This window comes from Thalassophryne amazonica, chromosome 19 (genome assembly GCF_902500255.1).
Source record: "Thalassophryne amazonica chromosome 19, fThaAma1.1, whole genome shotgun sequence".
In the NCBI taxonomy this organism is placed as follows: domain Eukaryota; kingdom Metazoa; phylum Chordata; class Actinopteri; order Batrachoidiformes; family Batrachoididae; genus Thalassophryne; species Thalassophryne amazonica.
The window spans coordinates 30,583,166-30,639,369 of NC_047121.1; the positions used below are offsets into that span (position 1 = coordinate 30,583,166).

Genomic DNA, 56,204 nt, shown 5'->3' on the forward strand with positions numbered 1-56,204 from the left:
CCCTCTACACTGCTTCAACGACCAGCTGAAAGGCACCCTCAACAAAACTGACAGACCTTTGAAACTTTAGTGCAAGATCCGTCATCCTGGAGAAATACTATCAAATTTGGCACCGTACATCTGGAGGAACAACGCATCAAGTCAGCAGAAGAAAAGCAGGAAATAAAATCAAAACTTCAAGAAAATCAAGATGCAGAATAAAACCTCTCAGACTACAAGAAACTGCAAAGAGGTACTCTATAAGACAGTATTTATTATTTTTGAGTTATGGCTTGCACAGTGTGGCTGGGATGAGTTATTTACTCTTCTACATTGTTGAAGCCTTTCCCTGATTAACATGAAGAACTGTAATGGAAATATTACGACAGTAGGGGGCAGTAATGCAACAAGAACAACGACTGCCGAAAAGTCCTAAAGAAGAATGTTAGCAAGCATCAACGATGGATCGAAAACGCTGTAGTCACACTCATGTGGCTGTTATAAAGGTATTAAACAGCAATGTTTTAATATACACAATATAAAAAGCCATAACTTTTAGTTTTACTCCCTCACGCGTTGTAATCTGAGATAAATCTTTAACGATAGCGTTGGTAGTAGCATTGGTTGTTAGCGTGCTAACGTAATGGGTACAGCTCGAAGTGTTGATTAAAGTCTATAAACAGCAGCTTTAATGTTATTAGGCACGACAGTGCACTCAGATGTTCGTGTTTACTTTAACAAATATGTTTTCCTCGCAACAGCATGTTAGATTGACAGTAAGTAGAATTCTGAACTTTCATCGTAGCTTCCTTGTGGCTAGGCTAACAACAACAATAACAACAGTCTTTCGGTTGTTCCCGTCAGGGGTCGTTTCTTCTCGGATAAGTTGTAATGTCTCTAAATGGGATCGCAGAGATAGTGTGGCACTGTGGCTGTGCGGATCATTTGGTCTCTATAATTTTTATGGTTCTGCATGCTTTTTTATGTGTTTTGGATGTGCGTGTCTTTATTGCATTACTTCGAAATGGGATCACCGCAGGAAATCATACGTTTCAGTCACACCGTGTTTTCTGCATTTTCCTCGGTCACACCAGCCACCTGCATGCCCTTCCTCAGCACATCCAAAAACCTCCTGTTTGCTCCCTCTTCTGCCTTTTTCTCCATCCTCATCAGTCTTCTCCCTGTATACCTCAGTCCTGCCTGTGACTTTGCCTCCAAACCACCCTACCTGTGCGTGTCCCCCTAATATATGTTCATTTCTAATCCTGTACGTCCTCATCACTTCCAAAGAAAATCACAGGATCTTCAGCTCTGCTGCCAGGGGAGGTGATAGTCGAGTGGTTAAGCGTTGGGCTTGAGACCAGAGGATCCTCGGTTTAAATCCCAGCCTGACTGGAATATCACTAAGGGCAAGGTCCTTAATCCCCTAGTTGCTCCCGGTGTGTAGTGAGCACCTTGTATGACAGCAGTCTCACATCGGGGTGAATGTGAGGCATTGATGTGTAAAGTGCTTTGAGCATCTAATGCAGATGGAAAAGCGCTATATAAATGCAGTCAATTTACCGTTTATCTTGTAAACTTTTCTGCTTGCTGTTGCAAAACCCTTTTGTCACAAAACATTCCTGCCAACTTTTTCCACTCACTCCACCATGCCTACATTCGCCATTAGTTTGAACAGTTGACCCCAAGCATGTAAAATCTGCCTTCTCCACCTCTGTTCCTTGCAGCCACATGATTCCACCAGGCTCCCGCTCATTCACACGCATGCACTCAGTCTTGGTTCGAGTGACTTTTATTCCCCTTATCTTCAGAGCACATCCCCACCTCTCTCAGCTTGTCTCAAACTGCTTCCTACAGATCACAATATCATCTGCAAGTGTAGTCCACGGAGACTCCTGTCTGATCGTGTTGATCACCATTGCAAATTAGAAAGGGATCAGAGCTGATCTTTGATGTAATCCTACCTCCATCTTGAATGCATCTGTCAGTCTTACTGCACATCTCACCGCTGTCACACTGTCCTTGTACATATCCTGTACCACGCTCACATACGTCTGTGCCACTTCAGACTTCCTCTTCCTCCACAGCTTTCTTTTGGCACCCTGTCATAACCTTTCTCTAAATCCACAAACAGTGCAGCTCCTTCTGGCCTTCTCTGTACTTCAGTTACCTTTTGTGGCTTATCCTCCTTGTGGAAGGTTCCATTGAATGTGTTCTGGACACCTGTCAAGTCAGCACCCTTCCCCATGATTGTGATTGTATCTGCTGAACCAGAGAGATTCATGGAGTTTATACACTGTATAAAGTGAGTTATTCAAACTTGAAATATTCAAATATTCAACCCCAATTCAAATGAAGTTGGGATGTTGTGTAAAATGTAAATAAAAACAGAATACATTTTGGGGATGCTCCTTTTATACCCAGTCATGACATTCACCTGTTTCCAATTAACCTGTCCACCTGTGGAATGTTCCAAACCGGTGTTTTTTGAGCTTTAAACAACTTTCCCAGTCTTATGTTGCCCCTGTCCCATAGGTTGAAGAGGATTTGCAAATCATTATATTCTCTTTTTGTTTACATTTCACACAATGTCCCAACTTCTTTGGAATTGGGGTTGTACTTGGAGTTGCAGACTGTAATTTTTAAAATTTAAAAAGCTTGAAACATTTTAGTTTATACGTAATGAGTCTAGAATATGTGAAATTTTTCACTTTCTGAAATAACTGACATGGAGAAACCTAGGTTTTGTGGATTTCACCCCCCCCAACACACCCACACACACATTCCCTTAAAGTGGTGTGGCCTGTTGTTTTTTATTTGTTTTTGTTTTTTTAAGATTTAAGTCATAAAAATAATTTTATTTGGCACCACAATATTTTTATCCCTTAGTATTTAAATAACGGATTCAAAATATGATATTGCCAATATGATCAAAATTTGTGGAGTCTGGAAACAATTTCGAATTTCTCACTTTGAAGGGGAAAATTTCAAGTAATCAGACACCATTACCTACAAAGATGTTAAAGTCATGTGTTTTTTACTTTACCTGTAGTTCACTAAAAATAAAATCAAGAACACACGTGTTAGCTGACCGCTAACTAGTAATTACTTTTGACTGCAGAATTTAAATTTTCTGTGGCAAGAGAATGATGTTTGTGATAATGGTAGTAATACTGATAATAAAAATGATGGCTGTGACTGTCAGTCGAGATTATGATTAAAAAGTCACCACGTAAATTCTCCTGCAAGAGGGTGAGCTAAATTGTATGTCTTGCAAATTTCCAGAGTCCTTCTACGGTACACGAGTTCCGGTCCAAATCGGAGTCGGTCAGGAGGACATTCTCAACAGCCTTCAAAAGACCTAATTTTTAGAGAAAAAAAATCTGATTTGCCTTCCATCTGAACAAAGCTTATGACTGTGGTATCGATGGACCTGGATCAGAAATGTAACTTTATCAATACATCGATATTGGGATTGAATTTTATATATATATATATATATATATATATATATATATATATATATATATATACACTCAACAAAAATATAAACGCAACACTTTTGGTTTTGCTCCCATTTTGTATGAGATGAACTCAAAGATCTAAAACTTTTTCCACATACACAATATCACCATTTCCCTCAAATATTGTTCACAAACCAGTCTAAATCTGTGATAGTGAGCAGTTCTCCTTTGCTGAGATAATCCATCCCACCTCACAGGTGTGCCATATCAAGATGCTGATTAGGCACCATGATTAGTGCACAGGTGTGCCTTAGACTGTCCACAATAAAAGGCCACTCTGAAAGGTGCAGTTTTGTTTTATTGGGGGGGATACCAGTCAGAATCTGGTGTGACCACCATTTGCCTCATGCAGTGCAACACATCTCCTTCGCATAGAGTTGATCAGGTTGTCAATTGTGGCCTGTGGAATGTTGGTCCACTCCTCTTCAATGGCTGTGCAAAGTTGCTGGATATTGGCAGGAACTGGTACACGCTGTCGCATTAGCCGGTCCAGAGCATCCCAAACATACTCAATGGGTGACATGTCCAGTGAGTATGCCGGCCATGCAAGAACTGGGACATTTTCAGCTTCCAAGAATTGTGTACAGATCCTTGCAACATGGGGCCATGCATTATCCTGCTGCAACATGAGGTGATGTTCTTGGATGTATGGCACAACAATGGGCCTCAGGATCTCGTCACGGTATCTCTGTGCATTCAAAATGCCATCAATAAAATGCACCTGCGTTCTTCATCCATAACAGACGCCTGCCCATACCATAACCCCACCGCCACCATGGGCCACTCGATCCACAACATTGACATCAGAAAACCGCTCACCCACACGACGCCACACACGCTGTCTGCCATCTGCCCTGAACAGTGTGAACCGGGATTCATCCGTGAAGAGAACACCTCTCCAACGTGCCAAACGCCAGCGAATGTGAGCATTTGCCCACTCAAGTCGGTTACGACGACGAACTGGAGTCAGGTCGAGACCCCGATGAGGACGACGAGCATGCAGATGAGCTTCCCTGAGACGGTTTCTGACAGTTTGTGCAGAAATTCTTTGGTTATGCAAACCGATTGTTTCAGCAGCTGTCCGAGTGGCTGGTCTCAGATGATCTTGGAGGTGAACATGCTGGATGTGGAGGTCCTGGGCTGGTGTGGTTACACGTGGTCTGCGGTTGTGAGATTGGTTGGATGTACTGCCAAATTCTCTGAAACGACTTTGGAGACGGCTTATGGTAGAGAAATGAACATTCAATACACGAGCAACAGCTCTGGTTGACATTCCTGCTGTCAGCATGCCAATTGCGCGCTCCCTCAAATCTTGCGACATCTGTGGCATTGTGCTGTGTGATAAAACTGCACCTTTCAGAGTGTCTTTTTATTGTGGGCAGTCTAAGGCACACCTGTGCACTAATCATGGTGTCTATTCAGCATCTTGATATGGCACACCTGTGAGGTGGGATGGGAGCAAAACCAAAAGTGTTGCATTTATATTTTTGTTGTGTGTGTGTGTGTGTATATGGCCTCGGATTTGGAGGTGCTGATTTCCATCCCGGACGCTTCACACTTGCTGCAAACTGCCCCAGTGCACGCTGAAGGTCCTGATTTGATGAAGCCAACAGAACCACATCGTCCGCAAACAGCAGAGACGAGATTCTGTGGTTCCCAAACCAGATCCCCTCTACACCCTGGCTGTGCCTAGAAATTCTGTCCATAAAAATAATGACCAGAACCAGTGACAAAGGGCAGCCCTGGCGGAGGCCAACATGCACTGGAAACAGGTTTGACTTACTACCGGCAATGCGAACCAAGCTCCTGCTGCGGTTGTACAGGGACCGGATAGCCCTTAGCAAAGGACCCCGGACCCCGTACTCCCGGAGCACCCCCCACAGGGTGCCCCGAGGGACACGGTCGAACGCCTTCTCCAGATCCACAAAGCACATGTGGACTGGTTGGGCGAACTCCCATGAACCCTCGAGCACTTGATGGAGCGTGTAGAGCTGGTCCAGTGTGCCGCGACCAGGACAAAAACCACACTGCTCCTCCTGAATCCGAGGTTGAATTCTCCTCTCCAGTACTCTGGAATAGACCTTACCGGGGAGGCTGACAAGTGTGATCCCCCTGTAGTTGGAACACACCCTCCGGTCCCCCTTCTTAAACAGAGGGACCACCACCCCGGTATGCCAATCCAGAGGCACTGTCCCCGACCGCCACGCGATACTGCAGAGGCGTGTCAGCCAAGACAGTCCCACCACATCCAGAGACTTAAAGTCCTCAGGACGGATTTCATCCACCCCAGGAGCCTTGCCACCGAGGAGCTTTCTAACTACCTCAGTGAGTTCGGCCTGGGTAATGGATGAGTCCGCCTCTGAGTCCCCAGCTTCTGCTTCCTCTTCGGAAGACGTGACGATGGGATTGAGGAGATCCTTGAAGTATTCCTTCCACCGCCCGACAACATCCCCAGTCAGGGTCAACAGCTCCCCACCTGCACCGTAGACAGTGCTGGTGGAGAGCTGCTTCCGCCTCCTGAGGTGTCGGACGGTTTGCCAGAATTTCTTTAATGCTGACCGATAGTCCTCCTCCATGGCCTCCCCGAACTCCTCCCAGACCCGAGTTTTTGCCTCTGCGACCGCACAGGCTGCGGCACGCTTGGCCTGCCGGGACGTGTCAGCTGCCTCCAGGGTCCCACCTACCAACAAAGACAAGTATATATATATATATATATATATATACGCGTATATAAAACATAGGGGGTCCCCATGTTGCAGAGGGGGGCTTTACTGTTGTTTTTTTTGTTTATTTGTTTATTTTTTGCAACACAATGTGGCCCTCAAAATGCAGGAAATAGTGTTTCAAAGGGTTATAAATTTATAAGTTTTCTGGGGGTGGGAAGCCCCCAGGCCCTCCTACAATGCTTGTGCCTTTAAGGGTCCCTTCACACATTGTGCGAAGTTTGGTCAACGTCTGGTCGATTTTGGCAAAACAGCGTGAAACAGTTCGAAATTAGCACACCATGAAACGTCGTGCTGACGGGCAGGCATGCATGGACCTGGTGCAAGAGTTCGAGCATGCGCCAGTGTCTTTCGAGCAGGAACACGAACAGTGTCAGGTGCAGTACATGATGCCCCGTATGTGGAAGAAATAAAAAATAAAACCAGTTGGTATGTGTGGACCTCGTGGTGCTTATGTGTTTTTTTTTTAATTTATTTATTTTTTTTTATTGAATTATTATTCCCCCCACTGACCAGTGGGCTAGAAGGGAATATAGAATTGCACTCCATCCATACATCCATTATTGATATTTTCTTGTGCACATGATAACTTTAACAAAATGTATCATATTTTCATCAAATTTGAACTGGATGTCCCAGATTAATGTGTCTCCAGGAGTTCATCAACACCATCTATGGACCACCCGTTTTACTGAACAGAATACTGATTATTGTAATTGATTATTCCTCAGCGGCTGTAGGGGTTTCTTTCTTTCAGTGCCAACTGGCTCTGTTTCATATCCCTACCCAAACTAATGTACACAGTGTGAGAATATTGAAAGTATTAAATTGTAGTAGGTCTGTTGTATCTATAGGTGACCCCCCACTACTTTTGTATTCGTCCACATCCCAGTTTGTTAGTGTGGTTAGGTCAGCAGCACAGTTGGTTGTTTTTATTTCCAAATACAGTATCAGAACACAAAAGACATGCTTCAGCTAAAATGAAATGTCACGTCCGAATTACTAGATGGGATGCCTGGCACAAGAGTGTTATTTCTTGCCTATTATCATTGGTGTCTTCAATGATGTTGCTGTTTAAAATGAAAGTCATCATAGTGCTGATGCATAACCTGCACGCTCTGCACACCAAGATGTAAACTTACAAGGAAATACACATATCAGGGTTCTCACCACAAATTTTTCACATCTTAGGGCAGAACTTAGTGGGGCATAGCTGCGCGGCGAGTGTTGCAGACGCCGGTATTGTAGTAGGGTCTGGGGGCCCCCCCCCCAACAAAATGTTCCAATTTATAATCCTTTGAAACACTATTTCCTGCGTTTTGAGGGCCACTTTGTGTCGCTAGGTATGACAATAAATAACGTGCGACATGTCCTTTAAAAAAAAAGAAAAAGAAAAGCTCCCGTATGCTTGTTAAATCACAGCATACGGGCCCCTGTGCTCAACTGCGCTGGTGAGATCCCTGCATATGTCACTCTGTAATAGTGTGTTTGATCATAGATGACTTCATCATATGACGTCTGTGTGGCTTCAAATGATTCATACCACATCAATCGCAAATATGTTGTTGATCAATATGAACTTTTGAGCATCCAGTTACGCTTCTTGGTTCTTGAGCTATACAAACAAGGTATTTTCCTGGCCATGTTTTCCTTGACCTTTGACCAAGCTACACCAAAATCTAATCGCCTCTGGATATCTATTCATGTAATATTCTCAGCAAGTTTGAACAGCATCTGTCTAGCTGTTTTTGAGTTATCCATACACAGACACACACACGCCAGTGAAAAGAATAACCTGTTATCATCACTTCGCTAGCATGCAGCATAATAAAAAAAAAAACCTTAAGTTCACTGGCAGTTAACTTGTGGCTGCTGGAATTATGTTCCCACTGTGACAAGTCCAGATGTTGTCCTGTTGCTTTTGTACTGTGTATCTCTGTCAGAGTGTTACTTTATCAGCAGGCTTGAAATAGACGAGTGACCAGGTGAAAATATGTGGCTACATTCAGCTACAGCACTGAAACATGTTGCTATGTGTGATAATTTAGACAACATGACATTTGAGTGATCTGGACTGTGTTGTGGCTGAGCTGCTGCCAATATACGAAATAAATCTGCATGCAGCACGATACATAATGCTCTTGTGTGTGTAACCCAATATCAAATAACTCAGTCAGGAAGGTATCATAACGCCGTCACTTTGTGTTGAATACTTTTACTTAAATAAATTCTCTCTGTCGACAGGAATGAGCTGATCTCCACCTGCAGTCAAAATGTTGAGAGACAGAAAGTGCATTCTTTGTGATACCATCCATGCCTCTAAGCAGGTAATGGTTATGTATCATACATGCCAGGTTCATCTTGTAATTTACTATATCAACTGTGTTCTGTACTGCTTGGGGAAGTACTTAAACTACTTTGGTTGTGTGTCTGCAGGAGATGGATGAGCACATGAGAAGTATGCTGCACCACCGCGAGCTGGAGAAGCTGCAAGGCCGGTGAGTTGTCGCTGTATTTAATCTAGGATAAAAACAAAGATTAAATTTTAAACTACATAATAAATCATTTGCAAGGCACTTTTGAGTAGGTTTTTTTTTTGCAAACTAGTCTACATAATGAGCATCGAGACCCAACAATAAAACTAAAATTTTGCATCCATATTCAAATTGAACGTCAAGTGCAAATAAAACACATATACCAGCCACTATAGATAAAACCATAAGCAGTGGAAACAAATAGGTTTTAAAGCTACAGTGTGGGATTTAGTGTCATTTAGTGGTGAGGTTGCAGATTGCATTACGCTGTCACCAGTCAGTTTTGTTTCCCTTCACATTTTCACTTCTTTGATGACAGGGTTCATGTTCCTTTGCCGTCTCTTGTGATACACAATGTGTATGAGCTTCAATTTCTCAAAATTAAGGGCTCTCAAATAGGTTAGCCTTCACTCGCCACAGAAAGAGAGCGAGAGAGAGCTCTTTATCTCCAGTACCGAAAGCAGTACCGAACGTTGAAGCTTATTGGTACTGTAGTCTTTAATATTTAGCTCTGGGCCCATTTAACACCAAGTTTCAGTACCTAACCCTCCCACACCTAGATGTCAGCAGGTGAAGGTATTTGTTTTCCGCCCCTTCATCTTGCTCTGTGGTGGAATCCATGCTCTAAGTGCAGCCATATAACACCCTCCTTTGACACACACACACACTACACAAATCAATGTATTTACATAATGTATTATGTCAGTGTGACACCCAAGCCCTAAATCTTTAATTCTAAGCTTTTGAAAACATGTCAATTCTTTGATATAGGGAATTATGCAAAAATGACAGATGGTGACGAATGCTGTATTCCATTTCTGTAAATAATGCCCCTTAATCCAACACACTGTACCTTTTAAGATTTGCTATAAAAGATTCAACAGAAGTCGAGTTTCTAATTCAACAAGCATACTGTCCACAAGTTAAGAGCACAGTAGCTGAATGCTGTAAAGCCTGCTGACTGGGGTCACAAAGCAGTCCTGCATCCCTGCTTCTGGAGTCCCTGCTTCTGCTTGGGATTCCGGCAAGGACAGTCGCATTCCCTCCCCCTTCCTCTCCTCCTTTCTGTGTTCTATCTCTGCTCCGACCTTCAAAAGTCCCAGCTTCACCAGACTGTGAATTCTTCAATTAAGATTTGGATTAACCATGAATTGATCAGGTGTTCTCTCAATGCTATTGACACCATTTTTTTTTCGACAAAGAAAATCAGAGTGGGGGACCCTGCCGTGCCCTGATGGAACCTACCCAGCGGCTATGCTCTTGACGCCTGCGAGAATGGAGTATGACATTGCTTGGCTCCACTCTCTGTGGAAGATGTTGAGGATTATTTCTATTCGCTTTTATGGTGGAGTTTGGGCGCTGATTGGTTTGTGCGCTGCCCTGACCAACAGGAATATTAGCAAGACGGCTGCTTCCAGAATCTCGTCCCCTCATCTGTCCGTCATGATTAATGAGATGGGCAATGCTGTGCAATCTCAGACTGCTTGAACTCTTTAATTTAAATGCAAAATTGATACCATTTGGAGCATATCGCAGCATTGCAAAGGAATGTGCTGCTGAGGACCGGAACTGGAGAATATTCTTTATAAATTTGGACTCTAGACAGTCAGAGGTGCAGTAAATGGAATTCTGTATCTCTCCGCCTAACATCAACATGGCAGCCTTATCGGCTGATGCCAAATACCATGCTGTTCCCCCAGAAGGATCTACGGCCTTGGTGAAGGAATTCGGCTCCCCCTTCTCATCTATCTACCCCCCGCCCCCCAGCATGCTGTTGCCTAGCAACGTCAGACTTTACACACACACAGACAGAAACTGACAGAAACTTAACTCATCTGCACATCATGCATGTCTCTCTCCCTCCATCCCTATTACTTCCCCCCCCGTGTCTCTCCACTCCCCTCACCCTGGCTTCCTCTCTGCCACTCTGGAGGCGGCGTGTTTTTTTTTTTTTGTTTTTTGTTTTTTGTTTTTTTACTGCTGCAGCCTTCAACTCCCCAAGCTGAGCAGTGTGGGCACCTCCTGCTGCAGCCTTCACCCACTTGCCTCAATTCAGATGACGGACTGCTTCAAGTTCAGTGCACATGAACAATGTCAAATGTATATGTGTTGTCGTTAATTCTGATGTGTGCCATTATTACAGTAAACTAGTAATAACTGCGGATTAATTGTTGTATCTTGTCTGAGGTAATTGGAGTGTAAATGTAATTTTGTTGTTGTTGCACTCGTGTAATGACAATGACAATAAATCTCATCTAATCTAATCTAATCCTGTGACCACAATCAACATGATTGGGAATTAGGGTCACAATATTTGGAAGATTTGAGAGTTTGTTATTGCCACAATAACTGCATCCTCTTAACTAAACAGCTTTTAACAGATGTATGAATGTGCTATGACGGTTGTAACTTTGATTAAGGTTTTGGAGGTCATGAGACGTGGGTGCTATGGGCACGTGCTGGTGTTATGTCTGCAGTTGTCCCAACTGTGCCACATATATATTAGTCACATTCTCTCCGGAACAACTGGTGTGACCGACTGAAGTCAGCTGGCAATCTTGTTCTTCTTGTGTCGATTACTTTTAAAACATGGTCTGTGAAAAGCTTATAGCTTTTTTTAGTCAAAACGTATAGCGTTTTTTAATCAAAATTTATAAAGTAAATATAAACAGTATTACCTAGGCTGAAATACACTAGACCTACAAATAAACTGATTTAAACACAACAAGAAAAAAATGTTCTAAAGTCAGTGGACTCATGGCTAGCTAATTTTGTGTGGAAACTGGACACAAACAGTTGCATGAAACAGTTTTGCCATAGAAAACGTTTTGACTTATGAAATGATTGTAATAGTTTATTAAGATGACTCACCAAACAGCCTGTGCAGGAACTGGGGGGCTTGAAAATCATAACTTCAGCTGCACCTAAATCAGGGAGGTTTGTGCTTAATTTGCATTTTATGCTCCCAAAAGAAATCCTCATTAATGAATCAGGTTATGTTTGGTGTACCACAACAGCTGCTCATTAACACAAACTGGAAGGACACCACCAGAGCGCATATGCTTATCAAAGCGGAGCGATCCTGGATTAGCAACATTTGTATGATTTTTTTTTTTTTTTTTTGTTCCTCTATCTTTGTTAAGATCACTCCTGTAAATTTGACTGTTTTTCTTATTGTCTGTCACGGGATATGAATGGCTGATATGGTGTATGAAGATGTTTTTTAAGAAATTAATCAAAATGTCAAAAAAGGCGTTACCTTCTTCTTAGGTATATTCATGAATTGATCGACAATCCTTGTCTAGATATTTATCAACGGCTAACTTTAACATGTTAGTTTTCTGAGCATAAGCATGAACATTCTAACAGGTTTTGGAGAAATTGGCTGAAAATATTTGAGTCGTCTTACTAACTAATAATCTAATCACGGTGCTCACGTGGCCCCTTGGCAGGACAGGTAAATTAAATTGGTAAATAAATCTTATTGCAGAGTGTTGTTCCAACTGAGCAGCTGTCACAAAGCAGCAGTGTGCCATGACCAAGTTTGAAAAGAAATGTCGTGGAAGCCAACAGTCTCTGCCCCCGTCAGAATCACAGGATGACATAGTTGGAAGAGGTTTGGAAGTGGGGAGCTCTGAGCAGCTGCACAAGGCTCTGTTACACATGGTCTTTTGAACGTGATTGGGCAGAGAGCATGCCAGCCTGGAGGAAGGGCAGAGTGTTGCTCTTGGGGAATGAGTGTGATTTCAAATAGAGAGACTTGCTGCTGTAGCGTCTCAGAGCACATCAGACACCATCATGAACGTGCTGGGCTGAGGGCGCGTGCCTCGCGTCCCTTCCACGCGACCCATGCTGTGCTGCGTGCTGGTTGTGGTGACTGCCCAGATAGTATGCTGCCTGGGGACAGCCCGGCTGCTCCTCTTTGCATTCGGCCCTGCCACCTAGGCCTTCTGAAGGAAGAAATATACGATCAGGATGATCAAGATTTTTCATCTTTTATTTTTGTGAATAAGAAATGAGTAAATTATAAGTTAGTAACCTCCTATACTGTGAAGGATAGAGATTTGGACAAGCAATTTTTTTCATTTATTTATTTAGTTGGGATTGTTTTTAAGGATTGTTGAGTATTCTCCTCTCCTGAGTTTCTTTTGGGTTTGAGATATCATGATTAGTGTCAAAGTATTTGGTTGGAAGATCTGCAGGCTAGGAAAACCACAGGAGTTACATTATGACCATGCCTGAAGGAAGTATTGAGCACCCGCTCTCACCTTCCCTCCCCAGGGACTGTGGACATGAGTGCAGAGTGTGCAAGGTAACGGTGGTGAGCCTGACGGATTATGCCAGCCACATTTCCAGCCCCTTGCACAAGCAGAATGTGGAGGCTGCAGAACGAAATCATGCCGTCAGTGACCACAGCAAGGAATACTTCGACAAGTCGTGGTGGACTTATTGAGAAAAGAAAAGAGTCAATCCGGTAAGGAAGTTGTTTTATTCAAATGTTTTTGAGCTCTGTGGTTTTTTTTGTTGTTGTTTTGTGGTTTTTTTTTTTTTTTTTTACTAAATATCAAATTGCCTAGAAATTAAATGACTTCTAAAATTTAAAGTTTTTTTTTTTGTTGCTTATACACACACATCTATCTATCTATCTATCTATCTATCTATCTATCTATCTATCTATCTATCTATCTATCTATCTATCTATCTATCTATCTATCTATCTATCTATCTATCTATCTATCTAATCTATTATCTATCTATCTATCTATCCTATCTATCTATCTATCTATATCTATCTATCTATCTATCATCAAATAGTTTTGTGATTTCTACATACAAATGTGAATATAGACCACAGCTGTGTGACATTGTGTATGTCTTTACACCATGTATAGTCAGATTGAACTCATTGGTGCTCACAGCCCCTTTTAGATCAACCATGCTGGGTGCACAGTGAGCAGGGTGGAGTCAAGTGTCAGGACAGCAGTTAAAAAAAAAAACCCGTAAAAGAAACTGCCCCACAAAATTCAGGTCTTCTCAATTCAAATAATAATTACTAATGTCTCTCGCTAACGTGCATACAGTCAAACATTCACATCTACCTGTAGTTGACCTGTATTCTGTGACATGAAGGGGATTTTCATATCATTTATATAAACTCATGCCTCATATTAGTTTGTCCTTGAATAATTGCTGTTGGAATAAACATGAATAAGCACATTTGCCTTATCTAACATTGATCTCAGTGGCTGCAACTGGAGAAGTGGCAGAAGTGTGATATGTGTTGAGACCCGTGGTATTCAGCTACCAGTCTGTCACATAACGGATACTTCGTCACACCAAGAATCACAGTCACTGATATTTGGTAACTGTTTGGCAAAAGATATGGTAAATGGAGTGCATTTATATAGGGGTTTCCATCTTAGCAAGAAACTCAAAGCACTGTACATTGATGTTTCACATTCACCCATTCACACACACTTTCACTGATATTGTGGTGCTGCTGTGCAAGGCACTTAACTGTACACTGGGACCAACTGGGAGATTAACAACGGCACCCTAATAAGTCATGCTCAGCAGAGATTTGTTGTCATAGATGTCACATTTTCTTTAATACCCCACAATTGTAGTAGTTGTATACACACACACACACACACACCCTGTTGTCTAATTATTGAAGCTGGCGGCTACCTACAGTGGCTTGTAAAAGTATTCAGCCCCTTGGTATTTCAAGTATTTTAATTTGTTTATGGCATTTCAAATACAAAAAGTAAATCAGGCTTCTCAATATAAAAATTTCTAAAATTATCTTCCTTAGACTCAAAGTGAAAGCATATCTCTACAACTTGATATAAATTAATTAAAAATATAAAAGCCAAGATGATGGGTTGCATAAGTAATGAGCCCCTATGGTATAGATATACTTTATTGATCTCACAGTGGAGAAATTACGTTTACACTCCAGTTACCTCAGACAGCAATTGGTCCACAATTATTACTTGTTTACGTTTAAGTTTGAAGAAGTCCATTATCCGAATTGAGGCAAGTGGGTGAAGTCCACGCAGCAACCTTGAAATGTGCCACCATCAGCTTGGGGGGGGGGGGGACGTGGGCTTGCAGCTAAAACTGCACCGCCCCCACCGACGGGAGAAGGAGTGACGTTAGCGGTGCCGGAAAGGGTGGGTGTTGATTGGGGAAGGAGGAGGTGGGGGGAGGGAATAGAACATGCTTCAGTCCTGTGAAAAGCAGTTTATTGTCTTTGTGAGATGAGATAAGAAACAGCCAATGTTCCCCAGGCCGAAACAAATCCCTCTGGAGGAAAACAGTTGGGCAGTTTGACCTTCAGGCTTGATAAGCCTGTAATGTTATGGTTACAAAAGTGAAATCACTTTTTAACAGTTCCACTTGCACAACCAAATCCCAATTATGAATTAAGAATATTCACCAGCCTCTGAAATCTTCAGCTTCAACTGCAAGGCACACATCTGCTCCAAGATGTCATCCAATTTGCGTCTGAGTTCAAGAGTCATCGCAGTCTGAGAATACACTGCCTTGCCAACCTCGTTAATCATGACAGACAAGCGAGGGGCCGTGGTTCTTGATGCCGCCATCTTGCCAATTTTCCGGTAGATCAGGGCAACACATAAGCCAAAAAGAACCAGCCCTGCTACCATGAGACCAAAAATGAATAAATCCTCGACGTCCTCAATGGAGAAAGGCACCAAGCATGCAACACGCCAAGACCCCCAGGAGTCGAGGACATAGCTGGCAGGATACGTTCCATCTGGGCAGGTAGGATCCCCCGGTCCTGACCTTCTTGTAGAAAAAATGGTGTCAATAGCGTTCAGAGACCAGCTGATCAATTCCATGGTTAATCCAATACTAGTCCAATAGATCCAGAATCCAATATAATTTGAGGAATTCACAGTCTGGTGAAGTAGGGACTTGAAGGTTAAAGGCAGAGAACAGAGATAAGGGAGAGTCGAGGAGATGCAACCGCCCTCGTTAGAGTCCCAAGCTAGTCTGTAGCCATGTAGTATAATACCTGTAAATAATCAGTTTAATTGCCAGTTTTCTTCAGACAAGTCAGGGGATGGATACATGAACATTTCCAAGTCACTGAATATGTCTTGAACTTTATTTCCATCAGTTATGAAGAAATACAAACAGTATGGCACTCTATGGTAAATCTGTGTGGAGTAGACAGTTCTCAAAAACTGAGCGATTGTGCAAGAAGGAGAACAATGAGGAATGCCACCAAGACACCCAGACAACCCAGAAGAAGTTACAGGCTTCTGTTGCTGTGATTGAAGAAATTTTGCACAGTTATACCGCTTTATGATGAAGTGGTACAGAGGAGGGTTTTCTTTCACCAAAACGTTAAATCTAGGCTTGAATCTCAGATGTACCTTCTGGCAAATTGTAGCTGAACTTTCAGGTCTTCTTTTTAGTAAAATCATCCTCTATCCTTTCAGTTTGAGTCTAAGGAAGATCATTTTAGAAATGTTTATAGTGAGAAGGCTGATTTACGTTTTGTATTTTAAATACCATAAACAAATTAAAATGCATGAAATACCAAGGGGCTGAATACTTTTGCAAGCCACTGTGTAATTGTCTGTATAAAAACACTGCTTTTATGATTATCAAGGTGTTTCTTCTTAATACCTGATTTTTTTTTTCTTTTTCCTGTGAGCATGACTATGACACCTATGGTTATTAATAGGGATTTTTTTTAACTGTTTGGTATGGTAATCTAACAGCTTGCATCACTTGGAAGGAGGTGTTTTTGTTGTTATTTTTTGTTTGCATACTCTATTACTGAGAGTATTTAGTTTAGAAAATCATCAAATGATGAGTGTGTGTATAAAGGTTTGTGAAAAAAAATCTGAGGCATGATTAAAAAAAAAGATGGAGCTAGAACGCAAAGGTTCTAAATGCCCATGTGTATGTGTGTATTTTTTGTAGGAAAGATAACGAGGCTGCTGCCGCTGCTGCAAAACAAGCAAAGTAGAAGCAGAAAGAAAACTGCAGGAGTTGCACCAGCAGATACAGGAAGCAAAGGACCGTTTCCATCTGAAAAGTGTTGGGCATCAGCCACCAAGGAGTCTTATTAGATCCAACCAGCAGGGAGCTTTCTATGAAAGTGGCCAATATAGCACTACAGGACGGGGTGCAAAATCAGTTAGAAGACCCTGGGACCATGGGAAACAAGGAAAGAGCGCCACATGGCATGCCCAGGAGCCTCCCAACTTCCAGAAATGGGCATCTGGCAAGCTGGATGGTGCAAGCTTCTGTCGCCAGGGAGATTTTGACAACATGCGGATGGATCAGGAAGCATTTTCTTACAATCAACAAGGCCACCTGCCATGGCTTAGCAACAGAGACAGAAGTAATGGCCCCTACTGTCCAACAAACATTTCCCAGGACTTGAAAAGAAACAGGTCTGCAAGCCTTATGGAAATATCTCCAAGGAGACCACCACTACCAACAACAACTTTTTACACGGGCAACTTCAGTAATCTTCATAATAATTTTCATAATCAGGGTGGTCAGCAGGGTGATAAAAATTGGGATGGAGAAAATACACAAGCTAACCAAAACAACATGAAGACCTTTGGCAGTAATCCAAAGTTGGACAGAGTGCATCGCTGGTCCCCCTATCCAGTCAAAAAGGGCTTTGATTGTACACACAAGGAACTCATCCCACCACCGTCAGAGAAGTCTAGAGTAGCCGACAAATCTCAGATACAAGAAAAGACATCAGGCACTGTTTCATTTAACAGGCCATCTGTATCTGAACAGAAATCAAGAAACTTAACCCATAGTAAACCATGTGGGGAAGAGTTAAATAAGCACAGAACCAAACAAATAGTTAAACCTCGAGATAGCAGTGGCAGTAGGAGTAGTAGTGTTCACAGAGATGATTGCCATGACTCTTCACCTGGTCCTTCCAATCAGAAGACAAAAAAACCATTATTGGCCACTGACTGGAGGGTGTCATCAGTTGTTCGGGTCAATGCTGGGCCGCGAGTCAACACGACCCTCTGTCAAGAGCGCAAACAGTCAAAGCCAAATTTGAAAAATGGTAGGAATAGTTTTAATTCTTTACTCGCTGTGCCACTAATCTGTACCCAGGATAAGCAGTTTCCAGAACGTTGAAGAAGGCCAAACCAACTGGGTTAATAATGGAGGAATCTGTGAAAACCTCAAGTCACAGCAAGGACGAGAGCCAAAAGGATCAAACGGGGAGTCAAATTGGAGTTAATAAAGAAAATAGTCGCCAGCAGGATGGAGGTAAAACAACATTACCTGACTCTGCCCTCTGTTCGCCGTGTGGAGCGGAGAAAGAGAAGCTTGCATCAACATCATTAGACAGCAGCCAGTTTGCACAGGCAGCACAAGTAACCAGTTCCAGCACAGAGAGTTCAGAGTCTGCAACCTCCAGTAGGAAATTTAAGGCGAAAAAGAAAGTGGAGAAGGAATCACTGGCAGCAGATGAGGCCATGCAGGCTACTGAGGCAGGGCAGGGCTCAGATACTGATGCCTCAAGAAATGGTGACGTACAGACCACATTGGCCTCAAAGACATCAAGTGTACCTAAGGTTCATCTGACATCTGCCTTGAAACGTGACCTGACCAAGCACATCAGCGCCAAGAGCAAAACAGCGAATCATGAGCCCAACCTGAATATTGCCAGGCGTGTCCGTAACCTGGACGAGTCACGGAAAAGTGAGACAGAGAAGGATTCAGGGCTTAAACCAACTGTGCGGCAGCTCATCAGCTCATCGGCATCTCGGCACAACGTGAACTGGGATCAGGTGTACCAAGAGATCAAAAAGAAGCAAGAACAAGGAAAAGGCATGCCAAGGTAAAATGTGATCAGCTAGTGACTGATGTTTTTGAAACTTAGGACACACTGTTGTAGTTGGACAGTGATGTAGTTATTATCTTCCAAAACCTGTACGCTGCCACAATGGAATTGAAATTAAACAATGAAGATGCGCTTCTGGTGTAGATTGGTAGCTTCAATTCATAGAGTTTTAACAATGTATGATTATTTAGGAATTGCAACTATTTTTACGTACACTCAGTCCATTTTCAGAACCGATAAGTAGTTGGACCAACTAAATATAAGGATTATTGTTAATAGAAATCATAACTTTTGTCCCTTTTCCATTGACAAGTTAGGGATTGGATGCTGAATTTGGACTCATTTATATCAGTCATTGAGAAATACAAACAATATGGTACTGTAGTGACGCTGCAAGGTGGAGACTAGTGAAGGAAACCACTGAGGCACCCATGTCAACTCTGAAGGACTTATAGGTTTCTGTGAGTATAGTGCAAGTTTTGCCTGTTGCATCACCAGCCACAGAATCATGATGGATTGGAGCACAGAAGTTGTGATCTAGAAATATTTGGACACATGACAGATTAAGCACCAAGAGTAAGAGGCACTTTAAGTTCATTTTTGTCCATTAGTAATTTTATATATACTCAACAAAAATATAAACGCAACACTTTTGGTTTTGCTCCCATTTTGTATGAGATGAACTCAAAGATCTAAAACTTTTTCCACATACACAATATCACCATTTCCCTCAAATATTGTTCACAAACCAGTCTAAATCTGTGATAGTGAGCACTTCTCCTTTGCTGAGATAATCCATCCCACCTCACAGGTGTGCCATACCAAGATGCTGATTAGACACCATGATTAGTGCACAGGTGTGCCTTAGACTGCCCACAATAAAAGGCCACTCTGAAAGGTGCAGTTTTATCACACAGCACAATGCCACAGATGTCGCAAGATTTGAGAGAGTGTGCAATTGGCATGCTGACAGCAGGAATGTCAACCAGAGCTGTTGCTCGTGTATTGAATGTTCATGTCTCTACCATAAGCCATCTCCAAAGGAGTTTCAGAGAATTTGGAGGTACATCCAACCAGCCTCACAACCGCAGACCACGTGTAACCACACCAGCCCAGGACCTCCACATCCAGCATGTTCACCTCCAAGATCGTCTGAGACCAGCCACTCGGACAGCTGCTGGAACAATCGGTATGCATAACCAAAGAATTTCTGCACAAACTGTCAGAAACCATCTCAGGGAAGCTCATCTGCATGCTCGTCATCCTCATCAGGGTCTCGACCTGACTCCAGTTCGTCGTCATAACCGACTTGAGTGGGCAAATGCTCACATTTGCTGGCGTTTGGCACGTTGGAGAGGTGTTCTCTTCACAGATGATGCGAAGGAGATGTGTTGCACTGCATGACACAAATGGTGGTCACACCAGATACTGACTGGTATTCCCCCCCAATAAAACAAAACTGCACCTTTCAGACTGGCCTTTTATTGTGGGCAGTCTAAGGCACACCTGTGCACTAATCATGGTGTCTAATCAGCATCTTGGTATGGCACACCTGTGAGGTGGGATGGATTATCTCAACAAAGGAGAAGTGCTCACTATCACAGATTTAGACTGGTTTGTGAACAATATTTGAGGGAAATGGTGATATTGTGTATGTGGAAAAAGTTTTAGATCTTTGAGTTCATCTCATACAAAATGGGAGCAAAACCAAAAGTGTTGCATTTATATTTTTGTTGAGTGTATATATATATATATATATATATATATATATATATATATATATATGCGGCACTGGGGAGAATAAAGTTGCCAAACTAAAGACGGGGTGCAACACACACACAAAATTAGAAAACTAGACTTGTGTTGGAAGTCTGTATTATGAGGTTATTTGCTTTGACGTTTGTTTTCACCTCTGGCTTGTTTTGACTGTTATATTTCCCTTAAGGTTTGGGATAGAGATGGTACCATTTGACAAGGAGGAACAGAGCCAGGAGGAGGATGATCTCCACTTGCTTGAGGGTTTCCACTGGGAGTCTCTGGACATGTCCCCACCAGGCTCCTCCCACAAATGTTCTTTATCCGAGAGCAGCCTGACCCCAGCCTGTCCAGGATCCACTCGCTCCATGTTTCCATCTAACATGTCAAAGGAGACGGACCCCAAAGACGTCCCCAACCCACCTGAGATACTCAGCTCAGAGCAAAGTAGATCCTGCTTTTCTTCCAAACATGTAGCTGCCCGCGGGAGCAAAGACAGTCAGTGCCAACAGGATGAGGAGCAACTGTGTGGTCAACATGAGATCAAAGCAGAGAGGCAGCCAGACAAATTAACTTTAGGGATGGTGGGGGTCCTCCAGCGATCTGATTCTGTGGTTGAGGACAGCAGCTCGGGGACGGAGCTGTACGACGGGCAGGGAACTGGGAAGAAACGGAGAGCAGCAGGCGTGAGTAATGGAAACAGTCATAAAGGCACTTGTGTTTGAAGCACTGAATTTTTTTTCAGCGATGCATTATAATTATTATATTTTCTTTTTTCCTACAAGCAAAACACAGGAAAGGTTTTTTTGACACTTTCTTCTTTCACATTCATAGGATGTTTTGAGCACAGAGACTCCATGCTTGGAGCACAACAGCAAAAGAAGAAAGATCAAATCCAAAAAAGGTTTGTATCGAAAGTAAGAATGACACATTTCCACTTTTTTTTATCTGCCAATACCACTCCAGTATCATTTTCTCTGTTCTAAATAAACTAATCAATTAATAAAAGCATTTGCCAGGATGCACTTTGTGAACATAGCCATCTAATAAAACATCAGCTCAAACTGTGTAACAAATACTCTACTCCTCTAAATAAAAACCTTCACAGCCCACAACATGACTCTTCTTCACAGCAGAAGACAGATTGGAATTTTTTTTTTTTTTTTTTGGTTATTGTATTTTCAACATCCAGTCAAGTCATTTAGACTAATGTTAAACATTACCAATCCAAAATAACATCTTGGCAGACCCCATATCTTAACATGACATTTTTAAATGTATGCAGTTCAGTGTGTAGTTTGGTTTTGTGTTCTATGATGGTTTTAATCATTTGTGATAGGATGAGTTTAAATTACTGTATTTAGCGGTCTATAAATTGCACATGTGTAAAAAAAATTGATTGTTGTAGTGTACTTTTTATTATTAGCATTTTTATTTTATTATTAAGAGTTTATTTTGTTTAGTGCTTTGATTCCTGTGAAAGTCCTATATAAATTGTCATTATAACTGATTAATAATGATTGTGATTTATTTTTATTATTTTTTTCTTCTTCTTCTTCCCGGTATACATGTGTGAGTTGCACTGGAGTATAACTCGCAGTACCTCCCAAACTAAAAAAAAAAATAATAATAATAATAATAATAAAAAAATAAACCACGGCTTATACTCTAGAAAATGCAGTAGCTCTTACCCACTTTTTCAACTTTATTAGAGTAAACTGACTGCAGCAGTGACCATTTTTAACATTACAAGATAAAATTTATAAGATTACAATGGTGGTCCTGCCATCTTTGCTGTAGTTTACCTACTAATAGTCTTTATACATGCTTGCTTTTGTTCTGCGTAGAGCGTTGGCAGATTGACGAGCTACTTTCTGTGTCTCTGCGGGAGGAGGAATTGAGCCGTTCTCTACAGACTGTGGATACCAACCTGCTCCAGGCAAGAGCTGCGTTGGAGGCCGCCTACATGGAGGTGCAGCGCCTGATTGTACTGAAACAACAGGTAGGTATTCTCCCAGAGGCGTGTCATGTATGTTGGCTCATGTCACTGCTTGAACTGTGTCACTGTCATGCCCTCCTTTTTCGACATTGAACGTAATGGTACTGGACTCGTCTCTTTGGTCTGGCATGTTGTAGTGTCCTAAGTATACTGTGTTATTATAGAAACTACCCTTCACATCATTAGTTTCTTAACATTTAGTGATGATTCCAAGATGACTGTCACCATTCTTCAAACTAAGTGATTATATTCACAGGTAACAGGTAACAGGTTACTTTATTTATACCCGTAGGTCAGTGGCGGCTGCTGGTCTGTCAAAGAGATGAAGCTCATTGTCAACTTACATCATAAAATTTGTCAATTGATTTATATGTAAATTCAGATAATGTAAAATGGTCATAACAGTCCCAAGTTGCACAAGCATTTCACAATTTATATCTCTATTACATACAGTATTTTAGGATAGCACAATTACCAAGTGGTTAGTGCGCTTGGTTTCAGTGTGGAAGGTTCCTGGTTCAAACCCCACCCCTGCTACATTTCTCCATGTAATGTGGAGTTGCATCAGGAAGGGCATCCGCCATAAAACTTGTGCTAGAATCAACATGCAGGTCCACCTTGGATCTGCTGTGGTGACCCCGAGTGAAAACAAGGGAGCAGCCGTAGGGACTTACTTTTACAAGAATATTATTCATGTTTTTAAACAAAAATGTCATCCATAATTTCAAGAAGCACATAGAACCTTTATTGTTAAACATACATGACAGAGTCTGACTGTTTCTTGGCATTTTTCCATGCAAATGTTATTTTAAAGATTGGCCAGCAGATGTCGCCATATGTAATTGTATCAAAGCTTCAAAACACTGAACCTTTGCTTCATATTGAGTCTGTGGTTCAAAACGCTTTGTTTTCTTCATCACTAATTTTCATGATTAAAATGCATCAGCAACTGCTAATTATTACCACATATGCCTTATAGAGTTATAATTATGAATACTTTGATGTTGTGTTGCGAACCGGGACATTAATTAACATGCATTGACTTTTAAACACTTACTGAAGAACTAAGTAGAGTAACTCGCCGAGATCTTCTCACATAACATTGTTGTCTCATCCAGTGTGTTTCTCTGTGCGTCTTTAAAACAGACTGATTTATAGCACACGTGAAACACTTTGGAATAAATTTAAAAATGCATAAATATGCAAAAATGTGCAAACTAATTCTCATTCCTATAGCTGTCAATCAAAACGGGATTCAGCTTTTCGACTGATCATCCAATCATTGTGCAGAACTTCAGTGTCCAGGCCCGCCCACAACTTCATTCACCCCCAGAGGTGCTCGGCATCCAGGTGCTGAACCAAATTGTGGCTTTATCCAATGACCGTCACGTTTCGTGGCAATGAAAAAACCTTTCCAGGCAGCCCCATTGAAGTGAACGGATGCTTGGCTTCTACAGGAAAATGCATTGATCACAGACGTATGAGAAAAAAGATTTATGAGAAGTTAACAAAATGGAGTCAGTCGATTTGTGATAAGTAGCAACAAACTTGTCTTCAAGATGAACATGTTCTAACACTTTTGACGTCAAAAGCTGCTGATCTTAGCTGTCAATCAAAACTGGATTCAGCCTTTCGACTGATCATCCAATCATTGTGCAGAACTTCAGCATCCAGGCCCGCCCACAACTTCATTCACCCCCAGAGGTGCTCGGCGTCCAGGTGCTGAACCAAATCATGGCTTTATCCAATGACCGTCACTTTCGTGGCAATGAAAAAACCTTTCCAGGCAGCCCCACTGAAGTAAACGGACGCTTGGCTTCTACAGGAAAATGCATTGATCACAGACAATATGAGAAAAAAGATTTATGAGAAGTTAACAAAATGGAGTCATTCGATTTGTGATAAGTAGCAACAAACTTGTCTTCAAGATGAACATGTTCTAACACTTTTGAAGTCAATGAAATGATAACAAACTACATATTTAGCCATTTAATTTTTTGAAATTTTAGGGGTAGCTGAGCTTCCCTTGCAGTCTTAGAGAAACCGCCTCTGCCATAGGTAGATTTACTTGCAGACAGCGAGATAAACATCCAACATCCAATCCACATACAGGGAACACACTGTTACAACACATATTTGACATATAATTATGTTACAAATAAAATACCATTAAAAATAACTAAGTAAAAGTAAAGGTAAAAGTGCTCAAGGTTCCAACAAGTCCAGGACATTTGAAAAGAACAGAACAGTAAAAGGCAGTAAAAATCCTTGTGCAATAGCTGCTTCTGTTGTTCAGTTCAATGATAGCAGCAGGAACAAAGCTATAGTCAAGAGCTGTCACCTTCTGACAGCTCTTGTGTAATGTGTTATGTTTCAGATGACTGGAGAGATGAGTACACTGAGAAAAAAACGTATTGACTTACTTAAAGGGATGCAAGGTAAGAGCTCATTTCAGATTTTTTTTTGTAATATTTGTAATAAGGTATCAAAATATGACTTTACACATTACAAGCTATATGTACGAGGTCTGTTAGAAAAGTATTGGACCTTTTTATTTTTGCAAAAACCTGATGGATTTGAATCACGTGTGCTTGCATGAGCCAACCTTGAACCTTCGTGCGCATGCAAGAACTTTTTCACGCCTGTCGATTGCATAATTTCCTGGTAAGCAGCCTTTGTGTGGGACATGTGCAGTGCGCTCGGCGGATTTTCATTTCAAGGAAAAAGATGGAACGACTGGAGCAGCGCCACATCAAATTTTGCCAGAAACTGGGCGACAGCCAGGTGGAAACCATTCGGATTATTCAGACAGCTTTCAGTGACGATCCTGTGGGCATCACACAGATTAAGGAGCGGTACAACTGGTTTAAAGCCGTCCGCACAACGGTGGAGAGCGAGCCACGCTGCAGTCGGCCATCAACATGCTGAAATGACCAGATCATTTCCAAAGTGAATGCTGTCGTGATGCGGGACCGTCGTGTGACTAGCCGAGAAATTGCGGAAGAGGTGGACATCAGCACTTTTTTGGTACACTGTGACAGAAGTTTTGACCATGAAAAGAGTGGCGGTGAAATTCATGCTGCTGCTGACGGCGGCGCAAAAGCGCCTCCGTGTTGGAAGTCTCACAGGACATGCTGTGACATGCCCACCTCTTCCACAATTTCTCGGATAGTCACACGACTGAAAAGTCACCGAAAGCCATCTGAATCATCCGAATGGTTTCCACCTGGCTGTCGCCCAGTTTCTGGCAAAATTTGATGCGGCGCTGCTCCAGTCGTTGCGTCTTTTTCCTTGAAATGAAAATCCGTCGAGCGCACTGCACACGTCCCACACAAAGGCTGCTTACCAGAAAATGATGCAATCGATAGGTGTGAAAAAATTCACGCATGCGCACAAAGGTTCAAGGTTGGCTCATGCAAGCACACGTGATTCAAATCCATCAGGTTTTTGAAAAAAATAAAAAGGTCCCATACTTTTCTAACAGACCTCGTAAATGAACAGTCTCAGAACTACCAACTGTTATGCAGTTGACTTTTGCTACTCTGTGTGCTGCTTTACAATACTGCTGGAACCTTAATTTCCCTGAGGGAGTCTTCCCAAGGGATCACTAAAGTTCTGTATAATCTAATCTATGTTGTTGACACTCCCAATATGCTGTTATGTACTAGAGCCCAAAAACTCTGCAAAAGCTTTCAAACTGAAAAACTAAGTGCAGTGATTAGAGCTGCTGCGCACAGCTCCATTGTTTTGTGTGTAAGAGATGCTCTGCCTGTTCCTGAAGGACTTTTGACAAAACAGAAAAGGCTAATTCCACCTCTTTGTATACGTTTGTGTCAAATGAGTGGTTATATAGGGAGACTGGGATGCTTCATGCGGGAGCATCAGGTGTCACACTGCAGGCAAGTGATTCATTTTCCTGAGCACGAGCCAGTGCAGAGCTGCCTCACTGATGACGATCCACATGATTGTTCTATTCCGAGCAATAGATGGTTACTTTTGGGAGATGAGACTGGATCACCAGTGTGACTGTCCAGTTGAATTGAGACTCAAAACAGTTTCATGAGGAACAGAAACGTGCAGCACCATTTTACACTCCCCAACCTGATGTCACCTTAGAAGACTGGTCCAGTACTTAAGAGTGGTGTGCACTTTAGCATGTTTTCTCCACAGTTAGGTCTCCTACTACTTCTACTTTCATATGGTCAACTCAGACTCAGGGTGATGCCCCACTTGTGACAAGTACAGTAACTGAAATAGCATTCATTTAAAATTTTGTGCAATTAATTTTTTTTAATACAGGTAATTTGGAGGAAACGCCTCAATTCAACGTGAAAGACAAAGAGGATTCAGTCAAATCTCTGCCAAATATGGGCTACTATATTCCTTCCTCTGTTGTGGATGCTGTAGCTGCCTCCATTGTAAGCCCGACTCCCCAGAGTGCACCTCCTCCCTCCTCCAGCCTCCCTGTGATGCCTTTAGCTATCAAGCAGGAGCCTCTGTCTCCTGACTACAACAGCACCGAGCTGCAACCTGTGGAGAATGAAAACCGCTGCAGTCTCAGCACAACTCCAAAACCAGCTCAATCAGGTGAAGACAGTCATTGCACGATAATGTAAATAAACTGTGACATTGTTCTCACTGCAATTCAGTCTGTGAAACACTTTGTGGCAAATGATGGCCAAACATTCAAACAGGTACTTTCAGCATAATAAGTTGATAAACACTGCAGAGAGTAGAAAGCACTTAAGATGAGCTTGATCTAAATCTATTATTTAAAATTGATTTATTTTTTACCACCCTGTTGTTCTGGGTGTGTGTCACAGCAAAGATACATGCTCAGTTGCAGTGCTTGTGTTCTATAGATTTATTTATTTGTTTGTTTTACATGCATCAGCAAGGGAAGAGCTGGTCTTAGAAATACTGAACTCCATGTATGCATTTGTGTGTTCTATCCTGACAAAGACTTTGTGCATCACGATGACAGGTGGTGTGCACAGTCTCTAAGACTTGGACAGGTTTAGTGCTGGGCTAGTGTTTTGATCTAGTTGTGGCAGTATCTTGACAGAGACTGTCTAGCTAAGTGGAACTTGGTATACAAGGTCACCTCACTAAGACTGCAGAAATTTCAAAGCATTGGGTTCATTTCAGTCCTAATTGTGGCCTGCAACACAAACCAACAAATGCAAATAGTAGAGAATATGCTGATTGCTTTTGACCTTTCAAACCGGGTCGTTTTATGACCATGATAGCTGAACTGCTAAACTGGGTACTGAACATTCATGTGATGTTTCACTCAAATCCAAACCACTTTGGGAGAAATGCTTTGAGGTTTTTGTGTAGTTTGTAGAATTGTAAACTTAGCTTTAAAAATCTAACATAAATATTCATTGAGGACATATGAGCCCATAATCCCTGAGTGCTCACCATAATGTAGATTTTTGTTGGTGACTCTGTAAAATAAAAATAATGTTTTATTGGGCTTTTGTGTTCAGAAAAGAAAATGCCCTAAAAATTGATGGTAAAGACAAAAATAAAAATTCCCACCTCTCACAAGATGGGACATCTGGCAGTATTTCCATGTCGCTGTTGGTGATGTCATTGCAAGCCAACGTTTGTGACACATGGGGTTGGCTGTTGAGACACATTATGTGATTTGTACAGGTGTGTCAGCTGTCACACCACAGCCAGTGCATATTTTCCTGAGCACGATCCACCACACAGCTAAAGATCCAAGCAGTCGGCCCACTCCAGCGGGAGGCTCACGTAACACCTGGTTGCAGCAATAGACAGTTCATTTTGAAAGCTAAGGATGGGCCACAGGTAGTTGGGTAGTTGACTGGGTAGTTGATATTTTTTTGGAAGATACTTGACCTCACTTGAGAAGATCAGGCCAAAAGAGAGTGCGACCTATGCAAAAACACAGTGGTGTCCACTTTAAACACTTTTTCTCCATAATTAGATTTTCTCCTACTTTCACATGGTCAAATCAGTCATGGCATGATGCCCTACAAAAATTACTTCTATATTGAAAAATACCATATTACAGAATCCAAAATTATATTTCCTTGAGTTTTTGCATGGATTTAATTTGAATTCATAAAGTATAATTTGAGGATGTTGCAAAGCTCTTTACAGCATCATACTCATTTTATTTTATTACATTATATCCTCCTGTGACAAGTGAAGTAATTTAACTAGATTTAAGCTAAATTAATTTATTTTGTGATTCTTATACAGGTAATTTGGAGGATGCGCCGCAGTTCAAACTGAAAGACAACAAAGAGGATTCAGTAGAATCTGCGTCACACATGGGCGACCGGTTTTCTTCCTCTGTTATGGACACTGTAGCTCCCTGTGTTCTAAACCAGACTCCCCAGCATGCACCTTCTCCTTCCTCCAGCCTCCCTGTGATGCCTTTATCTGTCAAGCAGGAGCCTCTGTCTCCTGTCCATAACGGCACTGAGTTCCAGCCTGTGGAGAATGAAAACCACTGCAGTCTCAGCACAACTCCAAACCCAGCTCAATCAGGTGAAGCCAGTCATTGCACAATAATGTAAATAATGTAGGACGTTGTTCTCACTGCAATTCAGTCTGTGAAACACTTTGAGGCAGATGATGCCCAGACATTCAGACAGGTACTTTCTGTTGTGTGGGCCGCTGAAGAGGAGGTACTGCTGGCTCACCACCACCGGATGGCGCCCTGCTTGGAGTGCGGGCTTCAAGCACAAGAGGGCGCCAGAACCACTGGGAGTGACAGCCGTCAATCATCCTCAACACCAGCTGTCACTCATCATCTCACCATCACCATAAAGGCCGGGTGGCGACTCCACCTCCTCGCCGAGAAATCTCCTACGATACAAGGTAATCTCTCTGCTGACTTATCCGTCAAATAATAATCTGATCTGTTTTGCAGCTGTTTTTTCCTGGTGGTATTTCCTTGACTGGATTTTCGGAGCTGCACGTGTGTATGATTGGAGGTGGAGGCTCTCCCTCCACAAGAATCAATAATCAAGGTTGCTGGGTGTGAGGATTCACACTCACTACCTTCTGTTTTTTCTGCCAGCAGTACCAGGGCCGACAACGGAGGACAGAGACCACCTGGGGACTCGGGGCTTGGCGGCTTCGGTGTTCTTCAGGCCGTTGGTGGTAGAAGCGGTGTGGGTCCCGGCTCTTCGTTCATCTGAGGTCTCCTATCTTCGAGCCTGCCCGCAATCCTCTTGTGTGTGATTGGCAGTACCTTTGTTTATTTTACGTTGTGTTCTTGTGCAACATTAAATTGTTACTCCTTCCCTTATCCATTGTCCGTTCATTAGCGCCCCCTGTTGTGGGTCCGTGTTACGACACCTTCCCAACACTTTCAGCGTAATAAGTTGATAAACACTGCAGAGAGTAGAAAGTACTTAAGACGTACGTTGATCTGAATGTTTTATTTTAATTTTAGAAATATTTTTCATTGCCATATGGATCTGGGTGTGTCACATGGACAGTCGCAGTAATTCCACAATCTAATTTTTTATTTTTTTAACTGCATCACCAAAGGAAGAGCTGGATTCTGTGCGTTTGTTTGTCGTTTGATGTGAATGTGATGTCTTGACAAAGACTTTGTGTATCAAGTTGATAGTTCTTGCACAAAGTCTCTTCACTGAGACCTTGGGCAAGTTCAGTGTCGGCATGTTTTGATTCCAATTGTGGCCACCAGGAGGCAGACTTTGTGAAACGTAAAACTGTCTAGCCAAGTAGAACTTGGTACAAAAGGTCACATCACTATGATTGCAGAAAAGTCAAACATTGGGTGTATTTCATTCCTAACTAAACATACCCAAATATGAAGAGTTCCAAACAGAATATGGCCCTGTTTTAAAATGATTGCCAGTGACCTTTAAAAGTGGGTCATGTTTATGACAGTGATAGGTGTACAACTAAACTGGGTACTGAACATTCATGTAAAGGTACATTCAAATCCAGAGCTGCAGATTCCTGGTGGTGGCTACAGTATAATTTGGCTTGTTTCAGAATTTTTAGCATCATGTTATGTTCATTACATTTTATGCTCCTGTGACAAACAATGTACCTGAATTAGTATTGATTTTAAATTTTGTGATTCTTACACAGTTTGTTTGGAGGAATTCAAAGTGAAAGACAACAATGAGGATTCAATAGGATCTGCACCAAACATGGACTACCATTTTTCTTCCTCTGTTATGAACACTGGAGGTGCCTCCATTCTAAGCCAGACTCCCCAGTGTGTGTCTTCTCCCTCGTCCACCTGCCCTGTGATGCCTTTAGCTATCAAAGAGCAGCCTCTGTCTCCTGACTATAACAGCGCAGACCTGCAGGCTGTGGAGAATGAAAACCCCTGCAATCACAGCATCACCCCAGAACTGCTTGTCACCCGTACGGCAGCCTCTCAAACAGGTGAAGCCATTTAATGCACATTGATATAAAATTTGGTGTAATCAGTGAGATGCAATTTTCTTAAATGTATTTATTTATTGCCAGATGATTGCCAGACATCTAGACAGATACAGTCAAGTCTGTAATTATTTGGACAGTGACACAGTTGTAATTTTGCGTATGTACATCACCACGAAAGATTTGACGTGAAACAAAAAAGTGCTTGTAAGTGTTGACTTTTAGATTTAATTCAAGGGGGGTTAACAGAAATATCACAGTAAGCATTTAGGAATTACATCCACTTGTATACACAGTGCCTCCTTTTTTAGAGCGCATGAGTAATTGGGCAGAGTACAATGTAAATGTAAGTATCATACTTTTAGAGACAGTTTCCTTTCGACAAGTCAGAGGATAGATGCATGAACATGTTCAAGTGACGGAATATGTCTTAGTCTTCATTTACACCAATCACTAAGAAATACAAACAGAATGGATGGCCATGCAGGATTGAAATAGAGTGAGGGAAGCTGTTACGACACCCAGTCAACTCTGAAGGAGAGTAGTGTATCCAGAAAGTATTCACAGCGCTTGACTGTTTCCACATCTTATGTTACAGCCTTATTCCAAAATGGGGTAAATTCATTTTTTTTTCCCCCTCAAAATTCTACTCACAACAGCCCATAATGACCAAATGGAAAAAGTTTTTTTTTGACAAGTTTGCTAATTTATTAAAAGTAATATAAAGCTTAGAAGTCACGTGAATATAAGTATTCACACCCTTTGCTTAATACGTTGTTGATGCACCTTGAGCAGCATTTGCAGCCTCAAGTCTTCTTGAATAGGTTGCCACAAGCTTGGTGCACCTGTCTTTGGGCAGTTTTGCCCATTTCTCTTTGCAGCACCTCTCAAGCTCCATCAGGTTGGATGGAGAGCATCGATGCACAGCTATTTTCAGATCTATCCAGAGATGTTCATTCGGATTCAGGTCTGGGCTCTGGCTGGGCCACTCAAGTACATTCACAGAGTTGTCCTGAAGCCACTTCTTTGATATCTTGGCTGTGTGCTTAAGGTCATTGTCCTGTTGAAAGATGAACCGTCACCCCAGTTTGAGATCAAGAGTGCTCTCAAGCAGGTTTTCATCCAGGATGTCTCTGTACATTGCTGCATTCATCTTTCCCTCAATCCTGACTAGTCTACCAGTTCCTGCCGCTGAAAAACATCCCCGCAGTATGATGCTGCCACCACCATTTTACCTATGGGGACCATGTTTCTCATGGTCTGAGAGTCCTTCAGGTGCCTTTTGGCAAACTCCAGGTGGGCTGCCATGTTTCTTTTCATAAGGAGTGGCTTCCATCTTGCTACTCTACCATACAGGCCTGATTGTTGAATTGCTGCAGAAATGGTTGTCTTCCTGGAAGGTTCTCCTCTCTCCACAGAGGAGTGCTGGATTCTGACAGAGTGACCAATGGGTTCTTGGTCACCTCCCTGAGTAAGGCCCTTCTCCCCCAATTGCTGAGTTTAGACCGGCGGCCAGATCTAGGAAGAATCCTGATGGATCCAAACTTCTTCCTTTTACAGATGATGGAGGCCACTGTGCTCATTGGGACCTTCAAAGCAGCAGAAGTGTTTCTGTACTCTTCCCCAGATTTGTGCATTGAGACAATCCTGTCTCAGAAGTCTACAGACAATTCCTTTGAAGTCCTGCTTGGTTTATGCTCTGATTGCACTGTCAAATGTGGGACCTTACATGTAGACAGGTGTGTGTCTTTGCAAATCTGTAGAAGCTGTAGAAACATCTCAAGTATGATCAGTGGAAACAGGATGCACTTGAGCTCAATTTTGAGCTTCATGGCAAAGGCTGTGAATACTTATGTACATGTGATTTCTTTTTTTTTTTTTTTTTTCTTTTTTTTTATAAATTTGCAAAAAATCTCAAAATATACTTTTTTCAAATTGTCATTATTGGGTATTGTGTGTAGAATTTTGAGGGGAAAAAACGAATTTCATCCATTTTGAAATAAGGCAGTCTTCTTCTTTGTCTTTCGGCTGTTCCCGTTAGGGGTCGCCACAGCAGATCAATCGTTTCCGTCTCACCCTGTCCTCTGTATCTTCCTCTGTCACACCAACCACCTGCATGTCCTCTCTCAGCACATCCATGAGCCTCCTCTTTGGTCTCCCTCTTCTCCTCCTGCCTGGTGGCTCCATCCTCAGCATCCTTCTCCCTATATACCCTGGGTCACTCCCTCTGCACATGTCCAAACCATCTCAATCTCGCCTCTCTGACTTTGTCTCCAAACCGTCCCACCTGAGCTGTCCCTCTGATATGTTCATTACTAATCTTGTCCATTCTTGTCACTCCCAAAGAGAATCTCAACATCTTCAGCTCTGCCACCTCCAACTCTGCCTCCTGTCTTTTTGTTAGTGCCACTGTCTCTAAACCATACAACATAGCTGGTCTCACTACTGTTTTGTAAACTTTCCCCTTCACTCTTGCTGATATTCTTCAGTCACAAATCACTCCTGCCACCTTTCTCCACCCACTCCACCCTGCCTGCACTCTCTTCTTCACCTCTCTACCACACTCTCCATTACTTTGAACAGTTGACCCCAAATATTTAAACTCATCTACTTTCACCACTTCTACTCCTTATAACTGCACTATTCCACTGGGCTCCCTCTCATTCACACACATGTACTCAGTCTTGCTTCTACTGACTTTCATTCCCCTTCTCTCCAAAGCATATCTCCACTTCTCCAGACTAGACTCAACTTGCTCTCTACTCTCACTACAGATCACAATGTCATCTGCAAACATCATAGTCCATGGGGACTCCTGTCTGATCTCATCTGTCAACCTGTCCATCACCACTGCAAACAAGAAAGGACTTAGAGCTGATCCTTGGTGTAATCCCACCTCCACCTTGAATGAGTCTGTCATTCCGACTGCGCATCTCACCGCTGTCACACTATTCTTGTACATGTCCTGCACTACCCTAACATACTTCTCTGCCACTCCAGACTTCCTCATACAATGCCACAACTCTTCTCTTGGCACCCTATCATAAGCTTTTTCTAAGTCCACAAACACACAATGTAACTCTTTCTGTCCTTCTCTGTACTTTTCCAACAGTATTCTCAGAGCAAACATTGCATCTGTAGTGCTCTTTCTCGGCATGAAACCATATTGCTGCTCACAGATCTTCACCTGTTTTCTAAGCCTAGCTTCTACTACTCTTTCCCATAACTTCATGCTGTGGCTGATCAGCTTTATGCCTCTGTAGTTACTCTAGCTCTGCACATCACCCTTGTTCTTGAAAATAGGAACCAGCACACTTCGTCTCCACTCCTCAGGCATCCTCTCACTTTCCAAGATTTTATTAAACAATCTGGTTAGAAACTCTACTGCCATATCTCCTAGACATTTCCATGCCTCCATTGGAATGTCATCTGGACCAACTGCCTTTCCACTCTTCATCCTCTTCATAGCAGCCCTCACTTCTTCCTTGCTAATCTCTTTTACTTCCTGATTTACTCTCGCCACATCATCCAGCCTTTTCTCTCGCTCATTTTCTTTATTCATCAACTCTTCAAAATATTCCCTCCACCTTCTCAGCACACACTCCTCACTTGTCAGCACATTACCATGTGCATCTTTTACCACCCTAACCTGCTGCACATTCTTTCCAGCTCTGTCCCTTTGTCTGGCCAATCGGTACAAGTCCTTTTCTCCTTCCTTACTATTCAACTTCTTGTACATCTCGCAATATGCCTTTTCCTTTGCTTTTGCCACTTCTCTTCTCGCCTTACGCCACATCTCCTTGTACTCCTGCCTACTTTCTTCATCTCTCCAACTATCCCAAAACGTTTTCGCCAACCTCTTTCTCCTTATGCTTTCCTGGACCTCTTCATTCCACCACCAAGTCTCCTTGTCTTCCTTCCACTGTCCAGATGTCATACCCAGTACTGCCCTAGCTGTCTCCCTCACCACATCTGCAGTACTTTTCCAGTTGTCCAAAACTGCTTCCCCTCCAACTAGTGCTTCTCTCACCTGCTCGCTAAATTTCACACAACAGTCTTCCTCCTTCAGCTTCCACCATCTGATCCTTTGTTGAGCTCTCACTCTCTTCTTCTTCTTTACCTCTAAAGTCATCCTACAAACAACCAGCCTATGCTGTCTAGTGACACTCTCTCCTGCTACCACCTTACAGTCTGTGATTTAGCTTGCATCTCCTATAAAGAATGTAGTCCACCTGTGTGCACCTTCCTCCACTCTTATATGTTACCCTGTGCTCCTCCCTTTTCTTAAAGTAGGTATTCACCACAGCCATTTCCATCCTTTTTGCAAAATCAACTACAATCTGTCCTTCCCCATTCCTATCCTTGATGCCATATCTACCCATTACTTCCTCATCACCTCTGTTCCCTTCACCAACATGCCCATTGAAGTCTGCTCCTATCACCACTCTTTCATGCTTGGGCACACTCTCCACCACCTCATCTAATACACTCCAGAAATCTTCTTTCTCCTTCATCTCACAACCTACCTCTGGGGCATATGCACTGATGATATTCATCATCACCCCTTCAATTTCCAACTTCACACTCATCACCCTGTCAGACACTCGCTTAACCTCCAACACACTTTTAACATACTCTTCCTTTAAAATGACCCCAACACCATTTCTCTTCCTGTCCTCACCATGGTACAACAACTTGTACCCACCGCCGATACTCCTGCTCTTACTTCCCTTCCACTTGGTCTCTTGCACACACAATATGTCTACCTTTCTCCTCTCCATCATATCAGTCAGCTCTCTCCCTTTACCAGTCATACTACCAACATTCAAAGTCCCCACTCTCATTTCCACCCTTCTAGTTTTCCTCTTCTCCCACTGTTCGTGGCAACGTTTTCCTCCTCTTCTTCGTCGTCTTCGCCCAGCAGTAGCCCATTTTCCACCGGCACCCTGTTGGGCAATAGCACCGGTGGCGGACGTTGTTAACCCGGGCCGCGACCGATCCGGTATGGGAATTCGATTCTGAGTCTACATAGTTGGGTTGGCTTGTTTTACGCCAGATGCCCTTCCTGACGCAACCCTCCTCATTTATCCGGGCTTGGGACCGGCACTCAGAATGTACTGGCTGCACACCCCATGTGGCTGAGTTGAACTATGTTACTCCACTATGAAGTTGTATAGCTAGTAATGTAACAGACAAAAGTTATACCATGCAGTTTATCAAACTACAGCCACAGAAGTACAGTGCATCTAGAAAGTATTCACATTTTTCCACATTTTGTTATGTTACTGCCTTATACTGCCTTATTTCAAAATAACTAAGTGGAGTAACATAGTTCAAAAAGGAAATCTCAGATTTCAGCTGCAGTTTGCCAGAAGGCACACCGGGAACATGAGCCAAGGTTTGATATGTTTTCTTGAATGAAAATCCTTCTCCGTTCCACTGAACCATTAAGCTGTGATAGGTATTGCAGCAGTTTCTCCAGTCACAGCCATAGAAGCCTATGGATCCTCAGAGTTGTCTTTGTGGCTTCCCCACTAGGTTCCTTATAAAAAAAAAAAGACATATATAAAATAAAAACAAAGCAGCTATGAAAGCGATTATTTGTATTAAAAAATACTGACTTAAAGTTTTCCAGTTACTTACGAAAATGAAGGCATGATGTATTCAAATGACTGAAATTTCTAAATGATTAATATTTTTTGTTGACCTCCTTTAATTCAAGCTGAAAGTCTTCATTGCAAGCACATCTTTAGAATTTAATTTCAGATCCATTGTGGTGGTACAGAAAGCCAAAATTGCATTTCTTTCCAGTTATTTATGGACCTGGCTGTGCTTTCAGCATATAGACACATGATATAAGTTTATAAACAGCACATAGAAGAGAAAGCATTGCAAATATGCATTGCTGTAAATGTGTTATTTTACTTTTAAACATGTTTCTTAGCATCTGGTTGTGTCTCACAGTCCCAGTTAGTGTGTGTAAAATGTTTTTGCCTGCGTCACTGAAGGTGGAGTTGGTGTAGGAACCGCTTGACTCTGTAGGTGGGTCTGTGTGGTCGATCTGTATGCAGTAGTCTGACAAAGACTTCATGTATAAAGGTGATACGTGGTACACAAAATCTGCTCACCAAGACCTTAGACAGGATTTGGCCACCAGACAGCAGAGATGCTTAATCACAAGAGTGTTATATAAGAAAAGCTAGAGCTTGCCTTTTGAGTATATGCCTAAGGAGATGTCAGCGTCATTTTTAACTGAGTCACCAAACCAAAACAGCACTGCTGTGAGCCTACTGTTTCTATGTAATGAAAGCTGTGAAATTTCATCCATAATGCCAGACACCTGTGCTTGCTACAGATGTACAAGCCAAAGAAAGAAAGAAGGCACTATTTGCTGATGACATTGTTTTCTTGTTACCACAGTACTGCATGCACACATAGACATATGCAACGCCACGTCTGCAAGTACTGACATTAAAAAAAATCTTCAGAAACAGCCATGTCACTACTCAAGCATAATTATATTCCTTTGCCCGGGTAACATATTGTCTGTAAGCCCAACACATTGCATCACAAAGGTACGCTAAAAATTATATAAGGCCACAGCAGACTCCATTGGCTGTGACTCTCTTTGCCTCGGTCTTGGAGGGCCGGGACTCAGGGGAGGTGGACTCAGCTACAACATTGCACATTGCTTCATGATTGCATGAACTTGACCCAAAGTCTTGTTGAACTTGGTTTAACTGTGTGTTGTTTTGCCGTACACTGTTCCTTTCATGAGCTCTACTTGGTATGCTTTAGTTGCTTCAAAATACATGTTAGTAGGGTGAAGAAATTCACTTTCTCATCACAGTTTACACTCAGACTGTTACATCCAGGTACTCTGCTTCATCTTTTCACCGGTCTGAACATCGGTTAGGGCTCCTTATCAGCACACTCGCACTGTGGAAACAGTGTAGGAAGTGCATGCTGTTCTTCTCTTGTGCTGGACGGCTTAAACCTACTCGTATGCGAGAACGGCATCATTTTTGGTCATATTTGATACTGTCAGTTATACGCTGCTAATGCATTGCACAAGTTGGAGGTTGGTCTCGGCAGTGCAGATTAGAGTAGGAATTTCTTTCTTTGAAATCAGCTAAATATAAAGGTTTCTGAGCAGATTGTGAAAGTGCTGAACAGTGTCTTGCCCTGAGATAGTAACTTAAATCTTTGATTTACAGATCCTGCACTCAGCTCCCAATCACCTCCAGAAAGAAAGCCTGAGCTGTACCAAGCTAACCGAGAACAGGAACGGGAACGTTTTGAAGAACCTGCACAGTGTAAAGAAAGCTTGTCAACACTGGATCAGATGATGGATAAGGCCATACAAACCAGCAGGGATACTTTCACTCCTTTGTCTGACTCCAAAATGAGTATAACTCTCTCCACCGCCAGCAGGATGAGCTCTGAGGGTGGGAACCTTGTTGACTACGCAGCTACTCAGTCTTGTGAACCCTCCTCAGTGCCTTCTGTTTTTAATGAGCCAGCCTCCCCGCATAATATGAGGAGTGGAAAGCGTGTGAGGAAGCTGAAGAAGAGAAGGGTGTTGGAGAAGGTCCAAGGACCAAAGCAGCCCGAGAGTAGTGACACTGAGATTGACGGTGAAGCTTTGAGACCAAGGTGGACTCGAGCACGCAGGAGACCCAGTGGTGGCTCTCAGGTCAGTACTTCTACTCCCCACATGGCTGTGGAAAATCAAGAGGTTCACGTGGCCATCGAGGGTAACAAGGAAGCTTCAGAGCTCCTGCATCCAGCCATCACATTTAAGAAAGAAGTCTTGGAGTCCCACAAAGACATGACAGAGCTTCCTGAGTCAGCACCCACTGAGCTGCAGAATTTGAAATCAGAAGAAAGCATAGAGGTCACTGCATCGTGTCAGCAGCTCCCTGGAGATGAAACAGTCCCGGTTCCTTTTATCACTCCACCCCAGTTCACAGCCTCGACCACATGTGTGCCACAGACCCTGGCTTGCAATGAGATCCTTTCCAACAGTGACATGGATATATCCCCAGACGTCCAATCTTGTGAGAGGTGAGAATTTAAATTTTTGTCTTTATCATCAAATTTTAATTGTTTTCTTTTCTTGAGCACATAACCCCAATAAACCACTGATCATTTCATTTTAAAGAGCCACCACCAACAATTCACCATAGTTCACCTTGAGCATTCACAGTGGTACGGATTGATATGTCATTAATATTTGTAAATTAGACTTAAAAGCCAACTTTATAAAAGTTTCAAAAACAGCCATTTCTCACAAATTCTTTGGATTTGAATGAAACTATATGAATGTTCAGTACCCAGTTTATTTGTGCATATGTCATTGTCATAACCTCAGCCCAGTGTTCAAGGTCACAGGGAATCATTTTGTGAATAATGGCCACACTTTGTATCGTTTGCGTATTTTTAATTTGTTTTGACATACAGTACAAATGTATTAACCTAAATAATTTGACAACCCTGATTTTCAAGCCTTTTTTTTTTTTGGCTTAAAAATACTTTAAGAAGCCCCCAAAAAGCCAGAGTACACTGCATAAAGCAGTATTGCAGGCAACAAAGTGGTTTAATAAAAACAGTGCAAACTGGTCAAACGTGGCTACCCTGATCATTATGTCAGGTCAGTCAATCTGTTTTTGCGTAATGATGTAGGATCGGCGTACTTTGCAGCGTACAAGTACTCTGTGGAATTTTCAGACAGGTATATACCCACAAAAGGTTAAAAACAATCTTTAAGAACTTTGACGGTCAGCAACGAACAGGAAGAGTTCCGTAACATGCATCCGATCAGCTCTTACTTTGGAGTCTGGTCCAAGAGAAAAAAGGCTGAAGTAAAAAAAACACATGACGTGGTGTGATTTTGTTGCTCTCTTCATTACGATCAAATATTTCCTGAAGCAGTTAGAGTAGAATAGAGTAACATGGCTCCAGGAGGAGTTGCTTTGTGCAAATATCAACCATATTGTTGCATTCGGGGAGGACTTCACTCCAATACAGGAAATGGAGCTCAAGGACTCCTTGGAAAACTGTGAATAATTTGTGATTCATTGTGTTATTTGCGAATGCTTCTTGTTAAAGTTGTGTAGATAAGTGATTGTGTTGTTAAAATACAGAAAAGCGCCACTCGCCCCATGAGTGTAACTAATACCTGAGAGGATGACGTTCCCTTGCTGTTTCCTGCTCTGGGTGGTTGTGCATAAAAAGCAGCGCACACTTGTGTAAGGAGTCAAAGACAAGAGGAGCAAACTGATTTCACGGGTATTTGGCCTTACTTGCTGTGGTGGTGTGTGGTGACGTTAAAAGAAAACTCCCAGCATCTTATATTTGGACTAGTACAGTCATTTTGATCAGGATGATTTGTGTGGAATCTGAGCACTGATCCTTATCAGCTTAAGCACCGAGAGCAAAAGAGCAGTAACTGTTTGTTGTTTCCCTCTTTTATTTCCACAGTGATATGCAGATTTGCAATACACCACCAGAGAGAACTAGAGCATCATCGGGTATGATTTCTCTCCTCATCTATACATGATGTAAGATGTGTTCCATGTGTGAATGAGGGACATTTGCTTTGAGAGTCCTGGTGCTGTTGCAGATGTGGACACATCCTCCTGAGACCCAGAAAAAGTGTAGCAATTTTTTTATTTGTTTGTTTTAAGTGGAATGTCCTTTACAGTGGACACTGGAATCTAGTGCTAACTGTAAACACACACACACACACACACACACACTCTTCTTCAACCGCTTATTCCAATTAAGGGTCGCGGGGGGCTGGAGCGTATCCCAGCAGTCATAGAGTGTGAGGCGGGGTACACCCAGGACAGGACACAGTCTGTGTCTGTCACAGGGCCACAAACAGACAAACAAACACATTCACATCCACTCGCACACCTACTGACAATTTAAATATCCACCTAACCCGCATGTTTTTGGATGTGGGAAGAAACCCATGCAAACACTGGGAGAACATGCAAACTCCACACAGAAAGGTCACAGGCGGGAATTGAACCTATGGTCTTCTCACTGTGAGTGCTAACCACTAAGCCACCGTGCCACCCTGCTAACTGAATAATTATTTTTTTTAAATAAAGCTGTGAAACTCTTGTCCCTTACAGAGGAAAAAATGCATTGCTGAGTCTCAAGAGAATCTTGTGAACATGATAAGATGGTACCAATAGACACTTCATAATAATTACAACATATGTACCTCATGACGAGTAGGGTTGGGACGACTAATGAAAATCATTAGTTGACTAGTTGGGTACCATTAGTCATTGATGAATCGACAGCTGGTCTGCTCTGTGTCAGCCTGATCCCGTCAGATCTCAGAAGCTAAGCAGAGCAGGATCTGGTTAGTACTTGGATGGGAGACCTCTTTGGAACACCAGCAGCTGTGTGTTTCTCCAGGTAAAACTGGAGTTGCATCAGGAAGGGCATCTGGCGTAAAACTTGTGCCAGTTACCAGTGTGGATCTGGCTGTATCCACTGTGGCGACCCTGAACAATACCAGGAGCAGCCGAATGAACACCACCAGTCTTTGATGAGTCGACTACTCAGCAACTAAATTTGACATTGAATGAATTTATCCAGTTTCGAATCATCGTGGTGAAACTCAAACGTGACATTTATTTGAACAAATATAAGCACAAAATCACAAATACAAAAACAGTATTAGTATGAAGACGATACCTGCATTCATTTACTAGGTAGAGACAACCCATTTGAGCTGACTAACTCACCTGCCGAGGTTCACGCACTTTCTTCACTGAGTGAAGGGAGTGGGGGCAGCTCCAGCAGGTCTATTCTTTTAAGAGTTAAATGAACTTAATAAATGGCTTTCAACTAATCGACTCAAAAAATTGTTGACTAGTCGGATGTTAGATAGTCATAGTCGACTATTACGGCTAGCTCTCCCTTCTCTAAAGACGAGTAGATGTGCTGCTTAGATATTGATGGTCTTGTCTGCATAAATCTGCTTATTAATAAGGAATAATCAAATTCTTCTCATGATAACTCAGGGTTCTCCCCAGACAATGGAACAACGGCGTAGCGCCATTATACTGTTATCACAGCGCTGTTATATTTTTTTAATGCAGTCAGTCTGTTTGTGTTGAACGGACTGCTTGCCTGCTTGTCCCTCCCCCGCTGGCAGCCAGCTGAGCAGAGCCACAGCGCCGCAGCTCAGAGAGTAAGAGAGCACAGCGTCTCTCAGTGAAAGAACAAAAACTTCCAATAAAAGTCTTCCAATAAAAAGAGCTCCTTCTGCGTGCATAGCTAGTGACACATTAAGGCTTTATTTTACAGATGAAAGCCTTCATGTTTCCGAAGTTTGCTCAAATAAGCAGCAAAGACGATGTGAGAGTGACGAGTCTCTCGTTCACTCACAGAGAGAGGAGGAGCCAGCGAGAGAGGAAAGAGAGAGAGAGAGGAAGAAAAAGTATGCAGAGCAGACGCTACATGCTGTAAAAAAGCAGCGAAACAATTTTAATCAACGATCATCTTCACCACACAGCCTTACTGAAACTGTAAAGTGTGAAAAACTGATTCAGAAAGTTTTTCCATCCAGGGTTCCATCTTTAAAAGAGCAGATTTACTTACAGAAGTTTTTTTTTGTTTTCTTTTTATTATTGTTGTTTATGCACCAATGGCACCAGATCAAATTACTTCTAAGTGAGAACTTACTTTGCAATAAATTTGATTCTGATTTGACAATCAAATCAGTCCAGGTTTACCTGTTGTTCAAACAAGACAATTAGGGGTTATATTGTTTTTTATAAAGAATGCAGTCCCACTCAGAAATGTTAAAAAGAAAAAACTAAGCTGTCAACATGACAGAAAAACTGCTTGTCTTACTGGATTAATGGTTTATGTCCATCAGACATTAATGAGTTTTTTTTTCTTATTTATTTTATTAACTTAGACAGAATGTAAATATTCTCAATTTTTTATTTTATTTTATTTATTTTTTTGCAAAAATACATTGTTGCAGTGAGAATGGCACGAAAATTACATCTCTGGTAGTTTTGATGTTTAGCTATAGCACTGTGCAAAAGTGCATCACGTTTTGTCTTCATTCGTAGTTTGTCAGTAAAAGACCACAGGTGAAATAAAAAAAGAGAATTTTGTCAATTTTGTTAAAGTATAGTATATTAAATGGTGTGGTTGCTTTAGTTTTAATGGTGCCAAAAAATGAAGTACTTCATACAGGTAGAAGAAATCCCTGATATTCTATAACTGGACATGTTCAACAAAATGTAGGCAAATAAAAGGATTTAGTTATTTTTCTACTTCATCATTCTCCAAGTCTATGGGGTATTTGCCGGGAATAATAATAATAGACATTTTCGTATTTATCAAAGTCATTTCTTATTTTGTAGAAATTGTATGTCAGACTTCATCTTGAATATTGTGTTCAAGCTTTTTCATTGTTTTTAAAAACACAGGGATGTATTTGGAAAAACTTCACAGGAGACTGGCAGATTTGAGCTATGAAGATAAATGACAGGAATTAAAATTGATTTACACTAGAAGACCATAGAATTAGGGGAGATTTAATTGATGTTTATGAAGTTGTACATGAGTTTTTTGGCAGCAGTGTATGCTAATGTTTTTTTTTTTCTTTCAAGACAGGAACACCATGAACATTAAGAGGTCATTGTTGTCATTTATAAGTTAAAAGATGTACGTCGTAAAAATAGCACGATGGGGTATTTTTCATAAATTTGTATTTGTTTAAAAGAATAACTAATCAGCATTAATTGATACTGGAATGGGCTTTAAGAACACGGTTACTTATAGTCCAGTGCATGAGTCAACAAAAACAGCAAACAGGGATAGTCCTCAGAATTGTTTTAAAAATAAATAATAGTCACCTGAGACATTTATTTTGTTTAATGCTTTGCACTCATAAATTATTTGATATTTAGAAGTTTATCATTGTTTTCACAATATATTTGCCTTTCTATTATTTTATCATCCATGAGATGTTTGTGCAGTACTTTAGAAAATGAAAACATGAGATCATCTCGTGTTTTGAGCCAGAATTAGAAATCTCATATTCTCTGAGCAGTCTGAAATAGACTGTGCTGTGCCTTATTTACTTTTTATGGGCAGGATATTCATAGAGCCATGAGTGGATGTGCATTGATGCTGCACAGCACATTGAACCCATTAACAAATGGACTTGGCTTTCCTGGAATGTGTACATTTAACCATTGCCATACCCCAATCCATGTTGTTTTTTGTTTTTTTACACACCTCAGGGTCATACACATCTGCAAGCCTGGATTAATTATCTGAGCTGGTTCATACCCGAAAGACTTACATACAAAAAGAAAAAACTTTAAAGTGTGTTGTACAATTTTCCGCCTTTGTGCTGTGTTTGTTCTACAGATGGGACTGCTAACGCTGATGAGGATGAGACGCCCACTGAGGGGGTGTTTGAGGGCCACAAAGAGGCGGTGAACTCTATGCAGATCAACAACAGGCTGCTGTACACAAGCTCAGGAGATCGGACTGTCAAAGTCTTTGACCTGGTGGTGGGTGTTGATGAAGCACTGTGTGTTTGTTGGGATGTCAAGCACCTTTTTAGAGACATTTTAGTTGAAGGTTTTAAACACTAGGGTTTGCGGCGCTATTAATGATTTCAGCATTTAGTAATTTGTGATCCAGTATAGTGGTCTTGCAAGTCTTTTGTTTCTGTTACAGAGTCATAAATGTGTAAAGGTGTTTGAGGGTCACAGCTCCAAAGTGAACTGTCTGTTGGTTTCTGCGGCTCCCGGCCTCCGTCATCGTCTTTATTCTGGTTCCAGTGATCAAACCATCCGCTGCTACAGTCTCATGGTAATATATATACATATATCACATCATTTTCTTCTACTAATTGATGATTGTTATAGTTATAAAGATATGAATTACTCACTCTTTAGCACAACTGTATGTACATTATATGTGAAGGACAATTAGTTACGGTTAAGGCTATAAGTTTTCATGTGACCAAACAGTGTGTGTTAAGTTAAATACATTGTCTACTTCATGTAAAGTTATTTCAAAATAATAGCTACATGATAGATTTATTTCAACTTTTGTATGTCACAGCTTTCAGTTGGTCAGGTATTTCCATAGACCAAGTAATTTCCTCTTTAAACACCATAGAATATGTTAGATGAATCCAGAACATTATTTAATTCATTTTGCAAGCTTCTGAGGGACTATTTAGCTTAAATAGGAGTCAATAATAGGACTTATTTGGGAAATCTTTGACCGTATTCAAGGGCCTACCTGAAGAATCATTGTCTGCTTGCATGTAAGAACAGGGGAAACAAACCTAAAGAATTTAAGGAAATGGTCAAGTTTTGCCTCTCTACAAGTGGGTTTTGTCTTCCGGCAACACCTCGGAAAAAAAAACCTGACTTGGGCCATACAGACTTTACCTCATTGAGGGAGAAAGCCCAAATTAACACCCAGGAATTGACCATTAGATTCTGCCCTTTCAAAGTTTTACTGGAAAAATTACAAAAAGCTGAAATTAGTGGAGCTACTCTTCAGAAAAATAAATCTCAAGGGGGTCTGGAAGCACCAAATTTTCTACATTACTATCTGGCTAACCAGATACAATACTTGATCAGATGGATTCATCCCAACCCAGTCCACAGCTCCTGGATAGAATTAGAACAGTTAGAATGTAACAACATCAAACTCTCAGATTTACCCTTTATTACTACTTCCATTAAACGCTATAAATAAATAAACAAAAATCCATTGATTTCTTCCACTCTGACTGCCTGGTGGAAAACTTTAGAAATTACAAACTCACTAATGGAAATCTGTATAGATGCTCCTATTTGGCACAACCCAGACTTTAAGATCAATAAAGTAACTCTTCATGTCAGCACATGGGAACAGAAAAGAATCACACATCTTCACCACCTCTTTCAAAATAACATGTTCATGTCATTTAATAACTTGATGCAGAGATTTGGAATCATACGAAATTTTATTCATTGCCATCAAGTAAAGTATGCAGTGATGTCAAAATTTCAGATGCATCAGTGCCCACCAGAACCACCCACATTAGTGACAGACATCAAAACCCTCCTTCCAATAAAGAAAACCTTGTCGAAGGTTTCATGTAATATCATGCGTGGACTCGGGCGATGGGGGAGCAAAACCCCATAGCCAGGAAGCACACAAGAGTGTTTTTGCTCCAGCCCCTTGTCTGGGGGCCGGATCCCGCCCTGATCGGGCTCGGTGGTCCCTGCCCGGCCTTTGGGTTCAGTCGTGCTGGCTCCTTCACCCCTCGTCCCCGCTGCCGCTTGCTCCTCCCTTTTGGGGCCGTGGCCCGGGTGGTGTGGTTCTGGGGTGCTGCCTTTTGTGGGCTCACACCGGCGCTCCGTGTGCCTCCCCTGGTGTGTGGGGTTGCTTCCTGTGTCTCCGTGAGGGGGGAGCAGTGTTTGGGTTCGTTCTGGCGCTGCTTGGCCACTCCCCTGGTGGTTTGTCAGGCTGCCTCGGCGGCTCTGGTGGGTGCCCTTCCACTGTCTGTTTTCTCCTTGTTTCTCCTGGGGCTCTGCATCCTAGACCCAATTCCGTCTGACATGCCAGAGTGGTTCACATCATATGGTAAGGTTCTGTACTTTTGTCTTGGCCCAACACACCAGCCACAGTAGTGATCGGATCCATGAGGACCGGTTTGAGAACCACCACGCCACATAGGAACACAGTCCTTCTTCCTTCTGTATATTGTAGCACATTTCAGTTGATGTAATCTTTGTGTGCTTTATATTCTAATGAAATTACATTTTTACCTCTGCCAAGGAGGTTATGTTTTCGGTCACGTTTGTTTGTTTGTCTCTCTGTCAGCAGGATAACTCAAAAAGTTTTGAACGGATTTTGATGAAATTTTGTGGAGTGGTTGGAAATGACAAGAGGAACAAGTGATTACATTTTAGTGGGAATTTTTGTAAAGGATTCTTCACCATTGAGTGATAGGGGGAATTTTGACATTCTAGTTTCTAACGCCACAAAAACAAGGCAGAAAGGCTTGAAAAAAATTAAGGCATAACATAGTCAAATGTTCTATCAAACAACAAAGTTTGGTGATGATCGGATCCGGATTCCAGATCTGGTGATCCAGAATATGCAAAAATATAGGGAAAATAGAAAATGTGTCAGTGTGAGGTGACAAATGAAGCTAGAGATGCACAACTAACACCAAATTGTAGCTGAATCTGTACTGATTCAGTGAGGTGTCATCAGATTTGATGTAGCTTCAAATGTTATGGAGCTAGATCCAGAAGAAAACTGCCATTACCGAAAAATCATTTTTATACAATAACTTTTCAACTAATAAAGACATAAAAGTGATTCCAAGTTCTAGTGGTTTGTTTTCATGGTCAAGGATGTCAAATATACAGGAAAGAAAAGTGTATGTATCATAGTTTTGGTTGTAACACTGAATTGTTGAATAGATCACTGTGCCAAGGAGGGAATCTCTTTAGGGTCAGTGACCCTATAGCCATGGCGGAGGTTTGCACTCTCTAAGTGCTTCTAGTTTTGGTTTGTGATTGGTTAATCGTGTGAGATTTCAGACCATAAAATATTGAGTAGACTGTGGCAAAATATTAAACCGTTTTCACATTTGATGTACAACTCCCCTGACCGCATTGCTGCACAGGTGTCAATAATGGCGCTGTTAGCTGAGAGCAACAGAAACTAGTGCAGCGACGATGATGCAGAAATGCATGGATTTAGTGGATTTAACTGGATTGATTGATAGATTTTCCGTGGATTTAATTCAGTGCAGCTGACGTGATGGAGAAATCTGTGGGTCTGCTCACAGAATTTCTAGTTTGGCATGAAGATGCTGTTGCTACGGTAAGCATTGACAAGCAGACCACACCCTTTCACAACGATTCGCCGACCGAATTACTTACAGAAAAATAAACCGTGCAAAAGATGGAATTGGATTAGAATGGGAATAACCCTGTTGTCTGATGATATGCGGACGCTTATGCTGGATTTTACGGGTATTTGCGACCGTAAAATACGAATATTTGCATATATTTGCAAATATCCTGAAAAAACGGATATTTGCAAATATCCGTAAAATGGATTTTTGCGACTGTAAAATCCAGCATGAACGTCCGCATATCATCAGACACAACAGGGTTGTTCCCTAAGTACAAGGTGTATAACACCAACATAAATATGATGAGAAAATCCAAAGTCAGTGTTTCTTGACCACACTGGTCTTGATTTCAAAGCCACTTTGTGGAAGCATGTTGGGGTTTTAGCCAGTTGAGAGAGTCCGTTAATGTCTTTGAGTCAGTATATTGACTGTTTAAAGCCCCTTTTTTTTTATTTAAGTGCAGTTTCAGGTTAACACGGCCAAAGGGTCCACTTTATTATTTTTTTGGTTTTCTGGTTTTAGTTTGTAACTTATTTAGGATATTTTAATATAAACATTCTAGTTCTGTCTAAATATTCTGAATGAATAAAAGTTCATTCCTCTTTAAAATGGTGCACTTGCATTATTTTCTTTTATGTTATTATATCAGTGGTATAAAATAGTATTAAAATAATACTTTTGTTTATGACAGTTATTTCTAAGACAATATATCGTCTCATAAATGATGTTATCATGGCAGGCCTGTTGGTAAGAAGTAACTTTAACTGCATTTGATTATTTATTATAGTCATTAAGGACAACACATTTCACATCAGCACATGAAAGCTTTGTTGTCATGTTGTTGTGTGAGTGCCTTTGGTTTTTATTCATTTATATTATTTTTTGTGTCCACAGACACAGGAATTCGAGCGGCAGTTCTCTTTGTCAGACCGAGTGCTCTGTCTCCACAACCGCTGGAAGTTTATGTATGCTGGCTTGGGAAACGGCACAGTGGTGACCTTTGACCTTAAGGTGATCAATTTAATGTTCCACAACGCTGTTTATGCTTGTGCCCGTGTAGTGATTGGCCTTTTTACCAGTTCGTTATTTCATGTATAGGTGCATGTCTTCCTTGCTTCTGGTTAGTGCAAAAAGTGTTGTGAGTTAGAAACAGGTGTTTGACATGCTGAGGTGCTCCTCCACCAACTCATAATATGTTGTCTCTGCTGCACAAGTCTTGAACCATGACAAAATAAGACAAAAAAAAATATTGAGGCATTCAGTGTTATGATCAATATCAGGTAATGTAGATGAATTTAAGCACCTGTTACTATTATCACAATAATATCAATCTTTTGATTTGTCTTAAGTCAAGTGCTTGTAAAAGTGACATTATTTGTCGGTTTATTTTTTATTTAGTTTAGATCATGTCATAAAAACAGTGTGACATTTTATATTCCTACATATGCAGATTTGTTGGCTGGAAGCACCCGTTTCTGTAAAGTGTTTTCATTTTTCAAAATGTTTACATTTTTGTGATGTTCAGAAAAACAAGCAGGTGGATGTATTCGAGTGTCACGGACCGCGAGCGGTGAGCTGTCTGGCCTCGTGGCAGGACGGTTCCAGGAGGATCCTGCTGGTGGGTTCTTTCGACAACACAATCAGTGTGAGAGATGCCAAAAACGGCCTGCTGCTACGCACACTAAAGGGACACAAGAAGACTGTCCTCTGCTTGACGGTAGGCTTGCTCTGTGTTTCTGGGTGTCTCTACGACTGGTTTCAGTTTAGCTTTAAAACCGTTCAGAAATGTTTGAACAAGAAGGCAAATGGCACAGCAGCATTTACCTTACCATTGTATGGACCCGGCACACTGCCGGGCCTGAAATTTACGTACAGTACTAATTTTAAAAAAAGAGAACCGAATTTCTGTGGACAGCTCGGCCACTTTCCATGGCTGCAGGGAATAAATGAGATGTGTAAAGGCTAGTTTTGACCTTTGCACTGCTACCCATCGATATTGCTTCAAACACAGAGAAAGGAACTGTGTAATTACAGGGCACAGAGCTTTTATCCCCCTGGTATGAAATATGGGGCGATATAGCGATCAGCATGTCTGTCTGTCCGTCAGTTTTTGCTTGTTAGCACAATATCTCAAGAAGCAGTTGACCAATTTTATTCATATTCAGCATATGGGTGTAGTTGGGTGATCCCATGACACCATTCAATGAAGGTGACCTTGGAGTCATTTTCAAGGTCACAGCAAGATATTCAAGATTTTGTCATTGCCACCCTTGTAAGCGCAATATCTCAAGAAGCAGTTGACCAATGTCATTCATATTTAGCATAAGCGTGTACTTGGGTGATCCCCCAACACTTTGTATTACTGAATTTTTTTTGGGCGGGGGATATGTCATCTCCTGATCACTCTTGTTTTGATGTGCTGATGTACACACATGGTCAATGTCTTGCTGAAATAAGCCTCCTGAGTGCACGGCTGTTCATAGCTGCCTATGTGGGTCTGACTATTGAACCTGATGAGACAATCGTAGGGGAAGCATTTCACAGGATCTTGAAAAATATTTAGTTTTTATTTGGTGTATTTTGTGATTGTTCAGAAATCATCTGTACTATATTAGCATTTAAAGACAGGGAAAAGTTGTCCTGTTATGTATATTTTTTTCATAGAAGCAAACTAAAAAAAACATACTTTAAAATAACATTTTCAGTGTCACTGCGGACAATAACTGAATGTTATTTTTATACTGAGCTTATCACCTCACCCTGTTGCTGTTCTGTCCTTAGGTGGTTAAAGATCTGGTATTTAGTGGCTCCAGTGATCATTCGGTCCATGTACACAACATCAATGTAAGTTCATCTGTTTATCTTTAATTGATTTCAAAGTTTAAAAAAAATTAGTGTGCATGTACCAGTGAATGCGGTGCTGCAGAGTCGTGATTTATAATTTTTGAGTGATGTGTTTGATATTAAAAACTGCCCTTGTCCTTGCAGACAGGGAAGTTGGTGCATTTCTATAAGGGCCACAGTCATGCTGTTACTGCAGTCACTGTCTTGGGGAAGGTGATGGTGACTGCCTGCCTCGACAAACTGGTCCGCATCTACGACTTGCAGGTTTGCTTAATTCAGGATTAAGCCATCATGTGCCACGGAGAGTCAGCTTTTCTTTCTGACCATGCTATAAAGGATGACCTGATAAGTTTAAATTTAGTAGACAGCACAAACATGTCAGCCTTCATGGTACATGATTCTTACTATTATTTACTTTGTCTGTCATTAGATAATAGAAAAAAAAATCCTGATTGACACATTTTCTACACAAGTCTGCGATCAAAGAGGCATATTAAGCAATTTAATTTTTTAAGCTGGTCTCCCATTGTTGATTTTTGACAACTGATTGTGTAAGTTTTTTGGTGCAAAAAGGAAAACAAAAAAATCTGATATTACAATCATGATCTGAAAAACTGTCTAATCTGCGGTAAGAGTATTGTTGTCGAACATTATGAGCAATTGGGAAAGTTTTAAATGTGTTTAAAAAGATTTTGAAGTTGGGACACATTATGATCCACAAAACGCGAATAATCATAATAATAATAATAATAATGTTTAAATAACAACAGTGATGTAATTTGTGTAGATAGGGTATAATATGCGTCTTTTACTTTCATTTTACAGATGTGTTTGATTTTTATTTTATTAGTGCATCTTGAAATAAATCATTTCTGCTTGAATGTAGATTTGGCTGCTTGGTTATTTTGATGTCAGATTGCATTTAAAGGCTAAAATTAAAATACAGTGCAGCTTGTTTTCTGTTTTGGAGAAACAAATATGAAATGTATGTTGCACTCGTCAACACAATGTATGGATTATACTTATACTTGTCATTTGGCTCCATCTTGTGGTCACAATGGTCCATGTATAATTGTCCATCATCGGCATACAGTATGAAATGCAACGTTGTAATAAATTGGGCAACAAATTGGGGCCAAAAATTTGCAGAGGGAGACAGGTTTTACATATGATATCTCAGAAATCTAAAGATATCATGGAGGATTATATTTCATTATACAGGCAAGGCAAACAACTTTCATTTTCAAATCATTGTCCACACCCTGAATTACACTCATGCAGTCATACAGCACAGAATCTGCAAAATGCTCACTGTAGTCTCAGATTAAATCTGGTTTTGTTTCATTCTTTTTGAAAATATTTCAGTGTGCCTGTGTGAAGAATAAAAAAATTGAACAAATTTCAACATGTGCTTCTGTGCACAGACTTGCGAGCAGCTACAGGTCTACGGTGGACACAAAGACATGGTGATGTGTATGGCCATCCACAACAACATGGTGAGGAATCTGTTGTTTAGGAGCAATATACACAAAACACACAGCATCCCTCTGCTGTTGATTTATGCCACAGCGTTCAGTTTACTTAGTGTTGGCCTTATCACTTGACAAAATTAAGAGATATTCACTGAAACAAGTCTTTGGGGAGGTGATGGTCTAGTGGTTAAGCGTTGGCCTTGAGATCAGAGGATCCTTAGTTCAAATCTCAGCCTGACCGGAAAATCACTAAGGGCCCCTGCGCAAGGTCCTTAATCCTCTAATTGCTCCCGGTATGTAGTAAGCGCCTTGTATGGCAGCACCCTCACATCGGGGTGAATGTGTGATATTGTTGAAAAGCACTTTGAGTGTCTCATGCGGATGAAAAAGCGCTATATAAATGCAGTCCATTTACCATTTGTATTCTGATACTTTAGTTGAGAATAAAGACAGTTGTGTCACTGACATTAACCACACTGCTTAGGATAGGGATGTGAATAAGAACAACATGATACTGATGACAACGACAACAAACACCCTGTGACTGCTTGGGGAACAATAAATGACAATAATCAATATTCAGTAATGTGGACAGTCATTGAGACTGAGGTACCATCATTCAGGATGTTCGGTTCACATTTATCGAAAATGTAGTAAATTTTGTTGTTGTCACGGCACAAAAAAGTGTGACTGACAGTGCATAGGGATGATGCTGCGTAGGTTTTCATTGTTGTGTATAACAACTTGTAAGCGGATACTGTACATTTTAAGGTAAAAAATGTGAATCATTATTTTGTGTTTCAGATCTATACAGGCTGTTATGATGGCAGCATCCAGTCCGTCAAACTGGACCTGATGCAGAACTTCCGTTGCTGGGTAAGATGATGGAGTTTAAGAAGTTAAGGGTCTGAGTACATTTTTTGGGCATTCACTCGTTGAATGCGTTTTGTTGGTCATCATGCCACATCTCAAAGCAATTTCTGTCTGCTATTACACAAAGGGCCACATCACAAACTTTGGACTTCCATGGAGTTGACTGTTCTTGTTGGAATGTGTTCCTGCATTGAAAACAACCCCCCCCCCCCATTCATATGCATAAATGGTACTTTACGCGTCAATTGTTGGAGTGAGAGAGGATTCAGCAACATTCACGGACCGTAGTCCGTGAATGTAAAGTAAAGCATCTCTTCTACTGACACTCTTTGGTGCACCACGTGAGATTGTATGAGGCCCTCTTACTGAAGCAGTTCCTGATTAAATACTCACATTGCACACGTCGTCACACAGATTCTATGAGTACTACAAGCATGGCGGAGGGCTGGTTCGAAAGTCCGCGGAGTGTACTTTTCTGCAAAAAAAAGAGCAAGTTTCTATCTAATATCATTAAAAAGTTCATCTACAATGATCTCCAATGCTTTAAAATGGACAAAAAAAAACAACAGACGCGTGGAAGAAAATGGAAAACAACCATCAAAATGGATAGAAGAATAACCAGAATGGCAAAGGCTCAACCATTGATCAGCTCCAGGATGATCAAAGACAGTCTGGAGTTACCTGTACGTGCTGTGACAGTTAGAAGATGCCTGTGTGAAGCTAATTTATTTGCAAGAATCCCCCGCAAAGTCCCTCTGTTAAATAAAAGACGTGCAGAAGAGGTTACAATTTGCCAAAGAACACATCAACTGGCCTAAAGAGAAATGGAGGAATATTTTGTGGACTGATGAGAGTAAAATTGTTCTTTTTGGGTCCAAGGGCCGCAGACAGTTTGTGAGACGACCCCCAGTTTGTGAAACTCTGAAGTCAAGCCACAGTGAAGACAGTGAAGCATGGTGGTGCAAGCATCATGATATGGGCATGTTTCTCCTACTATGGTTTTGGGCCTATATATCGCATACCAGGTATCATGGATCAGTTTGGATATGTCAAAATACTTGAAGAGGTCATGTTGCCTTATGCTGAAGAGGACATGCCCTTGAAATGGGTGTTTCAACAAGACAATGACCCCAAGCACACTAGTAAACGAGCAAAATCTTGGTTCCAAACCAACAAAATTAATGCCTCGCAGATGTGAAGAAAAACTGTGGTTATACAACTAAATACTAGTTTAGTGAGTCGCAGGATTGCTAAAAAAGCAGTTTGAACATAATAGTTTTGAGTTTGTAGCGTCAACAGCAGATGCTACTATTATTGTGCCTTAAGAGTGTGCATATCATGAATGCTTGGTCTTGTTGGATTTGTGAGAATCTATTGAGTCTACTGGTACCTTGTTTCCCATGTAACAATAAGAAATATACTCAAAACCTGGATTAATCTTTTTAGTCATATAGCACTACTATTATTCTGAACACTACTGTAAGTCCCTTCGGCTGCTCCATTGTTTGCTCTCAAGGTCGCCACAGCAAATCCGAGGTGGATTGGCTAGTACAGGAAGACAAATCTAAATATTGTCTGCAGGAAGACAAAGAACTGGTCTGACATGTGCTGTCTTGACTTGACAGTGGCGTGGATGCTCGCTGGTATTTGGGACGATGAAACATCTGCAGCAGCACCTGAGGAGCGACCACGCCACCCTCACTTCCAAACTGGAAAAAGCTCAAGCGGCTCTAAGCAGGTATACGTGGAAATCCAACTGCACCTCAAATTTCAACATTGTTTGTAGTCTCCTGAAGGAGGCGGTGATTTTTATGTGCAGCAGGTTTTGAGTGATACACTGTGTTTGGTTATCTTGCAGGGATGTCGGACAGGGAACGTGATGTTTCCCGCCGAGCCTTCAAGCCCCGTTATTGTTACCTTTCTGTTAACCTCCCATATTGGGGGCGGTATTGTTTGGGCCCACTCCGCAGCGTTCCTGCACCATGGTGCCTGTCAAATCCTCATCGTTCAGGGTTGGAATCCAACCATGTGACCCTAGTGGAAGAAGGGTGGTTGTGCTTTTGTTTTCTACCTTCTAACACACTCTCTTTTTCTGTCTACTATTTGTCTTTTTACTGACCAAATTAAGACAAAGAAACACAACTTTTTTTTTTATAATTTAATTGAAGAAACTTCAGTGGTGCCAATGTCAGAGGGATCGTGTTTCTGCCTGATGTTTTCCAGGTGGGTCAGTTACAGTATGGCATGGGTTAAGAAATGTTTTTATTGTTGTAATGAGTGCAGTTGTGATGTGTCACATTGAGCAACCTATACTTTTGTTTCTTTCTTTCTTTTTTTTATGTTGACATTCACTTGATCTGACATTTTATTTGAGTAGTTTCAGACTTTTGGATCAAGGCTAAAGTCCAACAGCCTCATTTATCAACCGGCTGTACACACATATTTGTGCTTAAACTCCACATACAAACATTTCTACACAAAATACAGAATTTATCATCTTAGATTTAGAATTGTTTGTAAATACATCAACACCTCTGACCATGCAAATGCATAGCATGTAGTGGTAGAACAGAGAAACTGCAACTGGAAAGCATTGCTCCTTTCTCAGATGTAATAAGTATGCAGTTAGTAATTATGTCGAGTTACAAACAGACATGTAGCCTCATTGCTGTTAAAACCAACAAAAGACACTAATATGAACTAAACAGCGGCTTTTGACTTCATCATTTAAATAATAATAAAAAAAAAACCTTTACCAAAAGAACACCTCAATGTTCACCTGTTTGTAATATTAATGATGGTCACACATTATTTTTGCTTGTCAAATTTCATTGGTAAAGATTATGTCCTGATAAAGGTGGCAGCACGGTGACATCACAGGAATGGAAAGGCGTGGAGGGCCACTAATGATAATTGTCCACTTATACAACCCCTGGCAAAAATTATGGAATCACCGGCCTCGGAGGATGTTTATTCAGTTGTTTAATTTTGTAGAAAAAAAGCAGATCACAGACATGACACAAAACTAAAGTCATTTCAAATGTCAACTTTCTGGCTTTAAGAAACACTATAAGAAATCAAGAAAAAAGATTGTGGCAGTCAGTAACTGTTACTTTTTTAGACCAAGCAGAGGAAAAAAATATGGAATCACTCAATTCTGAGGAAAAAATTATGGAATCACCCTGTAAATTGTCATCCCCAAAACTAACACCTGCATCAAATCACATCTGCTCGTTGATATTGACCCTATCCCATGACATTGACCCTATGTGTCTTTTTGCAAGG

The 56,204-nt window shown here is 41.4% G+C and overlaps 1 protein-coding gene across 1 annotated transcript; it reads left to right on the forward strand.

The window, feature by feature from the left end:
• Positions 1–404: 404 nt before the first annotated feature.
• znf106a (zinc finger protein 106a) lies at positions 405–55,911 on the forward strand. The gene is given in 27 exon segments (XM_034194933.1): positions 405–485; positions 8,471–8,553; positions 8,663–8,724; positions 13,042–13,200; positions 13,202–13,234; positions 16,723–16,763; positions 16,766–17,907; positions 17,910–18,625; positions 20,574–21,069; positions 21,218–21,287; positions 22,231–22,385; positions 24,760–24,820; positions 26,682–26,969; positions 28,620–28,910; positions 30,495–30,797; positions 38,012–38,861; positions 40,278–40,327; positions 44,217–44,362; positions 44,532–44,666; positions 48,625–48,741; positions 49,256–49,447; positions 50,512–50,574; positions 50,719–50,838; positions 51,999–52,070; positions 52,851–52,922; positions 54,545–54,657; positions 54,778–55,911. Coding segments are annotated over 26 exon segments (5,823 nt in total). The 5' UTR covers positions 405–485; positions 8,471–8,499; the 3' UTR covers positions 54,800–55,911.
• The last annotated feature ends 293 nt before the right edge of the window (positions 55,912–56,204 follow it).